The following is a 72,089-nucleotide window of genomic DNA, read 5'->3' on the forward strand; positions in this document are numbered from 1 at the left end:
TTCCCAGTAAGTATTTGACGTTGTTCTCCAGCTTATCATTTTTTTTATTTTGTTTGACTGATTCTTGGGTTCTCTGTGAATCATTCATTTCTATTTGTTCCATCCTGACTTTTAAGGAGTTATTTTCTTCTTTCACAGTTTTTAGTTCTTTTTGTAAATGCCCAATTTCGTTTTTAAATGAATTATTTTGCTCTATTGAATTTTTTTCCATTTCCCTAATTTTTTTTTGAGAATTATTTTCTTTTTCCAATTCAGAAATTCTATTTTCTTGAGACTTTTTTATCTTTTCCAATTCAGAAATCCTACTTTCCTGTGTTTTTTTAACCTTTTCTAATTCATAAATTTTGTTTCCCTGCATCTCCTGTGAATTCTTTATTTTTTCCAACTCCAATTTCAGGACATTGTTATTCTCTATCATAGCTTCCCTTTCCTTTCCCCATTTTTCTTCAATCTCCCTCAATTTTTTAAGAGTTTCTTCTAGGAGAGAGTTATGTGATGGGGGGCAGGGATCGTTCCCCTTTGGGTTGTTATCTGCTGACTCTCTGCTGTTAACTTCCTCGGGGTTGGATACCCGCTCTTTCTCTGTATAGAAAGAATCTATAGTTTTTCTAGCTTTTTTGCTCATATTTAAAAAAATCTTTTGGGGTCTGTCCCTGGGGTAGGAAATTATTTATTTACTTCTTTACCAGCTTCCTCCCAGACTGGATGGATGCAGAGGCTCCTGCGCCTGAGCTAAGATAGAGCTCTGGGAGAGAGTTCCCCACCCCCTCCCTGGAAGTGCCTCAGAGGTGATTAGCACTGTTGTGCCCGAGGGCGTTGAATAGTAAAGACAGCACAAAGCCCAGCCTATGTGTCCGGGTGGGGCGTGGATGTCTGCAACAGGTGACGTGAAAAGCCCCTGTGCTCAAACTGGAAGTGTCTGCCAGAAACCGCGGTCCCTAGTTCAAAGGTTCCGCTTCTCTGGGACTTCCTGGAGCTGAGTTCCACTCCCTCCAGCTAAGCTAGGCAGTGTGTGTTGCCTTGGGCCGTATCCACCCACTTGTCAATCTCTTAACATGTATGGGACTCCCTACCATCTAGGGGAGGGCGTGGAGGGAAAATGGGAGAAATTCAGAATGAAAGTGAGTGCAAGGGACAATGTTGTAAAAAATTACCCATGCATGTGTACTGTCAAATAAAGTTATAATTATAAAATTAATAATAATAAAAAAATGAAAGTAAGCAGCAACAAATAAAGATATTATAAAGATACACATTTCAGGCAGAAATGCTATTTATTTATCACTGGAAATTTGGAAAAAAATATTTGGAATTATTTTTATCAACGTTTGACAGACAAGAATGGTGGTGGTCAATCAGTGGTCAGAAACCATATGTAAAATGGTTGATCCCTTCCTGATTATAACTGATGTTCTTTGGCAGAAAATGAGATAAAGAAAGAAAAAGGAAAAAAAAAACATATCAGCACTTGTGTAGACAAAAATCACAGATGTAAAAGCATGTGTTACAGGAATCCCTGGTCAAATGAGAAATTTTGTAACTGAGTACAGATAATGTTCTCAATAACCAACACTTGTACTTAATAGGTGTTTCATAAATGGTTGTTATTTTATCGATTGATTAGTTGACCAATTTGGATAAATTTCACAAGCAAACTGATAAGATTAAAAGACAATGACCAGGAAATGTAAAAAAGTTAATATCTTGTCATAATCACATATCCAAGTTTATTCAGCTATTTTCCAATTGTGCATCCATTCAATGGCTTCTCTAATTTTCTTTTTCCCTGAGAAGAGAGACAATATACATGTTTTTGTACAGATAGGTCTTTTTCCTTTTAAAAAAAATCTTTTTTTGAGGGGGATTCATGTTTAGTATTATTAGTTCAAATGATATGCATGAATATTTATATGCATAAAAATGATATGCATAAGCCTTTTGGCATAGATTATATCCATTAATAATTTATCAATTGGGGCATGTCTCTTTTTTAACTTTACTCAGTTCTCTCAATATTTGAGAAATAAGGCCTGCTCAGAGAAATTTATCAAAATTATTTTTACAATTATTATTACTAACTAGATTTTCCCCCATTTATTTTATTCTCTCCCTTCTTACATCCTGCCCCTTCTCAAAAGAATTTTGCTACTGAGCATTTCTTTCTCTAATAAACCATATCTTTTATTGTCCTGTTCCCTTGCTATATGTCATTTTCTTCTTCCTTTTCTGCAGGGTAAGATAGATTTCTATACCCATATTAATTGTGTATGTTATTTCCTCTTTGAGGAATACTGATGAGAGTGAGTTTTACTAATACACCTTCTCCTCCCTCTCTTCTCCTTCACTGTGAAAGCTTTTATTTTCTTGTCTCTTTTTATGGCAGATAATTTATACCATAAAACTTCTTTCTTTCTTTTTTTTTCCTCAGAGTACATTGTTCTCTCACCCTTTAATTTCATCATTTAGATATTATTCCTTCATATTCAAATCATAGATGTATCCTCGATCTGTATATTTTCCTTCTAACTGCCATAATGAGAAAATTCTAATGAGTTTCAACTATTATTCTCCCATGTAACAAGTAAATAGATAAACATTAAAAAGTGCTTTATGATCACACTTTTTTGATTACCTCCTTATATTTCTCCTCAGTCCTGCATTTGAAAATCAAATTTTCTTTTCAGTTCTGAGTCATTTCTAAATACTAATAAAGAAAGCTTCCATGCTTGAAGCCTCCAGTATTTGCTACAACCAACACTCCCCATGCCAACTCTTGGTTTGATGGGTTCCCAAGGCCCTCTCACCTTATTGACAGATGTTTTCTGCTAAACTTCCAAATAATCTTTGGTGACCCTGAATTGAGAAGTATAGAAATTGCCAATGCTGGTGTTGATTAAGAGGTTGCTAGTGCTGGAACAGGGATTGTTCCAAGGTAGTACTGAGGCTTATACTGGAATTGTGCACTGGACACCAACCCTTTTACAACAGATCTGTTCTGCTGATCTTCCTAGTCCTCTTTAGTGTCCCTGAAAGCCTTTAATACTGGTTTTGATTCAAATGTCCCTAAACCAATTTCTGCTTTGCTGGCATGAGGCTGGTATGGTCTGCCTTTGAATTATATACTGGACTCCCACTCTGGTGCCACAGATATTTCCTGGTGACCTTCTAAGCTGTCTTCTGCTTGATGATATTCTTCATCTTTTTGAATGTTCTGATAATCTAAAATTTGGTTAGGGTCATTATTTAAAGGAATATTGTAGCAGTTCAAAAGAGTCCCTACCTTTATTCTGCCATTTTGGCTCTGTCTCCTCTGGAATTTTTCAATGAGAAAAAAAGAAAGTGAAAGAACAGATTTCTATAAATCAGAAAGTCAACAATTTTCCCAGGCTTTTGAAAGATATTTGTAAGAATATTTTTAGGGAAACTTTTTTTTTCAAGATCTTTTTATATTAGTTTATTATTATTATTATTATTATTATTATTATTATTATTATCATTATTATTATTATCATCATTATTAAAACAGAACATGCATTTTGAAGAAGTTTACTTTGTACAGTCTATTATGATGTGGAGTCAATATCAAATCAATACAGAATGTCACAGCTCTTATGGGTCTATTCTTATATCCTTATATCACTCACTATCCTTTTAAATTCTCACATCAAATTCTGTATTCAGGGACTAAAATGATTTTCTCAGAATCAGGTATTATCATATCATCCATTCTACTTATAAAAACAATCCTATGGCTTCCTATTGTCTCAGAACAAACACAAAATACTGACTTTAAAACATTCAAAAACACTTATAATGTAGTCCTCTCCAAACTTTCCAGCCTTATTATATCTTATTCACTTACCCATGGTCTTCATTTCACTGACACTGATCTTTTGTAGGTTCCATGATAATTCCTCTTTTGGCCTGTATTTTTTTTTTTCTGACTGTTCTTCCCTCTTCTACTTCAACTACCAACTTCTTTGACTTTTTCAAAATCACAAATATAAATCAAACTTTCACAGAAAGCTTTCCCCACCTTTTCTTAAATTAAGTACCTTCCCTTTGTTATATATTTCAACTTATTTTGTCTATAGCTTGCTTTGCGTATATTTGTTTTCATACTATCTTTGTAGATTGTAAGCTTCTTGAAATAAGACTTGTCTTTTGCCTATTTTTGTATTCCCAGTAAAAACACAGTGGGTAATAGGTAGCAGAAACTTAATAAATAGTTCTGTATTTAAATTATTCATCTTTGGTCAATATTCTATTATTTGCTATTTGTCTTTATCAGAATATAAGATCCTTGAAGAAAGGCTTATATTCCTTTGCATTTGTATCTACAGTGTTTTATTTTTTAACTGTTTTATATCACTCATTAATTCACATGAAATAAGATCAGTTATTCTTGTACTACTCCATGACAAAAGTGATTATGAGGAAAGAATTTTTAAAATCTGAAATATATGAACTATATCTTTGCAAATCATGAAATATTTATTAATCTACTTTTCAAAGTAAAATTGTTTTTGTGATTAAATGTTTTCATCAAGATATGCATACGGCAGATGTACACATACCTTTATTTAAAGGTTTTTAACAGCATAAATATATAATTTTTGTTTATTAAAAATAAAGGAAGGCTCTGTTTTCTTGTATAGGAAAATAAGTTTCTATTACATATTAAGATGATTGAGTAAAACAAGTTTGACATTTATGATTTATGAATGTAATACTTTTTTTTTTGGAGTATATGGGTTGTTGAAGGAGGGTAAGCACCTTTAGTGTGAAGGTTTGCCAAATTTTATCAATGTTCTTCATCAATCTTTGGTGTGTAGTTAGAACTTAAGTCATCCTTGTGAACCCAAGAAGTTGAAGCATTCAGTATAGCCACACCCTGGTAAACCATCTTAGCAGGCAGACTAAACAAGGTTGAAAGTAACTGAGGGCTCTTAAATAAGTTGGAAAGGTGTCTATTCCAAGCATGTGAAGTCTTCTGACAGAATGGGTGAATGAAAACAATTTATTTCAGTTTCCGTGAAGATGACTAAAGCAGATTTTATGGATCATTTATAGTTTGGCATTGAAGATGCCAAGGTCATCTACTGCATCCTGGCCTATCATCAGTCATACTTTTGCCTGGTTGCTAGAATTCAATGATTCTGTTTTTTTTTTTTTTTTGTTTTGTTTTGTTTTTTTTTTTTTAAATTTAATTAAAAAACAAAAAACAAACAAACAAAACAAAACAAAACAAACAAACAAAAAAAAAAAAACAAGAAAAAAGAAAAGAAAACAAAACCTTGCCATATACCCAGCAAAACATCAGGGAGGATTCCACATATATAACAATAAATTACCCGCTCAAGAAAGGATGTATCAGGTAAAATAATTTTTTTTTCATGAATGACCATTTTTTCTTTTTTTCTTGTAGTTTGTTCTTTGCAGTACACATTTTTACTTTATATTTTTTCACCCTTTAATTCCCCCACTTCCCCCAAGAAGGCTAGAGTTAAGTAAAGATATATTTATATGTACATATATATTTATATATAGATATATACATATGTACATACACAGAGAGAGAGAGACACACAGAGAGACACACACACATCTTTTCTATCCCTGTTGACTCTTTGCTTTAATTCTGCTTCTTAACTTGCCTATTATTTAACCTCTTCTCAACTGGATGCCTCTATTGTCTTTCCACCCTTTTCTTCAACTTTTAAATATGTAGTGTTGCCTATTTAATCTATTCATGATATGAATAGACTTTCAGAACTATGATCCCTCCTCTCTCCTCTAATGCCTATGCTTTTGTATTTATTATTTCTCTGAACCTCCTTTATATAACAATTACTATTTTTACCTTAACTCTCCCCCAATCTTTCTTTTGAGCAACACAATTGTTAATGTCAATTTTCAACATTTGGCATATATTTTCATGTAAAAACTACAAACAAATATGTCCACGTTAAGTTCCTTGAAATTGGCTTTTGATATTGGCTCATATATGTTAAATTTTCTATTGAGTTCAGGTTTGGTTAAAAGTCCTGAAAATCTGCAAGTTAATTCAACATCCATTTTTTTCATTCAATATTATGGCTAATTCTGTTGGATATGATATTTTTGGCTGAAGGTCTAGTTCTTTTGATTGCTATTATATAGGAGTCAAGTACCTATGGTATTTTAATTTGGCTGCTGCTTAGTCCTGCACAATTCTTATGTTAACTTCAGTGTATTTAGATTGATTTTATTCTTGTTTCTTGAAAATTTTACTCTCTGATTTGGAGATTTTGAAATCTGGTAGTAATGTCCTTGTGTTTTTCACAAAGGATTTCTCTGGGGTGGTGATTAGTGGATTTTTTTTTTTTTCTATTTCTACTTTCCCCTCCTGTTCTATCAGTCAAAAATAATATTCTTGGATTATTTCTTGCAGCATTGTTCCAGTCTTTTATTTATTTATTATTTGTTCACAGCTTTTATTTTTCTTGTATTTCCTCATTTTAATCTGTTTTACAGATCTGTTGTTTTTCTTATGAGATATTTCACATTCTGTTCCAATTTTACATTCTTTATATACTGTTTTGTTATTTCTTGATCTCTTACAACTTCACTGGCTTTCCTTTGCCCAATTCTAATTTTCAAAAAAGTTATTAGAATCTTTAAGACTCTATCTCCTCTTAGAGTTAGTTAACTTTTTCATACTCTTCTTATTTTACTTGGATGGATTTTTTGTTGTTGTTCTTCCTCAATGTTTCTCATTTGATTCCTAAATTCATTTTTGCATTTTTTCTATAAATTCCATCTGGGCAGTGAGTCATTTAATGTTACTTTTTGGGACTAGAAGCTTTTTTTTCTTTTAACTTTATTATCTTTTTCTGAAGATGAACCCTGGTCTTCCTATTTTCCATAGTAAATTTCTGTGGTTAGGTCCTTTCTTCTTTGTCAATTAATTTTTTTTTAACAATAAGTATTAGTGTAAACACCTATAATTATGTGGTGAGGGGATGATGCCTCTGGCTTCACTTCATCTCTATCCTCTCACCTAGAACACCAAAGCAAGAGCTCTAACCTCCTTCAAGTTTATACATGCATATCCCTGCCCCCTGCTTCTGTATTCACTGGGTATGGTAGGTCCTCCCATAGCCCATTGCCATGTCTGTGCAGCACAACTGGGCCAGCCATTATCAACAAATTGAGGTTCACTCACTGGGAAGATTCAGACTTCCAATTCCACATGTTTTCTGGGAGCTGAAAGTTTTTTGCAATTCCAACTGAAACTCAAACCAAATTTAGCTAAGCCCCAGGTTTCCCCACTTAATGTTTCTGTGGGGCTAGGCTGTAGGTATTTTATCTTCATATAGGTTAATATTTGTGCTGAGGTTTTTCTTCAGATCTTCCCTTGTACCAGGAGGACTTCTATTCTGCCCTAAGTCTGCTTCATTTTTGGACAGTCTATATTCCCCCCTTAGATGTGAATTTTTTCTGTTTGTGAGAGAAATCTGAAGTGCTTGAAATTTATTTATCTACTCTGCCATCTTCAAAAAATACTCTAAATTCAATTACTCTTGAAAAAAAAAATGGTTCTAATGATTTTATGCAAATCTAACTCTCATATTCAATTACCTTGAAAGTTAAGATGTCATCACATGATGTCATTGGTTCTTTTTGAAAACAAAGGGTAAGCAACAATATTTTTCCAGGAATGTTGCTGAGGAAAGAAATGAGAAAAAGTCAGGAGAGGGATGCAGGCTATTCTCGTGTCCTATATTTAAAAGGCAAACATGGATAGGGTTTTTACTTTTCTTGCCTCTCAAGGACATAAATACTAATGGAAACTTAATCTCTTTTTTGGTTTTATGAATTAAAAAAGTGAGGTTGAAGTGAGATTTGTCTTTCATTCACTTAAAGTCCATGCTTTCTTTTATACTGATAACATCAAGATTAAGGGGAAAGAATTTATTTAAAAGCTGTAACTGATATGTAAAACAGAACAGTCATCACTACAGGTTAAATTAGTGCTTTTAACCAATACTGTTTCAAACTTAATATGTACTAGAATGGCACATACAGGCATCCTTCTTTAATAGATAATATCTATTTTGGTAACTGTATCTGCTTCTAAAAATAAGAGTTAAGATTTTTAAGACTGTGTTATAGAGAAACGTGTAGAATGCTTACACACCTACTACTACCACACATGATCACAAATTTTCTGTGGATCTGAATTCTTCTTATAAAAATAATGGTGAGCAATACTAATATTCCGCAAAATATATAACATCCCTTGAATTTATAATGAATTTAAAATGTTCAGTAGGTCAGTTCCAGCTTACAAACTGCACAATTAACATTTCTGCTACAAATGAAATAAATTACCCTGGTCTTGTTTATTCCTCACTTAATAGCCAGCTTCTGATGTACTACTTTTAGGCTTTTCTGATTTCATTCCGTATCCCTTTCAGTTGTATTTTGACATTTATTGAACAAAAACATGCTAATAAAAACTAAGGACTATTAGAGACCACCAAATAGAGCTTTATTTAGTAGCTATCACTTATGTAGTCATTACATAGCTTTCATTGGACAACACTTTAACTACTCAACTTCACAGACCAGAATATTTTGCAAAAAAACAAAATAAGATTTCAACATTTCACATCAGCAATGTGCTCTCTAAAAACTACTTTTATATGAAAATTTACTTTCCCTCTGGCAAATACATTCAATTTAGCAAGAGATTTTCACTGGCAAGGGAATTTGTTTTTCCCTACCAAATTCACAATGCACCTGAACCACTTGTGATATTCTAATGCTTTCAACAGAATATTTCAGGCTACAAGCATTAACTATGAAGAGTTTTTATTGTTTTATATTCCTTTCACAGGTATGAGCTCCATTATAATTGTAGATTTGCATTATAGAGGCCCAGGTTACACCAGGATGGCAGGCACAGTACTTTCACTTCTAAGTAGGGTTTAAAGTTAAATAAATTGTCCATTTTGTGACCCTATAATTAGTGTCTTTTTCATTCCAAAATGAATGACTATTCACTTGTGCTTTACATATCAAAGTATAAGTGTTTTCAACAATCTTAAGAGACAAAAATCACAATTTATCCTTTGGTAATAAATTAGCCCTTGTCCTCTGTGTTTTTTACATATTACAAATATTAATGTATGGCTGGTGGTAAGTAGGTGATCTTTAAGGGATATTTTACCAAGGATAGTAAGCTGAAGCTGGTTTTCTAATGATTACACAAGAACAAGAGCATACAGACTATTCAGATTTTTCTTTAACTCAGATTCCCTTTTTGACATTGATCCAAAATGATTAAAATTTGTGCTTTCAGGTTCTCCTTAAGATAAGTGATGTGGGAAACAGCTTGATTATATACAGAATCAAGAAAATGGACAAATTCTGCACAATCTGGTTCCTGTACATTTTTATTTTAGAGATATCCAATCTTTGTGATATTATATTCATCTCTCAAATGACACATTAAAACCTTGAAGTGACTAATGGCAATTCCATCAATGACTAAAGTTTTATCAGTTTCCAAAAATAAACAGAAAACCCTTTAAGCTCATCAGTTTAAAAAAAACAAAAAAAAATGCCAACTGTTTGTTATCAGTTTTCTTGCATCTTCTTATCAGGAATCTATCTCAATGTTGAAAAAACTTTGAATAATTAAGGGAATGTAGGAAAGGTCATGGGGGACACAAGTATTGGAACATCTTTAAATAAACTTGATATCTCCTTCATTTAATAATTATAAACATTTTTTTTGATCAGAAAATTATTTTGGTAAATAGAAAATAATTATTCAGTCAATTTACTTTTCTTTTTTTTCTGAAAAGTAATTTCTGCTTTGCAAAAAATTCAGGAAGCTTCATTTTGCATGATGAATAATCTGGCATTTGGTCAATGCACTGTTTAAGAGATTTGTGGCAGAAAGAATGTTCATATGGTGTGGTACCATGCTCATGGAATAATCTCATATATAAAGAACACACCAAAGTTTCTGGATTCTCTGTCCTACTTTATACTTTGGACACTTTGTAGTAATATCTCTCTAGCTTCCTTGGAAATTTTGGAAAAGAACCTGAGATTCTGTATATCTTCCAAATGAGTGTGAAACACTCTTTTAAAACTAACTTTAGATACATTGGAAAGGGTAATTTGAAGTATTTCTTTATTCATCTTCAAAATATTGATCAGTGCTTGATGTGAAACTGAAGAATATACATTTTCATAGACATCAGATTCCTGGGACAGAAATTTGTTAAATTGGAACAAAGTATTATTTTGGTCTTCTTTCTTATTATTATTATTCCTCATCCAGAATTTAAGAACATAATAAAGAAATTTCTTCAATGTTGAAGGAGGAGGAGGAGGAAGAAGAAGAAGAAAAAGAAGAAGAAGAGGAAGAAGAAGAAGAAGAAGAAGAAGAAGAAGAAGAAGAAGAAGAAGAAGAAGAAGATGATGATAATGATGAAGAAGAAAGAAGAAGAAGAAGAAGAAGAAGAAGATGATGATAATGATGAAGAAGAAAGAAGAAGAAGAAGAAGAAGAAGATGATGATAATGATGAAGAAGAAAGAAGAAGAAGAAGAAGAAGAAGATGATAATGATGAAGAAGAAGAAAGAAGAAGAAGAAGAAGAAGAAAGAAGAAGAAGAAGAAAAAAAAGAAGAAGAAGAAGAAGAAGAAGAAGAAGAAGAAGAAGAAGAAGAAGAAGAAGAAGAAGAAGAAGAAGAAGAAGAAGAAGAAGAAGAAGAAGAAGAGGAGGAGGAAATAAGAGGAAGAAAAGGAGGAGAAAAAACAGGAATATGAGGAAGAGGAAGAGGGGAAAGAGGAAGAAAAGAAAAAGGAGAAGGGTGAAGAGGAGGGGAAAGAGGAGAAGGGGGTAGGAGTGAAGGAGAAGGAAAAGGTGGAAGATGGGGAAGAAGAGAAGAAAGAGGACCAGGAAGGAGAACAATAACAACAATGAAAACAAGGAGAAGGGGAAGAGGAAGGGAAAGAAGAAGGAAAAGGAGAAGGAGAAGAAGAAGGAGGCAAAGGAGAAAGAGAAACAAAGTCAATGCATACAACTATAAATAATTATAAAGTAGGAAGAAACTTTAGTACAATGTTAGTCTGAAGAAAGACACCTCTTCTATAACTCCTAGTTAAGTATAATTTCCAGGATGCCAGATACTCTAAAAATAAATAAAAAGAGAGAGACAGACATACAGACAGTCACAGATAAACATAAACAGAGAGGCAGAGACACAGACAAGTAAAAACATACAGAGAGACAGATGAACAGAAAGATCCGTAAGAACAAATTCAGAACACAAAAAATACTTAATCAGAAAATGAAGTATTTAATAATACTTAATAATATTTAATAATAATAGTAATTTTACTATTTTTGAAACATCAGAAAAATAACTCAGAGAAGGGAAAAGGTGAAAAATTTAAAAGAAAATATGAATTCCACAATTTAAATTGCTAGATCATTGATCTTCTAGAATAAAATTATTTTCCCCAGCATTAGGGAGGAAAAAACCAAAAACTTCTTGCATATACTTTATGAAATAATATAGCAAAAGACAATGAAATAGAAATTAATAAAATACATATATCACTTTCACGAAACAGACATATCATCTTATCCAACTTCTAAAATGTAGTGGTTAATTTTACTATTTTAATATCAAAAAACTTTTTTTAAATGAGTGTGTGATCTTAAAATATGAAAGAAAACATTTTAATGACTCGGGATTATTTTAAATTTACAAGAAACTAAAGAAAGATGTAGGAAAGTACATTGTTAAAGAAAAAAATCAATCTTCAAGGTAATATATCAGGAAAAACTGAGACTAATTTTTTAAAATGGACTTCCAAAAAAGAGAGATATATGTGGTATTCATTTTAAAAAGGCAAAGAGAAATAGACTTCCACAAATTTTGAAAAAACATAAACATTAAAAAGAGTAAATTATTGAAAAAAGAACTAAATCAAATTAATTCATTTCTAGGCTATTTTTAAAAGAAAATTATATTTTATGGCATAAGAAAGAAAAAAATTGATTAGTAAGGACAAAAATGCCAAATGTATAATATTTTTAAGAGTAAATTAAAGAATAAGAAGAAAGGGCAATAGAAGACTTTAGTTCATGGCCTAAAGTCTTTGTTACTTTGTAAATTAATAGCATATTTTATGATAGAGAATACACATTGGGAAATTGAATTAGGAAGGTCATAGAAATTAAGAAAAAAATGGTAAAACATGAAGTGACATCACCATGTCTAAAAGTGAAAAAAAGAAGGAACAATGATTTCTTTAGTTTAGAATACGAAATGGCAATTATAAGATTATTTTAATTCATGGTAAAAGAAGAATTATATTTTACATTAATTATAATATATATAACATTTCTTAATGTCAATGAACCAGATTTTACTCAAAATTTATAAGATTATTTTAATTCATGGTAAAAGAAGAATTATATTTTACATTAATTATAATATATATAACATTTCTTAATGTCAATGAACCAGATTTTACTCAAAATTTATATGTAATAATTACAAAGTTTTTTAAAAGAGTAATAAAAAAATTTATACTTAGAGATCTCTGTTAGTCATTAGGATATTCCAATATAATATAAGGTATTAATAGAATATCTAATATTATATATTATTATAATATAATTTAATACTATGCTAATCAATCCAAGAAAAGAATTATCTGTATATTACAAAAATAATAAAATTAAATTACATAGAAACCAAAAAGGAAAAGTACTGCTAACTTGAAATAATATAACAATGTGATGATTTTCTTTTTTTTTTCTTTTTTTTCCCTTTATTTAGAAATTTTTTCCCACAGTATATATGCATGAGTAATTTTTTTTATTATATTATCACTTGTATTCATTTTTCCAAATTATCCCCCCTCCCTCCATTTCCTCCCCCCGATGACAGGCAATCCCATACATTTTACATGTGTTACAATAAAACCTAGATACAATATATGTGTGTAAATACCATTTTCTTGTTGTACATTAAGTATTAGATTCCGAAGGTATAAGCAACCTGGGTAGATAGACAGTAGTGCTAACAATTTACATTCACTTCCCAGTGTTCCTTCTTGGGGTGTAGTTATTTCTGTCCATCATTGATCAATTGGAAGTGAGTTGGATCTTCTTTATGTTGAAGATATCCACTTCCATCAGAATACATCTTCATGCAACATTGAAGTGTACAGAGATCTTCTGGATCCATTCATTTCACAAAGCATCAATTGATGTAAGTCTCTCCAAGCCTCTCTGTATTCCTCCTGCTGGCCATTTCTTACAGAGCAATAGTATTCCATAACCTTCATATACCAAAATTTATCCAACCATTCTCCAATTGATGGGCATCCATTCAACTTCCAGTTTCTAGCTACTACAAAAAGAGCTGCCACAAACATTTTGGTACATACAGGTCTCTTTACGCTCTTTAGTATTTCTTTGGGATATAAATCCAATAACAGCAATGTTGGGTCAAAGGATATGCACAGTTTGATAATTTTGTAGGCATAGTTCCAAATTGCTCTCCAGAATGTCTGGATTCTTTCACAACTCCACCAACAATGTGTCAGTATCCCAGTTTTCCCACATCCCCTCCAACATTCATCATTATTTGTTCCTGTCATCTTAGCCAATCTGACAGGTGTATAGTGGTATCTCAGAGTTGTCTTAATTTGCATTTCTCTGATCAGTAGTGATTTGGAACACTTTTTCATATGAGTGGAAATAGTTTCAACTTAATCATCTGAGAATTGTCTGTTCATATCCTTTGAACATTTATCAATTGGAGAATGGTTTGATTTCTTATAAATTAGGGTCAGTTCTATATATATTTTGGAAATGAAACCTTTGTCAGAACCTTTAACTTTAAAAATATTTTCCCAATTTGTTACTTCCCTTCTAATCTTGTTTGCATTAGTATTATTTGTACAGAAATTTTTAGTTTGATGTAATCAAAATCTCCTATTTTGTGATCAATAATGAGCTCTAGTTCTCCTCTGGTCATAAATTCTTTCCTCCTCCACAGGTCTGAGAGGTAGACTATCCTCTGTTCCTCTAAACTATTTATTATCTCATTCTTTATGCCTAAATCATGGACCCATTTTGATCTTATCTTGGTATAAGGTGTTAAGTGTGGATCCATATCTAATTTCTGCCATATTAATTTCCAATTTTCCCAACAGTTTTTTTTTCCAAATATTGAATTTTTATCCCTAATGTGGTATCTTTGGGTTTGTTAAAGATTAGATTGCTATAGATGTACCCTTTTTTGTCCTTTGTATCTAATCTGTTCCACTAATCTACTGGTCTATTTGTTAGCCAATACCAAATGGTTTTGGTGACTGCTGCTATATAATATAGCTTTAGATCAGGTACACTTAGACCACCTTCCTCTGACTTTTTTTTCATTAGTTCCCTTGCAATTCTCGACCTTTTATTCTTCCATATGAATTTTGTTAGTATTTTTTCTAGGTCATTAAAATAGTTTCTTGGGTGTCTGATTGGTATAGCACTAAATAAATAGATTAGTTTGGGGAGTATTGTCATCTTTATTATATTTGCGGCCTATCCAAGAGCACTGAATGTCTTTCCAATTATTTAAATCTGACTTTATTTTTGTGGCAAGTGTTTTGTAATTTTTCTCATATAATTCCTGACTTTTCTTTGGTAGATGGATTCCCAAATACTTTATGCTGTCAATATTTGTTTGTAATGGAATTTCTCTTTGTATCTCTTGCTGTTGCATTTTGTTAGTGATATATAAAAATGCTGAGGATTTATGTGGATTTATCTTGTATCCTGCTACTTTGCTAAAATTCTGAATTATTTCTAATAGCTTTTTAGCAGAGTCTTTGGGGTTCTCTAAGTATACCATCATATCATCTGCAAAGAGTGATAGTTTGATTTCCTCATTTCCTACTCTAATTCCTTGAATCTCTTTCTTGGCTCTTATTGCCCAGGCTGGCATTTCTAGTACTATATTGAATAGTAATGGTGATAGTGGGCAACCTTGTTTCACTCCTGATCTTACTTGGAAAGGTTGCAGTTTATTTGTATTGCATATTATGCTTACTGATGGTCATAAATATATGCTCCTGATTATTCTAAGGAATAGTCCATTTATTCCTATACTCTCAAGAGTTTTTAGTAGGAATGGATGTTGGATTTTATCAAATGCTTTTTCTGCATTTATTGAGATGATCATATGGTTTTTATTAATTTGATTATTAATATGGTCAATTATGCTAATGGTTTTCCTAATATTAAACCAGCCCTGCATTCCTGGAATAAATCCTACTTGATCATAGTGTATTATCCTGTGGATGATTTTCTGAAGTCTTTTTGCTAATATCTTATTTAAGATTTTAGCATCAATATTCATTAAGGAATTTGGTCTATAATTTTCTTTCTCAGTTTTCGATTGACCTGGTTTAGGTAGAATTCACATGTAAATCCATCTGGTCCTGGGGATTTTTTCCTGGGGAATTGATTAATAGCTTGATCTATTTCTTCTACTGAAATAGGACTGTTTAAGCAATTTATCTCCTCCTCTGTTAATCTAGGAAGCCTATATTTTTGGAGGAAGTCATCCATTTCACTTAAGTTATCAAATTTATTGGCATAAAGTTGGGTAAAGTAACTCCTTATTATTATTTCTCTAATTTCCTCTTCATTGGTGGAAAGATCCCCCTTTTAATTTGTAAGACTAACAAATTGATTTTCCTCTTTCTTTTTTCTGATCAGATTTACCAAAGGTTTATCCATTTTATTGGCTTTTTCATAAAACCAACTCTTGGTTTTATTTATTAATTCAATAGATTTTTTTTACTTTCAATATTATTGATTTCTCCTTTTAATTTTTGTATTTCAAGTTTAATTTTTGGTTGGGGGTTTTTAATTTGGTCTTTTTCTAGCTTTTTAATTTGTAGGCCCAATTCGTTAATCTTCTCTTTCTCTATTTTCTTCAAATAAGCCTCTAAAGATATTAAATTTCCCCTTATTACCATTTTAGCTGCATCCCACATATTTTGGTATGATGTCTCATCATTGTCATTATCTTGGGTGAAATTATTTATTGTTTCTATAATTTGCTGTTTCACCCAGTCATTCTTTAAGATGAGATTATTCAGTTTCCAATTACTATTTGGTCTATTTACCCCTAACTTCTTACTGAATGTAGCTTTTATTGCATTGTGATCTGAGAAGAAGGCATTTATTATTTCTGCCTTCCTACATTTAATTTTGAGATCTTTATGTCGTAATATATGGTCAATTTTTGTATAGGATCCATGAACTTCTGAGAAGAAAGTATATTCCTTTCTATCCCCATTCAGTTTTCTCCAAAGGTCTACCATACCTAGTTTTTCTAATGTTCTATTTACTTTTTAAATTTCTTTCTTATTTGTTTTGCGGTTTGATTTGTCTAAATCTGAGAGTGCAAGGTTGAGATGTCCCACTACTATAGTTTTACTGTCTATTTCTTCTTGCAATTTTCTTAACTTTTCCTTCAGAAAGTTAGATGCTATACCACTTGGTTCATATATGTTTAGTATTTATATGGCTTCATTATTTATGCTACCTTTCAGGAGGATATAGTTTCCTTCCTTATCTCTTTTAATTAGATCAACTTCTGCTTTTGCTTGATCTGAGATAAGGATAGCTATCCCTGCTTTTTTGGCTTTACCTGAATCATAATTGATTCTGCTCCAACCTTTTACCTTTACTCTGTATGAATTCTTTCATCGTCTATTTTCCCTTCTGTTTCTATTATCTCTTTACAGTTCTCTTTGATGATTTCCTGTAAAATAGAATCTAGGCTCTTTTTTGGTCATAGTTTTCGGGAAGTCTAATGGTCCTCAGATTATCTCTCCTAGATCTATTTTCCAGGTCTATAGATTTTCCCAGTAAGTATTTGACATTATTCTCCAGCTTTTCATTTTTTTTTGTTTTGTTTTGTTTTGTTTGACTGATTCTTGGGTTCTGAATGAATCATTCATTTCTACTTGTTCCATCCTGAATTTTAAGGTGTTATTTTCTTCATTCACAGTTTTTAGTTCTTTTTGTATATGCCCAATTTCATTTTTAAATGAATTATTTTGCTCTATTGAATTTTTTTTCCATTTCCCTAATTTTTTTTTAGAGAATTATTTTCTTTTTCCAATTCAGAAATCCTATTTTCTTGAGACTTTTTTTTTATCTTTTCCAATTCAGAAATCCTACTTTCCTGTGATGATTTTCAAAAGTATTAGGCATTGGTTAAAAATACCTTGTGAAATAAAAATGAAGTAATACTAAATCTCAATGACTTAATGATTTATTTTTATTTTTATTTTTTTTTTTGTTAAGGCAATTGAGGTTAAGTTACTTAATCAGGGTCATACAGATAGGAAGTGGTAAGTATCTGAGATCAGATTTGAACATGGGTCCTTTTGACTTCAGGACTAGTGCTGTATCTACTGCACCACCTAGCTTCTCCAACCCAATAATTTGTAAAGTGAAAAATATACATACCTTGGAGAAGTATCCTTCAACAACAACAATAACAAATTAATTGACTTTAGTTTGCCTAAGATCTGTGTAATTAGAGATCTGATTTTTTTGATCCTCTTCTGTCATTCCATCAAAATCATAAACTGTCTACTTTACTTAGGAATAGCAAAAATTTCATATTTTCCCTTCTTTCAACAAAGAAAACCCTGTGTTTTTTTCAACTATTGGCTACTCTACTGATAAACAGATTTTCTGCTTACCTTAGCTATTCGATTCTGTAGAGGCCTATTACTGGGACCATACTAGATACCTTTCCAAAACCAATAGGGTAGCTAGAGCTAGTCTTTTATAATTTACTTTAAAGCAGAAAAGTTGTCTCCACACCATAATGAGGTATTACAGTACCACTTGATGCAGTTTCTAACAAATATGCCAAATAGCACTCATGTTGGCTTCAATCTATGGTTTTCTTTCTTTCTTTCTTTCTTTTTTTTTCAATTTTTATTTTGAAACATAACTTTAATGACTGGATGAAACATGTACTTTGTGGAATACAAAGCTACTAATTTCTTTTTCATTGTATTTCTTGTATAGAAATGCTAAATTATAGAGCACAATGTTGACATCTAATATAATAAAAAAACAACATTAAATTACAATGCAAGAATAGATGTTACAAGCAATGTAGTGCTATGGGAATATAAAACATTTATCCTCCCAGGGTACCTTCTTTAACTATGCTTACACCCTACTGTGCCTAAAATCTTCTATTCTCATCTATGTTATTTTAAATGTCTTTAAATCATCTCTTTTATTTTTACAGTCAGCATAATTCAACATAATGCCAAAGACATCTAAAGTCTAATGTATTTTGGCAGTTGTAAAGAAGTCTGTTTATTTTCTTATAAATTTTTTTTTTAAGATAAGTTTTGTATGGCATAAAAGTTGTGTAAAGACAACATAAAATATTTCATTTTGTAAACCTTAGAAATGATTTTAAAATATGCAAGTGAATGAATATTCCAAAGGCATGTGTTTTAGCCTTTTTAAATGATACATTTATAATTATTCATATTTTTGAAAGGTTCATAGATTTATAAGCTACTTTCCTTCTTGGATATTGTATTTTATTGTAGTTATTTGGTCTAAATGTTCAATATTAGAATTAGAAGTTGGCAATAAAAATTATGGCAATATTTTAAAGTTACTTTAAGAAACTTTTAAAAAATTAGGTCATGTAAGCTATATTGAAATATAGTGGAAGAAAAAACTTAAAAATTAAATGCTGCAATTTTGCAAGTTTAGAAATGTATTTGTAAACAAGCATATTAAAGTAGCATCAAGGAAAAATACAAATGTATAAGATGAATTGGAATAAAATAAAATGATGACTGCTTTCTAAGAGAATCAACTTGAGAGTAAAAAGAAAACAAATTGGCTGGGATAATTTTGAATTTCAAACTATATGATCTAAATAAATTATTTTATCTTCTGGAATGTTTGCTTCTTTGTCTTTAAATGGGAATATTTATATTTGCTTATGCCACCTGCCTTAAAGGATTATTTTTTTAATGAATTTGAAAATCTTGAAGAGCTGTTTAAGGAGAAATTTTCTTATATTCAGTCATTTTCAACTCAAAGTATTTGGCCTTTATTATCATCTTAATATGTATATTTTATCTGTCTGTACTACTATCTATTTATCTCCCTGTCTCTACGTCTATCTAGATGAATAGATATACAACTACAGAGAGAGAGATACTAAATACATGCCTAAATACATAGACACATACATCCCTTTATCTGTATGTGTGTATGTGGGTATGTGTGTAATATAGAAATAAGCATGGAGAGATAGATAAGTTTGAGTCTCTTCTTATATTTGTATTTTTATCTCCCTTATTTAGTAAATGCTTGATGGTTAAGTTGAACTCTTTCAATTTAATTTTTTTTAAAATGCCTAGTTGTCTAATTAGATAATATGTAAACAAGTTAATGGAATTTATAAAATGTTTTGTACAAAATAATATTATACTTTAGACTACAAAATTACAAATATGATATAAATCTGGAAAGTCCAAATTGTCTCTTAACAAAAAAATGATTTCAAAGCATATTTGGAGTTTGTTATGTTACAAGTATTATGTCCTACCCCTCTATTTGACTAATTACACAGATAATATATTTTTCCTTCTTAAGTATGTCAAATTATCTCTTCTTTTTATTCAGTCTTATGCATTAATTATCAATAATGATGACATTATCCATATCTTTCAAAAAGTGACTTTAATTTTTATATAACTTTAACATAAGAATTCATTGATTATATGTAGTCTGATATATCCATAAAGCACATACATTGTTGTTAGTTTTTGCATATAATACTATGATAACTTTAGTCATATTGTTTCAAACTGTATTTTTTTAAGCTTTCTTTCATGTATCTATTACTTTCTTTTTCATCTTTGCTTCTTGATTTTCCTGGATTACTTAAAGTCTCGGCTAAAATCCATTTTGCAAGAAGCCTTTTTCATTCTGTTTCTTATTCATGGAAGATCATATGATCACCTTCCATTTTATCTCTTAAAGTTCAATTCAAATAAATTGAACTTCTTTCATGAAATGTAGATGTATTCTTTTTCTCTAGATATATTGTTTTTGTTTCTGTCTCTCTGTCTCTGTGTCTCTCTCCCTCTCTCTCCCTCTCTCTTTCCTCTTTCTCCCTCTCTTTTTCTGAATGATGTATGTAAGTTACCTTCTCACAATATTTTCCAAAGATGTCCATATTCATGATATGCTTGATACGTATATTGGCAGAAGTTGTTAAGTTGTTCAACCTTCGGAATAATATTAAAAATGGGGGAGATAAGAGATATTAAGTTGCATAGCAAACTGAAGGTCTACTGAATGATGTTGACATGATTATTTTATGCCTGTGAAACATGGCATGCCCACATACTTACATGCATAAATACACATACACACATATACATTTATATATACACATATATATGAAAAGACAGAGAAAGACATAGGCATAGAGCTTAACTGAGTGAGGGAGAGAGAGTGAGAAATTGGGTCTCACACATTAGACCAACAACTTAACTTTTTCATTAAAGAACATTACTTTTTTATTTCTCAAAGTAAAGAAACTTTTAAAAAAATTACATTTAAAATTTATAAGTGATACAAAAGACATATTTGTTTTCCTGAAATATAAGATAGGACTTCCTTAGGTAGAGCCAAGATGGCAGAGTAAAGCCAGGAAGTTGCTCAAACTCACCCAGTTTGCTTCAAAAGTATATGAAACCAGGACTATGAATAGAGTCTCATAGAATGAAACCAATTTCCAACTCAAAATAGATTGCAATGGCTTCGAGACAGGTCAGTTTCACTTGGGTGAGAATGATGTGCAGCTAGTGAGAAGTTCTTAAATGTAACAGATCAGCAACTAAGATTATTGATAATAACTTCGTAGAGGAGCAGATTAGTGGGGCAGACCCAAGTACCAGCTCAAAAAGCAAATTCTGGGAAAACAGGCTCTTTCCTGGAAAAACAGCAGATAAAGTTGTAAGCAAAAAGCCAAGTACAAGGCCAACCTATGTTCAAAGCCAAGGTTCAGAGTTGCACAGGAAGATTGGGACAATGCCTCCTAAGAGCAGAGCTCAAATATAAAAGTAAGAAAGAAAGAAAGAAAGAAAGAAAGGAAGGAAGGAAGGAAGGAAGGAAGGAAGGAAGGAAGGAAGGAAGGAACGAAGGAAGGAAGGAAGGAAGGAAGGAAGGAAGGAAGGAAGGAAGGAAGGAAGGAAGGAAGGAAGGAAGGAAGGAAGGGAAAAAAATGAGTGAGAAACAGGAAAGAATCTTCACAGTAGAAAGATACTATGGTGAAAGGAAAAACCAAAACATCAACATAGATGAAGACAAAATGTTCTCAGAAGCAATCTCAAAGAGTGGAATGAATTGGTCTCAAGCTCAAATAGCCTTCTTGGAAGTGATTATAGAAGAATTTAAAAGGTAAATAAGAGAGGTAGAAGAAAAATGAGAAAAGAAATGTGAATTTTTTAAGAGAGACTCAAGAGCTTGGAAAAAGATGACGATTCCTTAAAAAATAAAATAAAATTGGCCATATGAATGAAAAGCAAAAAGTCCATGAAGAAAAGAATGCCTTGAACAATTGAATGAATCATATGGAAAAAGAAATACAAAAGTTAACTGAAGAAAATCACATTCAAAAAACAAGAATAGGACAAATGAAAGCTAATGACTCTATGAGACATCTAGAAACAATCAAACAGTGTAAAAAGAATGACAAAATGTAAGAAAATGTAAAATACATCATTAGAAAAACAGCCAACCTGGAAAATAGATCCAGGAGAAATAATTTTTAAATTCTTGGGCTAAGGGTAGCTAGGCGATACACTGAATAGAGTACCAGACCTGAAGTCAGGAGGACCTTAGTTCAAATCTGGTCTCAGACACTTAACACTTCCTAGCTGTGTGATCCTGTGCAAGTCCCTTAACCCCAATTGCCTTAGTAAAAACAAACAAATAAATAAAAAGTATTGGTCTACCTGAAGGCTATGATCAAAAAAGAGCCTGTACTGCATTCTTCAAGAGATTATTAGGGGAAACTACTATAATATACTAGAAACAGAGAAGGAAACATTCCTTGAAAATTACCTATGGAAAGAAATTCCCCAAAGAAAACTCCAGAAATATAATCTTAAGATAAAAATACTGCAAGTTGCATGAAAAAAGCAATTCAAACATCAGGAACAAAAGTTAGAATACCTTAGGATCTGGTAGTGTCTACAATAAATGATCAGAAGGTATGAAATACCATATTCTGGAAGGCAAGGGACCTGTGATTAAAATAAAGAATTAACTATTTAGAAAAGACTAAGCACAATTTTTCAAAGAAAGACATGGAACTCCAATTAAGTAAGACAGTCTCACTAATTACTATAGGAAAAAATAGGACTAAAGAGAAAATTTGATCTTTGAACACAGGGTTCAAGGAAAGAATAAGGGGAAGCTAGATGGTGCAATGAATAAAGTGCCATCCATGAAGACAGGAGAAGACAATTGCATGGGAAAAAAGTGAAGCATAAAAAGGTAAACCAGGGGAAATATATATTATTAAAGATTAAATTGTATACATTCCTAAGATAAATTTTATTTGTAACTCCTATGAAGTGTATCTGTTATTGGAGCAGTTAGAAGGAGCATGATATGGAAAGAAGGTGTAATTGTGAATAGGACTCATGATGATATCAAAGAAAAAAATCTTTAAAAGGTGGAAAATGGGTTGTAATGGGAGAAGAGGAAGAGAGAGATATAATGGAAGAAATTACAACTCAAGAAGAAGCAAAAAAGGGTTATTATTACAATCTAGGGAAAGAAAGAAAAGGGATGAGCTTTGTCTGAAAGTTAAACTCATTGTTTTTTCCACAAAAAGGGGAAAAACTTAGTCACTCAATTGGATATGGAAATTTGTCTTATGCTATAAAAATTAAGAGAAGAAAGAGGGAAAATATGAGGGGCTGCCATAGAAGAGAAGGCAGAAACACTAAGAGAAAGGCCTAAGAGGAGGGGGAAGGGATTATAGAAAGTAGTGCAGGTAGAAGTTTGCTGTATTAAAAACAAAACACTAATAAGGAAGGGGAGAGTATAAAGAGAAAACAAAAGTATATATAGGAATAAAATAGGATAAGGAAAATACAGAACTATTAATCATAATTCAATGTGAATGGGATGAACACTTCCATAGAAGTGAATAGCAGAGAGAATTAAAAAAAAAAAGAATCCTACAATATGTTTTTATAAGAAACACATTTAAAACACAGAGCTGCTTACAGAGATAAAACAGATAAAAGGCTGGAGGAGTATTTATTAAGCTTCAGCTAAGGCAAAAAAAGTAGGGATAACAATTGTGATCTAAAATAAAAGGAAAATAAATAAATATATATAATTAAAAGAGATAGGGAAGGTAACTCAATTTTATTAAAGGGTACCATAAAAATGAATAGTAATGATAATAAATGTATATGTCCCAAGTGATAGAGCATCTAAATTTTTACATGAAATATCAAGCCAATTACAAGAAGAAAACAGACAGAAAACCAATATTAGTGAAGGATCTCATCTTTCCTCCTTTTGAGTCTAACCTTAAAGTAAACAAGAAAGAAACTTGAGAGGTTAATAGAATCCTAGAAAACCTAGATATGAGAACTCTGAGGAAAAGTGAATAGGGACAGAAAGGAATATACATTTTTTCTCAGTAGTACATGTCATATGCAAAAAATTGGCCATGTATTAAGGAATAAAAACCTCAAAATAAAATTCAGAAAATTGGGAATAACAAAGCCTTGACTATTCAGACAACAATCCAATAAAAGATTATATTCAATAATGAACAATGGAAAATTAGATTAAAAACCAATTGGAAATTAAATAATGTAATTCTAAAGAATGAGTGGGTCAAACAACAAATCAAAGAAAAAAATCTATAATTTAATTCAAGATAATAAGAAGAATGACAATACAGTTGTGGGACATACCAAAAGCAGTTCTGAGAGGAAATTTCATATATCTAAATAAACAAATGAATAAAGTAGAGAAAGAGGAGATCAATGAATTAGGCATAAAGCCAAAAAAAGTCTTGAAAAAGAACAGATTAAAATCCCCCAATTACCATTATTAATCATATCAATAACAAATCCAACAGAAATCATATGATGATCTCATTAGATGCATAATTTTTTTGGACAAAATACAACATCCATTCCTATTAAAATTAATAGGGATAAATAGAGATAATATTAATAGGGATTAATAAGGATATGGATTTTGATAAAATAAGTATGATATATATAAGCAACAGCAAGTATTATTTTTAATGGAGAGAAGCTGGAAATATTCTCAGTAAGATCAGGGGTGAAACCAGGACATCTATTATCACCACTATTATTTGACAGTGTTGGCTTTAGCAATAAGAAAAGAAGAAGAAATTAAAGGAATTAGAATAGACAATGAGGAAATAAAACTGTCACTCCTTTCAGATGATATGGTGATATACTTAGAGAATACTAGAAAACCATCCAATAACCTACTGGAAACAATTCACAATTTTAGCAAAGAACCAGGATATAAAATAAACCCACACAAATCATCAGCATTTCTATATATTATTGTCAAAGCCCATCAAGAAGAGATGGAAAGAGAAATTCCATTTAAAATCAAGATCTTTGGGAATGAGAAAAATTTATCACCAAAGAACAATAACAGAATATTATGAAAAACAAAATGGACAATTTTGATTACATTAAATTAAAAAAGATTTTGCACAAACAAAAGCAGTGAAAAAAAGATTAAAGGGAAAGTAAAAAAAAATAATAAAACTGGGGAAAAAATCTTTGCAACTAGTGTTTCTGATAAAGTTCTCATTTCTAAAAAAAAAAAAAAAAAAAGAACCCTTTCACATTTATAAAAAAATACAAGACATTCCTCATTCGATAAATGGTCACAGGATATGAACAGACTTTTCAGATAATGAAATTAAAACTATTTATAGTTATATAAAAATGCTATAAATCACTATTTATTAGAGAAATGCAAATTAAAACAACTCTGAGATACCACCTCACACCACTTAAATTGGATAAGATGACATGAAAAAATAATGAACTGGGAAAATAATGTATTAGTGGTGGAATTATAAAATAATCAATCCATTTGGGAGAGCTATTTGTTATTATGCCCAAAGGGCTAACAATCTATGCGTACCTTTTGATCTAGCAGTGCCTTTACTAGGTCTGTATTGAAGGAAATTTAAAGGAGGGAAAAGGGCCCTCATGTGTAGCACATCATTTTATGACAACAAAGTACTGGAAAATGAGTAGATGCCCATCAGTTGGGGAATGGCTGAATAAGTTGTGATGTATGAAGAAAATGGAGTATTATTGTTCTAAAAGAAATGATGAACAAGATGGTTATAGGAAGACTTGGAAAGATGTACATGAATTGATGCTAAGTGAAACAAACAAAACAAGGAATACATTTTACACAGTAACTACAAGAATGTGAGGTGAGATTGGTTCTTCTTAGTGGCTCAATGATCCAAAGCAATCCCAAAAGTCTTTGGACAGAAAATGCCATTTACATCCTGAAAAAGAACTAAGGAAACTGAATATGAAAACAACACATGTTATTTTCACTTCTTTTTTCTGTTTTTTTTTTTTTATCTCTCCCTCATTTTCCCCTTTTGTTCTGCTTTTTCTCTCCCAACATGATTCATAAATTAATATGTATTAAAAATAAATAAATTTGTTTATAAAAATATATTAAAGAACTAAGGATACCAGCTAATATCATTCATTCTGATATTTACTATCAGACATTCACTATCACATAACTTTGAGTGGAACCCTCCTCTGAGCTTTAAAACAACAATCACTTCTGTCTATACACCTAATAATCACTTCAGAATCAATATAGGATCTTAGATATTACATTTGGAATGGCCATTTTTCAGGCCATTAAATTTAATCATTTAATTTTACAAATGAGAAAATAGACACAAAGTGGTTGAAGGAGTTTCCCATGTCACAACAATAATACATAGCCAAGTTGAAGTTGAATACAGATCCTTTGATTTCATATGCAGCACCTTTCCCCTATAACATAACATAATTCTAAGTTTAGTATCATTCTCCATGAACCTGTTCCTCTGCCAATATTATCCTTATTCACCTATTTTACATGTTATCAAGCTTGAACTCTTAATTTTGTTTCTATTTCTCTCTCAATTATCATTTATTATTTATAGGTCTCATAAATTTCATTGCCACAAGTTCATTTATATCTTTATTGCTACTTCTGTAATGAAATATTAATACCACTCATAATTTGTGATAGTTTCAAATGTGCATTCTTACTTTGGCCAAAAACAAACTGTCATAAATATAAATGTTATACTTCTCCTTTGTTCCACCCAAAATATTCCTTGAATATTATTCACCAAATAAAAATGAATTTTGTTTTCTTCACTATTTATATTTTCATTCTGATCTACCTTCTTGGACATTTCATATTAATCAATGTCAGCTAAATATATATATATATATATATATATATATATATATATATATATATATATATATATATATATATATATATATATATATATACATATATATATATGTATATATATGTATATATATATATATATATATATATATATATATATATATATATATATATATATGAAACTGTCAAATCAAAATCACTTGGGACAGAGAGGTTTTTCTCTCTGTAACTTAACATGCATTTTATTTCTACTATACTTCATCCTATATAATTTCCTTTGAGTGGAATGGTCTACTTTCTTCTCTCATGTCATCCTTTAAAGTTTAATTCCAATGGTTCTCCAGTCATGAATCTGTATATAGGCTCTCCACTTTCCTTCATTTTTTACCCCCTCTAAATGATAGTTTATTATTTTTCCTTTCCCAAACTGTATATCTAAATTTATCTGGCATCTCAGCCATTATATTGGTTCTTAAAGTCAAAAGAGCCAAAGATCTACAGTCAAATTTTATCTCTACTACTTTTCTTCTAGATTTTGAACATTACTTATTTTGGATTCAGTAATTCATTTGTAAAATAATGTAGCTGAGGTTGATATCCTCCATAGTTTCTAGCCTTATAGCTCTAATGATCCATTATTATTGTATAGTGAACTGGTTTATTTATGTACTTTGTCACTCTAATAAATTATAAGTTTCATGTCTGACAAATACACAAATTATATCTCTTCTTACCACTAGCTACAATGGCTACAATATAAATTTTATTAATGTGTTAAATATAATTAATTAAAGTTTTCAATATTTAATTCATTTATTACTGAATATCCTATGGGAACTTTGCAAACATTTTCTACTTTTTAAAATTCCTGAATCACATTATTAATCTCATTCTTAACCAATTTTTTAAAAATTACCAAATTTCTTTTGAAATTAGCTGTTTTCCTTTAACACCTTTAAATATTATCTATTTAGAATTGAAATTGACATGAGTTTAGTCCACTTACATCACTATACATGTGAAAAAGATGACAGCCAAAAGAGAGTAAGTGAATTTGTCTAGATGCCAACCTAGTAACCAAGTACAACAGAGTTGGTAAGGAGTAGAAATGGGATTTGAAAACAGATCTTCTGTCTTCATCCCAGTACTCTTTCCATCATTCTATGTATGGTTCTAATTCTATAAAATGGGGTGAGAATGCCCACCAAAATTATAGAAATTTCTCTGTAGAATCTTTATTGTATAAAGTCATTCCTTTATTTTCAAATACAACATACTTTTCACTATATTATGCAGCCACCCATATTAATTTGAATAATAGTCTTTTTCCCTTACTAAAATGCAAAGTGGTTTGAGTTGAAAGTCATAATCATATTTTTTTTTGTTCAATTCACAATTGAGTGAATAAAGTAACAGATTTATTAGTATTAGCAAATGGTCTCTGCAGTTTTCCTATCATTGATGAAGACTGACTGGTTTCTCTCAATTAGTTTTATACTTCTTTAGATATGGCTGATTTCTGTAACTTTCTACTAACACAGACATTCCATTTGCTCTTCACTTATGTTACATTATACTTCAAGTGAATATACACAATAGCTGTGGGAAAGAAAGGGAATTAACACTAGAATCTCCTTTCATCAAAACAGAACGCAATCTTTCTATGACTTAGAAGGTATATTGAATAAGCAATAGACTGAATGTTAATGCTGGACTTGGTGTCTGAAAGACCTGAGTGCAAAATACATTTCAAACAATTACTAGATTCATGATCCCAAGAAAATCATTTAAGTTCTTTCAACCTTTGTTTCCTAATCTGTAAAAGAAGGTTAAGAATGACACTTACCTTATAGGGTTGTTATAAAGATCAAACTAGATAATAAGTAAAAAGTGCTTTACAAACTTCAAAGTTTTATATGAATATTGTCGTTTTTTATTATTATCTAAGCTCAGGTAGAGATATTAAGTGTTAGAAACAAGATTTGAAGTTAGGTCTGCTTGACTTAATCTTTATATTCTTTATATGCTCTTATATGTTAAACATATAATTATTAACTTTTAGTTACAATAACTTTGCTTTTCTCATATTTTTAAAATCTTAAAAATTCAGGCAGGTGTCCTCATTTTGCATTTTAGAATACATTATATTGTTTCTATTTTCTCTCATAATAAAATACCAATTTCAGGTTTCCTTACATATGCAGAAATTAAAGAGTAAGAGTTTGGCATGATGGTGAAAAGAAAGTAGAATCTCTCAGGAAATAAAAGATTTGCAAAAAGACTAGTCAGGATTTTCTTTATCGAAATCTTTGGATATCTTTTTCCATGAAGAGATTCAATCCCAAGTCAAAACACCTCAAAATCATATGCTTTTCAAGTCACATCTTTTCTGTGTCTATTTGTAGAATGCCTCCTGTCTCCTCATGTAGCACATTATGTGATATGCTTCGCATGACATCAATTTACCCTTAAACATTTCTTTGTAAATCAATGAGTAAAAGAATAAAGCAGAGGAAAACTGGGCCAGCGTTTTATGTTAATGGAAATAGAGAAAGAAGAATTAATCTTTTCAGTAGAAGTTGTTTATTAGTGGATTTTTAAAAGGGAGACAACTTATGTGAAATATTATGATATTGAAGAAATGTAATATAGTATTTGAATGCCTATTCTGCATACAATGTGCTCTGCAAACTTTAAAGGCACTGCATAAATATTAATGTTATCTATAATGCCAACATATAACGATGCATATGTGATTCTGTAAGAAGTATTCCCTCTATTTTATATACTGGTTCTTCCAAAATGTTTTTTCCCCCTACACCTCCATAAATAATCCTATCAACTTGTGGGGTTTTTCTTGTGAAAATAAGAACAGCATTGATCGTCATTATACTTACATTTATAAAAGCACTTCAAATGAATAATTTTATTTGATTTTTCTAACCACCTTGTGAGTTAGATGCTTTTATTATTTCCATTTCACAGATTAAGAAATTAAGACTTAGAGAGATTAAGTGATTTGTCCACAATCAGTAATTTTCTGAAGCAGACTCCAAGTCATTTATTCTTGAATCTAAGTCTAGCATTATATTCATTAGTTTATCTGTGTATCTCTTTAAATACATCAAGTCTCCCAGTTAGTAAAAACTAGCATGCTCAGGCATGATAGGCAATAAAAGAAGTAATGAACAAGTATTTTTACCTCTAGTTTTTTTGAAAACGGGAGTAAGAATGTAATACTATTGGCTTCTCTGAAATATCTCAAAGAAGAATAATGTGGGACTTCAATGAGGCATGTTAGCTGAATTGGAAAACAAATATTTTATATCTTAGCATCAGAGGCTTACTTTGGTTAACACAAAAATCACAACAATTCTCACTTGGGAAAAAGAAGAGGGATAGAATCGTTTCAAGTTATTGGAATGTATAATTTATATGGATATCAGATAGTATCAGATAGTACAGTGAATGGAATACCAGATCTAAAGTCAGAAAGACCTGAGTTTAGATACCGACATCAGATCAGAGGCCTCACACACAGCTATGTAAACCTGGGCAAGTTACTTTGACCTGTTTGCCTCAATTTCTTCTTTTATTATTTTTATAATAGTTTTTATTTACCAGATATGTGCATGGATAATTTTACAACATTAACAATTGCCAAACCTTTTGTTATATTTTTCCCTCCTCCATCCCCCCCAGATGGCAGGTTGACTAATATATGTTAAATATGTTAAAGGATAAATTAAATACAATATATGTATACATGTCCAAACAGTTGTTTTGCTGTACAAAAAGAATCAGACTTTGAAATAGTGTACAATTAGCCTGTGAAGGGAATCAAAAATGGAAGCGGACAAAAATAGAGGGATTGGGAATTCTGTGCAGTGGTTCATACTCATCTCCCAGAGTTTTTTTTTTTTTTTTTTGTTTTGTTTTGTTTTGTTTTGTTTTGTTTTGTTTTGTTTTGTTTTGTTTTGTTTTGTTTTTTTGCTGGATGTAGCTGGTTCAGTTCATTACTACTCTATTGGAACTGATTTGGTTCATCTCATTGTTGCAAATGACCACATCCATCAAAATTGATCATCATATAGTATTGTTGTTGAAGTATATAATGATCTCTTGGTCCTGATCATTTCACTCAGCATCAGTTTATGTAAGTCTCTCCAAGCCTTTCTGAAATCATCCTGTTGGCCCTTTCTTACAGAACAATAATATTCCATAATATTCATATACCACAAATTATTCAGCCATTCTCCAATTGATGGGCATCCACTTAGTTTCCATTTTCTGGCCACTACAAAGAGGGCTGCCACAAACATTCTTGCACATATAGGTCCCTTTCCCTTCTTTAAGATCTCATTGGGATATAAGACCAGCAGTAAACTGCTGGATCAAAGGGTATGTGTAACATGCACTCCTGGTAGTTACTATTACCAGTCTCTCCAAGGCCCAACAGAGTCTCTTGACGACTAACCTTTTCAGTGTCAACTCTACCTGGCTCGATTCCTCTTGAGGCCTTCAAAAGTCTCTGTCCATGATTTCTTGAATCTATAGTTTAATAACTGGTAGCACAATCAAGAACAGCCACGTGTAATCTTAAAAGCCTTTATTATACCTACTCACATAATGCACTGACTTACTGCCCTGACTTATTTGCTCCCTAGTGAACACCTGGTCTGAAGAACCACATGTTCACTACCAAACTCCCTACCTCTCAGCTATCCATCAGCTTGGCTTGGCTTGGCTATCCCAGGCCAACTCCTCTGATGCTGGATCTCCACCTAGGAAGGAATGTACCCGGGGCCCCAAACCCTGGCCCAGCTTGGGCCTTTCCAAATACCATCTAGGCCTTTCCGCATCACAGTTGAAGGAAAGTTCTTGTCAAAAAGATGAACAAAAGTCAAACAAAAGTCAGTTTGTCACTTAGCTGCACTTTCTGTGTATGCCTGAAGTGCATTGCTAAAGTAAAATGAAAAGAATTTAAAAATGTAAAACCAAAATAATTTAAAAATATAAAATCAAAATAACTTAGTAATGTAAAATCAAAATACTTTAAAGATGTAAAATCAAAAGTGTTTATATAAAATCAAAATTTAAAAATTGCAAGCAATCACATATATGTATTACCACATCTTGTGCATATCCCAAAATTCTCTTCTCTTGTTTAGAGAAGATCTTGAGGATATAGTCTGTCCAGTAATGACTTTGCTAGTAGGATTATAAGAAATGCCAATGGAATGGGCAAAATCAAATTCAATGCAAAAACATCAAAAAGCAAAATATTTATAAGCCATAATGTCCATTGGTCTTAAAATATTAACTTTCAAACCATTAGGGTTTTGTCCTATAAGGATTATAGGAGAGTAAAAAGAAAGATAAGCTATATAGCTTTTTACCATGCTCCTAGCTTCTTCTTTAGTTATCACAATTTGCAAATATAAGATTCTAGCAGCCTGATTATAAAAATATGATTTGAAGGTCCACTCTGAAAATGGACATATAGGATATATTTATCTGAGCACTTTCTCACTCACTCTCGAAGTTCTCAAAAGAGCTGATACCTTTTCAGTGGTCTGCCACTCATACAGTTAATGAAAAAAGAACACCTGATAATTTCTGATGCCCCATGTTCAGGTGCCATTTGCAATCTTAAAAGCCTTTATTATACCTACTCACATAATGCCCTGACTTACTGCCCTGACTTGTTAGCTCCCTAGTGAACACCTGGTCTGAAGACCCATGTGTTCACTACCAAACTCCTTACCTCTCGGCTATCCATCAGCTTGGCTTGGCTTGGCTACCCCAGGTTAGGGAGCCAGGTTAAAGAGCATGACTGCTGTCTGCAGTGGGCTTATAAAGTGCCTGTGAGGTTACACACACAGCCAACAAGTGAGAGCTATGTCAATATGGCCAGGATCCCACCGACAGGGCAGTCCTATATCCACAGAGGTTACTTCTGGACCACTCAAATCTCCGGTTGTGCTGTGGCACCGCCCATTTAAAGGACCCTTACAATTCCCTTCTCTTTTTTGCGGGTCCCACATCCTTACAGGTATTCACAGTTTGATAACTTTTTGAGCATAGTTCTAAATTGCTCTCTAGAATGGCTCCACAATTCTGCCAACAACGTATCAGTGTCCCTGTTTTCCCACACCCCCTCCAACATTCAGCTATATCTTTTGCTGTCATTCTAGCCAATCTGACAGGTGTGCAGTGGTATTTCAGAGTTGTCTTAATTTTCATTTCTCTGATTAATAATGACTTGAAGAATCTTTTCATATGGCTAGAAATAGTTTCAATTTCTTCATCTGAGAATTGTCTGTTCATATCCTTTGACCATTTATCAATTGGAGAATGGCTTGATTTCTTATAAATTAGAGTCAATTTTCTATATGTTTTGGAAATGAGGGCTTTATTGAAACCTTTGACTGTAAAAATGTTTTCCCAGTTTTTTGTTTCCCTTCTAATCTTATCTGCATTAGTTTTGTTTGTACAAAAACTTTTCAATTTGATATAATCAAAGTTTTCTACTTTTTGATCAATAATGATCTCTGGTTCTACTTTGGACATAAATTCATTCCTCTTCCACAGGTCTGAGAAATAAACTAACCTATGTTCCTCTAATTTATTTATAATCTCATTCTTTATGCCTAGTTCATGAATCCATTTTGACCTGATTTTGATGTAGTGTGTTAAGTGTGGGTCAATACCAATTTCTGCCATATTAATTTTCAATTTTCCCAGCATTTTTTTGTCAAACATTGAGTTCTTATTCTAAAAGCTTGGGTCCTTGGGTTTGTCAAACACTAGATTATTAAAGTTATTGATTATTTTTTCCTTTGGACCTAACCTCTTCCACTGATCAACTAGTCTACTTCTTAGCCAATACACCACTTGGTTTTGGCAACTACTGCTTTATAATTTAATTTTAGATCTGGTACAGCTAAGCCACCTTCATTTGATTTTTTTTTTCATTAATTCCCTTGACATTCTGGACCTTTTGTTTTTCCGTATGAACTCTATTGTTATTTTTCCTAGGTCATTAAAATAGTTTTATGGGAATCTGAATGGTATAGCACTAAATAAATAGATTAGTTTAGGTAGTATTGTCATCTTTATTATATTTGCTCTCCCTAGCCAAGAGCATTTAATATTTTTTCCAATTGGTTAGATCAGACGTAATTTGGGTGGAAAAAGTTTTGTAGTTTTGCTCATATAGTTTCATATTTTCCCTTGACAGATAGATTCCTAAATATTTTATACTATTGGTAGTTATTTTAAATGGAATTTCTCTTTGTAAATTTAACTGTTGGATTTTGTTAGTGACATATAAGAATGCTGATGATTTATGTGGGTTTATTTGTATCCTGAAACTTTGCTAAAGGTGTGGATTATTTCTAATAGCTTTTTAGTAGAATCTTTGGAGTTTTCTAAGTGTACCATCATATCATCAGTAAAGAGTGATAGTTTGGTTTCCTCATTACCTACTCTAATTCCTTTAATCTCTTTCTGCCAAAATTAGCATTTATAATACAAGATTGAATAGTAATGGTGATAGTGGGCAACCTTGTTTCACTCTTGAACTTATTGGGAAGAGTTGTAGTTTATCCCCATTACATATGATGCTTACTGATGATTTTAAATAGATACTACTGATTATTTTAAGGAAAAGTATATTCCTATACTCCCAAAGTTTTTTTTTTTTTTAAATAGGAATGGATATTGAATTTTATCAAATGCTTTTTCTGCATCTATTTAGATGGTCATATGTTTTTTGTTAATTTGATTATTAATATGGGCATTATACTGATAGTTTTCCTTATATTAAACCAGCCCTGCATTCCTGGTATAAATCCTACTTGATCATGATGTATTATCCTGAGGATGATTTTCTTGTATAGGTTCATGGAACCTATACAAAAATTGATCACTTATTAGGATATAAATATCTCAAAATTAAATGCAGGAAAGGCAAAATAGTAAATGCTTTCTCTTCAGATCACGATGCAATAAAAACTCATTCATCAATTTATTGAACTAATAAATTTCTTCTTCTGAAAAATAACTGGAGAAAGAAATGACAAACTATTCTACTATCTTTGCCAAGAAAATTGCATATGTGATCATGAAGAGTTGGACATGATGGAAATGACTGAACAATAACAATAACTACAAAATGAATTGATGAGGTATGATAACTGTGTTTTCTTCAACCATCCTGAGTGTAGGACTAAATGATAGAGGTCTTATTACAAAATGGCTGCTATCTTTCTTTATTTGTTAAATATTACAATGGAATTTTCAAGAATCTCTGCTCTGTTCCCCAAGTAGGGAGGGAATCCAGAGGTTTCTTGACTATTCTCTTTTATGCCTCTGTGATTGTTCCAGACAGACAACAGAGGGAATATTACTTCTTACTCTGTTTTAAAAAAGCAAGATTTTTCTCCTGTTGTTTTCAAGTTGACCACAATAATGGTGTTCCATTGCTGATATATAGTATCATTGAGAAAAAGTCAGTGCTAGTATATTGGATTTTGAGGCAGAGAATAGAATACAGTATCTAAAATTACTAGACAAATTCCTAATCACTTTCATTCTCCTCACCTTACTTAACTTGGTACCCAGCTCACTGGGCCTATTTGATATAGCTATTCAGATCTTTTATTCATCTTACTAAAGTATTTATCTCAATCATTTAGTTTCAATATGTGTCTTCTTATTTTAGTTATATGGAAAATATAAATATAAACACATTTATGTTCCTCTGATCAATGATTAAATATTTCATATTAAAATGAATATTAATTAAATTGTTTATAGAAGTTATAATAACTGAATTATTTTAAAATAACTCCTGTTCACTTGCATTCTTACTTAATCACCCTCACTGATGAAATAGAAATAAGATATAGAATGAAAGCTCTTCTATATTTCATTCTATTACCATATATTGAATGATTGTTTAGTAAATTGGATTTAAGAGAATAGAAGTAGTCTTCCTGGTAATAATTTTCTGGGTCTTATGTTTTGCTTGTTTATCTTTATACAAGAGAGAAGTTGCTGTGTAAAGATCATGGAACTGTGAATGATGAACTTGATGTCACAAGATCTAAGTTGAAATACCAAATCTGCCATTTACTATCTGTGTGAAACTGGATAGGTCATATCCTCTCTCTAGCCCATAGATTTCTTATCTGTAAATAAGTATAACAGGCAAGATTTTTTCCTAAGCTACTTTTCAGCTCTAGACTTTCAAAAATCGTGAGTCATCCACACTTAGCACCCCATATGAAGATAAGATCAAATGGGTTCATGAGTTATACATAAAGAGTAATAATATAAACAAACTAGAACAAAGGGCACTTTAACTCTCATATCTGTGAATAAATAAGACATTTATGACCAAAGAAGAAATAGATTACATTATGAAATACAAAATGGATTATACAGATTATATTAAGTTACAATGTTTTGATCCAAATCAATACAGACACAATTAGAAGGGAAGTAGTCAACTATGAAAAATTATATATGAGGGTTCTGATAAAGTCCTAATGTCTAAGATATTTAGAGAATTAATTCACATTTATAAGAATGTAAACAATTTTCAAATTAATTAATGATGGTCTACTTATATAAATAGGCATTTTAGATGAAGAAATTAAAATTATTTTAATAATATATTTCAAATCACTATTACAAGAAGTACAAATTGAGACAACTCTGAAATATCACTATATACCTCTAACATTGGCTAAAATATCAGCAAAAAATAATGAATAACATTGGAGGGATATGGAAAAACTGGAATGTTAGTACATTGTTGATGGACTTGTCAACTGATCCAATCATTCCGGAGAGCAATGTGGAACTATGCCCAAAATACTATCAAAATTGTAAACCCTTTGATCCAGCAATGTCTCTACTGATCCTGTATTCCAAAGAGATCATAAAAAAGGGAGAAAGGACTCATGTGCAAAAATTTTTATAGCAGCACTTTGTATAGTGGCAAGGAATTGGAAACTAAGTGGATGCCCACTGGTTGGAGTATGCATGAATAAGTTATGGTATATGAATGTGATGAAATATTATTTTTCCATAAGAAATCATCAGCAAGATGATTTTTAAAAGACCTGGAGAGTCTTATCTGAACTGATGATAAATGATGTAACTAGAACCAAGATAACATTGTACACAGCAACAAGCTTATATGATGATCATTTCTGGTGGACATTATTCTTTTCAAGAGCAAGGTGATTCAGTCCAGTTCCAGTGGTCTTATGATGGAGAGAGCCAGAGAGAGAACTGTCAAAATTGAGTGTGGATCACAACATAGTATTTTCACTTTTTGTTGTTATTTGATTTAATTTTGTTTTCTTTCTCATTTTTTCCCTTTTACTCTGATTTTTTTTAATGGAGCATGAAAGTTGTGGAAATATGTATAGAAGAATTATATGCTTAACATATTTAACACAATATTTAACATATATTGTATTATTTGCTATGTACAGGAGAGGGTAAGGGAAGGGAGAGAAAAAAAAAAATTGGAACACAAGATTTTGCAAGAGTGAATGTTGGAAACTATCTAAGCGTATGTTTTAAAAATAAAACTATTTTTAAAAAATGATGGATTACCTCTCAATCCCATAAGATTTTAAAGTACAATATTTTGAAAAGAAGAATGCAGTAATAATAAGGAGATAAAAACAGGATGAAGTCCACACATTTTATTCCTCACCACATTATCGATTTAGTGTAATTTCTGGTACTATAGCACAATACAATTTTAATGACATTGTGTGATATCATTATAAGAACAAATGCTATTCAATCATTGTAATTTTGACTGATTTTACCATATAATCTTCAGCATAACCATTTTGCAGAATATTAAACATTTAGGATGAATCTCCTTATAAAAAGATTTCTTACAATTATATAGTTGTACTTATGTGAATACTATATACACATAAACATATATAATTTATATATGATTTACATACTATAAGTACATATATATATATGTCAAATCATGCAAGCATAAATATGAGGCAACAATTAAAATGAATTTTAATATCCTATTAAAGTATTTTATTTCAGCAGCTCAAAAATGATTTTAAATTTATCCCGAAAAAATTATGAGTACTTTGCACATAATAATGAGCATATAAACCATTAACAATCTTACAGGTTTATTTATACAAGAACATTAAACTGAAAGTAAGGAGTAAGAAAACTACGTTCATCTACCATAGTAGATGACATAATAAACATTTATGGTATAGGGAAGATAAAAGAAGTAGAAAGTAAAAATAAACAAACAAAAACAATATGGGAGAAAAAATCCACAAAAAAGTCTGTGATAAAATGGAATGGTTTCAAATTCAGAAAAAAAAAAACATGTAAATAAACTAAAGATCATAATTCAAGAAGGCAAATTTAACTCTAGATCAAATATTATGTTGAATGAAATTCATGACAACTAGAAAATCACTCTGAAATTACATCTTGCATTCAAAGGGACCATGATATATATAGAGAGAGTAGGCAAAAGAGCGGAGCTTATTTGCATATAAAATATATATTAATGTATGAAAATCCTGGAGCCAGAGTGAAGGTAATTGAAGGTGTAGAAAGAAGTAATATTATCATTATAATACATTATGAAAGGGACCTCTGCCCCACATGACAAACAAAATAGAGCACAAGGTATGTTCTCTGATCCCCACAACCTCTCAGAGCTCTTCAGATCAGAATTATATTCATGAATTAAAGAACCAGAAACTGTCTACATAGGTTAAGATTTGCAAAAAAAAGTGGCAACCAAGTGAATTTACATCAGAGATAGAGAATTATTCATCTCTAACTTATTAACTCAACATCTGCTTCTCACTAGTCTTCCTCTCACAGGACACATAACTCTTTCATATTTTTTTATGGGGTCCATGCAATAGTTCCCCATTTATCCACCCACCCACAGTATTGTTTTCTCTCTCATTCTATCATTTATTATCAATAAGCAACAGAATTTAACTTTTTGCCCATTCATCTCCTACAGCATTCAACAGAGATAGAAATATAGGAAAGTATAAGCTTGGTTTTGGATGGCTGGTATGTTTTCTGATGAAATATAGAAAAGCTTAGCCAAAGAAGTAAGAAACAGAGAGAATAGAGTCAAGGCACTAGGGTTTCCATGAAGTTCTACCAGGCTTGAAGAAAAGATTACTGAAATCAAAATCCTCAAAAGACACTTGGAAGAAACTAAGACAAGTAAAAATAGAATTACACACCTTAAACAACTTTGAGACTAGCCCTTGAGGAAACTTCCATGAAAGGGAAGGAATAAAAAAGTAAGCTCTCTAAGAAGATAAGAGGAATAAAAAGGCTGAATTAGCCAATCATCTCTAAAAGAACACACTGTGAAAATAAATAAATAAACAGAAGGTAATGCAAACCAAATGATGATAATAAGCACAAGCACATGAGCAAACAGGAGTGATGTGAATAACAGGGGAAAGTTTGGTCTTCATATCTTCCAAATCATTTTTGAACACCTCTAAATGGAAAATGAATAAATGTCTTGAGAAATATAAAAGTTATGGATTTCCAAGAGCATGGAACTACAGAAGGAAGTTCCCAGGTGTTTCAAAAGAGAAATACAACTTGTAAAATAATTTTCCATCAGCACAGAAGAAATAATTGGTACAATAAAAATTTCTAAAATTCATCAAAAACAAACAAATATTGAATTTTGTAAACCATAAAAACTTGTATATTTGTAGTTTTATATTTTGTGTAGAAAATATTTGCATACAAAATAAATGCCTAGAGAGCAACGGATAGTTAGATATATGTCATGTATTGATGTAATGAAAGAGTAGTGTGCTGTAATAAAATATATGAATGTGATGATTGCAGAAAAGCAGAAAAATACACATTCTTGGAAGCATAATGAAATAATGTCCAGAAAACAATAGACATTGCAACAACAATACAAAAGAAAAATAGTAAATACAATATTTTTTTAAACATTGGTGTTGCAAAATTAAAAAGAACCATGCATCCAAAGAAACTATATGAGGGGTCACTTAACCCCTTTCTCATTTGCAAAATTGATATTATCTTGCAAATATTTTCACATATTGACTCGGTTTGCTAATTTTTCTCTTAGTGTTTTCCTTTCCTTGTCTTAAAAATTACTAAATTTTAAAAGTTATATTTCTTTGGGAGTAAGAGTAAGACATATCAGGAGAAATTTTGATGATGTCAAAAAGTATATAAAGTATAAATTACATACTATAAACCAAATGGATTGAAAGAAAATGAAGGAACTAGAGAAGCAAAGGACAAACTTGGAATTAATGTATGGTAAAGTATTAAAAGGTGATTCAGTTTACATTTAAACATCTAACACTGGCACTTTTCTAAAATATAATTTCATTCTATAAAATATAATTAAACTGAATAATGTAATGGAATATCCTAATTCTGATTTTTACTAACTTTATGGTGGGTGAAATTCAAGTGAACCTGTTTGGTAAATGGACACTTTTTCATATCTGATAGTACATGCAAAGAGAAAAATTAATAATATTCTTACATGTGTTGTACAGTTTGATAAATTACACTTTGAAGTTATCAGAGAAAGACTATTAGATTCTATTGAGAAAGTCAACTCAAAAGGAATGAGAAGATTCTGAGAGCAAAATGCTGAAGTCACAAATAAAAAGGATTACAATAAGGAAGCAAAATAATTTTCCTAAAGAGAAAGATATGAGTTTTAGAAAAATTATCAATCAAGTTCATTTTTTTAGAACTCATAAAGAAGATGAATACAAAATTAGGTAACAGCAAAATCCTATAAGAACTCATTGCTAAAGCTCAGAATGAATTACAGATAGTGAAAAACATTGGGGTAGTATTTTTTGAAAAATCTAAACTGGATTAAAAAGTAAGACAAAGATTGCTGCGGAGGTGGCTCTAAGTCACTTGTTAAATTATAACTGTAACAATTTATATCAGAGAAATTGTCACTAGCTACAAATTAATACTAGTTTATTCTTTTCTTCATTGCTAGTCAAGAAATTGTGAGTAATGCAAACTAAACTTAAAAGTGTGAGTAAATAATTTGCTCCTTTCTTTTATTCCCCTCAAAGTTAATTTGTTAAATATTTATTATTCTATTGTTTTGTAAATACTGCTTGAGATTGGCAGCAAGAGACTTAGGGAATGAAGTCATCCTTAACTTGGAATTCTGGTAACTAAATTATAACAGTAACAACACCAAGTTTATAAAGTATATCAAGGTTTCCATTTTATATATGAAACCTTGATATACATACATATACATATGTATATATACATATATATATATTTTAAACAGTCTCTTTTGAAAAAAAATATATATTTTTTTTCAAAAGAGACATTTTAAAATAGGATATCAAGAAAGGAAAGGAACCACCCAGGAAGTGTCACCTGCTACATATTTTGAAAACAATTCTTTCTAGAAATGTATTACCTCTAGTACACAAGTTCATAAGGAAAATGATAAATATTATATGTGGTTTGCTGCATAGACTTAATGGCAATTTAAATATTTTCATTTAAAATAAGCATAATATTTTGTGAGTGGTCACTTTTTGTATATGTACTTTATGTACTTTATTTTTTCCTGACCTGTGTACCTGATAATGGATGTCTTTACAAATCAGCAACAATTCCATAAAAATAAGCATAGAAATAAATTGAGAGGAATGAGAATTTAAGTGCTTTGACCAGGGTTATAAAGGCAATATATCAGAGGCAGAACTGACAACCAGGTGGTATAAATTTTTTATCCTTATTATCAGACTTCCTTACTGATAAGAGAACCTATACTTTAGTTTCAGACTTCGGATAAACAAAAACTGCATGGTTCTTAATTTTATTAACATAACTTTCTCATTGTTAACATTATTGTATTATAGCACAGATGCTCAAGCTAAAGAGAATTTTAATTGCTCATAGATATTTCTGACTAATAAAAATACCTGTGAAAGGAAATTTAGACATTTTCTGCCTTTCTCATGAAACACACACACACAAATACATACACACATACATGCGTGTGTGTGTGAGCACCAGCACACATGCAAACATATGCACATATATACAGAGATTCACATGAGCTAATAAGTAAGTTTATCAGGGTCATTGCATTTGTGAATAGTGAATATGTCCACTGATGACACATAGTACAGTGTTAACTGTATTAGACATGTACCATATTAACCTATATACAGAAAATGAGTGTTAGATTAGTTGATATGAGAATTACAGTCAGCATTTTAGGCAGTTCAGAAACATTGACTCTTTCATTAACAATAGAATGTTCCTCATCAAGCTCAGTGCTTCACAGAACTTATTGGAAGGTAGAGCTCTCATTGACATAAAAAGTAATCCCATTCCTATTTTAGGCCTATGAGGAGGAGATCAGAAATGTGGTAAATATACAGGGAGAAACTTAATTAAAACCTCAATTTGCATTTTCCTCATGATCTATTTTTATTATTATCTGTGCATGATATTGTAGTTGAGCCAGTGGTTTTTGTTGCATTTCAGTGATTAACCTCTTTTCTGGATTGAATCTGGGGACAATTCATGCTAAATAAAAGTTGGTGAGAATGATGCTGCTTCTTCGAATATATTAATCACATCCTTTCACCAGCTTATTTCAAAGGGCAGAATATTCTGTTTATAAAATCTACTCATGAAAGATGGTAAAGGTGATCTATCAAATAAATGAACAAGCAATTTAATGTGATTTAAAGGTTTTAATTGATGAAATCAGTTAACATCACAAGAGTTACAATTTAGAGATATTTAAGTTTTAAGTTCCTGTGCATATTTATTTATTTACATTTATTTTAAAGCTTTTTTATTTTCAAATCATATGCACAGATAATTTTTCAACATTGACCCTTGCATAGCCTTGTGTTTCAGATTTCCCTGTCTTCTCACCACCCCCTCTACTAGATGGCAAACCATCCAACATTTGTTATACATATTAAAATATATTTTACATCCAATATGTGTAAATATATTTATACACTTCTCTTGCTGCATACATACATAAAACATCAGGTCATAAAGGAAAGAAAATGAGCAAAAAAAAAAATACAAACAAAACAACATCAAATGGAATGTGAATGTTATGTTGTGATTCACATTCAGTTCCCACAGTCCTCTCTCTGGATGTAGATGATTCTCTTCATCACAAGATCATTGGAACTAGCATCAATCATCTCATTGTTGGTAATTGTCCTATAATGTTGCTTGTGCAATGATCTCCTGGTTCTGCTCATTTCACTTCTCCTCAATCTTTCTAGGCCTGTCTAAAATCATCCTCCTGAATATTTCTTATAGATTAATAATATTTCATAACATTCATATACCATATCTTATTCAACCATTCTTCAACTGAAGGGCATCCACTCAGTTTCCAGTTTCTTGTCACTGTGAAAAAAGGCTGCCACAAATACTTTTGCCCATGTGGGTCACTTTCATTTCTGTAAGATCTCTGGGATATAAGCCCAGTAAAAATACTGGTGGATCAAAGGGTATGAACAGTTTGATAACTTTTTGAGCATAATTCCAAATTTCTCTACAGAATGGTTGGATCTGTTCCCAGTTCCAACAACAATGTATTAGTGTCCCAGTTTTTCCATATCCCCTTCAACATTCATCAATATTTTTTTCTGCCATCTTAGCCAATCTAAGAGGTGTGTAGTAGTGTTTCATAGTTGTTTTGATTTGCATTTTTCTGATCAATAGTGATATATACCACTTTTTTATATGATTAGAAATGGTTTTAATTTCTTCATCTAAAAATTGTCTGTTCATATCTGTTCATATCCTTTGATCATTTATCAATGGGAGAATGGCTTAAATTCTTATAAATTTGAGTCAATTTTCTATATATTTTAGAAATGAAGTCTTTATAACAACTTTTGAAAGTAAAACTGTTTTCCCAGTCTGATGTTCTATTCTCTAAATTATAATCATTCTCTCTGAGCAGGATTCTTGGGGAGCTTCTGGAGGCAGCTTTAGTTTCAGTTCAGTTCAATAATCCCAAATGCTAGTAAGAGAAGGAGAAGGATGATAGAAGATAAGGTAGTAGATGGAGCAGGTAAAAAAAAATACAGAACTAAGGACAGATGGGAAAGAGAGAACATATAGGAAAGAAAATAGGATGGAGAGGAAAATGGAGCTCTTAACTATAACTGTGAATGAAAATCAGGTGAACTCACCATAAAATTAGAAGTAAATAGCACAGTAGATGAAAAAACAAAATCCTAAAATATTTTGTTTACAAGAAATACATTTGACAAAGAAACAGACTCAGAGTAAAGCTAGAATAGAATTTATTTTCCTTCAGCTAAAGTAAAAAAGAAAAATCAAAGGTAGCTATTATGACCTCAGATACAGCAAATGTAAATATACATCTTAAGAAAATAGATGAGGAAAGAAAGTATATCTTCATAAAGGGTATCTTAAATAATGAAGAAGTAAGGATACTAAATGTGTATACACCAAATGATAGCGTACGTAAATTCCTAAAGAAGATTTTCAGTTACAGGAAGAAATAGACAAAAAAATTATACTACTATGGGACCTCAACCTTCCCCTCTCAGAATCAGACAACTTTAATCCAAAATAAAGAAGAAAGAAAATAAGAAAGTTAATAGAATCCTAGAAAGATAAGAAATTATAAATATAGGGTCAGAAAGGAATATTCCTTTTTCTTGGCAGTACACATGATACATGTCCAAGAATCTACCATATATTAGGGCATTAAAAACCTCATAATCAAATGCAGAAAGACAGAAATAGGAAGTGCTTCCTTTAGTTTCTACTATTAACTAGAAATTAAGTAATTTAATTCTAAAGTATGACTGGGTCAAATAATGAATCAATTAAACAATCTAATTCCATTCAAGAGAATGACATTAATAAGACAACATACCAAAGCTATGTGATGCAGCCAAAGCAGTTCTTTGAGAAAATATATCTCTAAGTAGCTACATTAATAGAATAGTGAAAGAGTAAATCAATTAATTTGACATGCAACTAAAAAGGCAAAAAAAGAACAAATTAACCCCTCCCAATTAAATACCAAGTAAGAAATTCTGAAACTCAAAGGAAATTTTAATACAATGGGAATTAAGAAAATTATTTAACAAATAAATAAAACTAAGAATTAGTTTTAGTGGAAAAAACAGCAACAACAACAACAACAAAATAGATAAACCTTTGCTTAATTTCATCAGAGAAAGTAAAGAAAAAAAATCATCACCAAAAATGAAAAGGGTGAATGGTCCACCAATGAGAAAGAAATAAAAGCAATAATTAGGAGCTATTTTGCTCGACTGTCTGACAGCAACTCTGACAATCTGAAATGGAGAAATGTTTGCAAAAATGTAATTTGCTCAGTTTAAAGGAATAGGAAATGACTCATTTAAATAGTCCCATTTTAGGAAAAGATATTTAACAAGTCATTAATGAACTCTTTACAAAAAATAAAAAAATGTCCAGGACCAGTTGGATTCACAAGTGAATTCGATCAAACATTTAAAGATCAATTAATTCCAATACCATGTAAACTATTTATAAAAATAAGTAAAAAATGAGGCCTGCCAAATCTCTTCTATGAAACAATATGGTACTGATACCCAAATCAGAAAGAGCCAAAACAGAGAAAGAAAATTATAGACTAATCTTCCTAATGAATATTGATATGAAATTTTAAATAAGATATTAATGAAGAGATTACAGCAACTTACCATCAGAATAATACACTATGACCAAGTGGGATTTATACCAGGAATATAGTGCTGGTTCATTATCAGGAAAATGCTTACTATAATTGACTATACCAATTATAAATCCAACAGAAAATTTGAAAATTTCCCTAGATGCAGAAAAAAGCTTTTAATAAATTACAACTTCCATTCTCAGTAAAAACATTATAGAGCATAGGGATAAAAAGAGATTTCCTTAAAATAATAAGCAGTATATATAAAACCTATAAATAATCATTATTTGCAATGGAGAAAATCTGGACACATTCCTAATTGAAAATTTAAATTAAATATAGACAATATAAAATTTTGGGGAGTCTACCTGCCCAAGCAGGTAGAACCTCAGGAACTATATTAATAGAATTACAAAACACTTTCCATAGAAATAAAATCAGATTTAATCAATAGCAAAAATAATAACTGGTCATGGGTAGGCCAAAATAATATAAATAATGAATCTATGTATTCTGTGCCATACCAATCAAGCTCTCTTGAAATTATTTTACAGAAGAATTATTTTACAGGAAGAATAATAACAAAATTCATCTGGAAGAACAAAAGGTGAAAAATTTCAAGGGAATTAATTTTCTAAAATACAAATGAAGGTGGCCTAACAGTACGAGATCTAAAATTATATTACAAAATAACAATCATCAAAACCATTTACTACTAGCTAAGAAATAGCATTATTAACCAGTGGAATAAGTTAGGTTTGCAAGACTCAATAGTCAATAACTACATTAATGTTTGATAAACACACAAATTCCCAGCTTCTGGAATGAAAACTCACTAGTTGAAAAGAAAGTTGCTGGGGCAATTGGAAATAGGTATGGTAGAAACTGGGCATTGACCCACATCTAACACTCTATACCAGATAAGATTGAATTGGGTTCATGATTTAAACATGGAGTGATACAATAAGAAAATTAGGGCAAAAGATCGTCCACTTATTGTATCTTTGGAGAGGGAAGGAATTTAATAGCAGAGAAGAACTGGGGTACATTGTGGAAAGGAAAATGAATAATTTTGATTATATCAAGATAGAAAGGTTTTGCACAAACAAAATCAATGCATACAAAATTAGAAGAGAATTGATAAAATGGAAAACATGTTTTAAAGTCAAAGGTTCTGATAAAGACCTCATTTCTAAAATACAGAGATCTGACTCAAATTTATATAAATTCAAGTTATTCTCCAGCTGATAAATTGGCAAAATATATGAATAGACACTTTTCAGATGAAGAAATTGAAGCTATTTCTAATCATATGAAAACATGTTCTACACCACTATATATTTTATATATTTATTTATTTATTTTTATTTTATTAATTTTATAATTATACATTTTTATAGCATATATGCATGAGTAATTTTTAAAATAACATTATCCCTTGTATTCATTTTTCCAGATTTTCCTCTCCTTCCCTATACTCCCTCCACTAGATGACAGGCAATCTCATACATTTTACATGTGTTACAGTATAACCTAGATATAATATATGTGTGTAAATCCAATTTTCTTGTTGCACGTTAAATATTGGATTCCGAAGGTATAAGTAACCTGGGTAGATAGACAGTAGTGCTAATGTTTTACATTCAATTCCCAGTGTCCTTCTCTGGGTGTAGTTGTTTCTGTCCATCATTGATCAGCTGGAAGTGAGTTGGATCTTCTTTATGTTGAAGATATCCACTTCCATCAGAATATATCTTCATACAGTATTGTTGTTGAAGTGTATAGTGATCTTCTGGTTCTGCTCATTTCACTCAGCATCGGTTCATGCAAGTCTCTCCAAGCCTTTCTGAATTCATCCTGCAGGTCATTTCTTACAGAGCAATAATATTCCATAGCCTTCATATACCATAATTTACCCAACCATTCTCCAATTGTTGGACATCCATTCATCTTCCAGTTTCTAGCCACTATGAAAAGAGCTGCTACAAACATTTTGGCACACACAGGTCCCTTTCCCCTCTTTAGTATTTCTTTGGGATATAAGGCCAGTAGTAGCAGTGCTGGATCAATGGGTATGCACAGTTTGATAACTTTTTGGGTATAGTTCCAGATTGCGCTCCAAAATGGCCGGATTCTTTCACAACTCCACCAACAATGTATTAGTGTCCCAGTTTTCCCACATCCACTCCAACATTCATCATTATTTGTTCCTGTCATCTTAGCCAATCTGACAGGTATAGACATACCACTATTGATCAGAGAAGTAAAACTCAATATAACTCTAAGGTACCACTACACACTTCTCAAATAGGTGAATAAGATGAAAGGAAAATATCATGATGAATGTTGGACTTGGTGTGGGAATACATTATTGGTGGGCTGGTGAATAATTCAAACATTTTGGAGAACAATTTAGAATTATGCCCAAAGTTATACTATCAATCTGTGCATATCCTTTGATTCAATAGTATTTCTATTGAGCCAGCATCTTAAAGAGATCTTAAAGGAAAGAGATCCACATGTGCAAAAATGTTTGTGGCAGCCCTTTTTGTAGAAACAAGACATATCAGTTGGAGAATGGCCGAATAAGTTACGGTACATGAATGTCATGGAATATTATTATTGTATAAGGAACCACCAGCAGAATGATTTCAAAGAGAGCTGAAGAGACTTAAATGACCTGATGCTATGTGAAGTGAGTAATACGAGGAGGTCATTGTTCATGACAATAGCAGTTACACAATCATCAATTTTGATGAACATGGCTCTTTTCATCAATGAAATGATTTAGGCCAGTTACAATGGTCTTTTGATGAAGAGAGCTATCTGCACCTCTAGAGAATTGTAAGGACTGAGTGTGGATCACAACATATTATTTTTAATCTTTTCTTATTATTTTCTTGCTTTTTGTTTCCTTTCTAACTTTTTTTCCCTTTTGACCTGATTTTTCTTGTGCAGCAGAATTGTGAAAATATATATAGAAAAAGTTTTTATGTTTAGCATACATTGGATTACTTGTTATCTATGGAAAGGGATGGGGGGAAGTGAGGAGAAAATTGGAACATGAGGTTTTGCAAGTGTGCGTATCAAAATTATATTTTAATATGTTTTGAAAATAAAAAGCTTTAATAATAATTTTTAAAAAGGAAAAATGAAATCAAAGACTTTATCTAATTAGCTGGGTGAAGGAAGAGAAAAAAATTTTTTTGAACCTTTGCATGAGCTTTCTAGAGAGAATTATATATATATATTTTAAGAAACAGAAAATGAAAAGAAATTTTCATTTCTTAAAAAAAAAAGATCAGAGGCAAAAGAAGAAAGCCCATTATCACTAATATTATTTAACATTGTACTAGAAATGTTGGCTTTAGCAATAAGAAACTAAAGGAATTATTATTGCAATGAGATAATGAAACTATTTGCAGATGATATGATGTTATACTTTAGAGAAACCTGCAAAATAATCCATAAACCAACTTTTTTTCACACCTTTAACAAAGTTGGAGAATCTAAAATAAACCCATACAAATCATCTGCATTTTTATATGTTACTGACAAAGCCCAACAGCAACAGATAGAAAGACAAATTCCTTTTACAATTGCAGTAGACAAAATACTTGGGAGTCCACTTGCCAAGACAAACTCAAGAACTGTATAAATCCAATTACAAAACACTTCTTATGCAAATAAAGTCAAATATCAATTTTTCATAGTTTGGCCAAGCTAATGCAATAAAAATGATATTTTTCCCTAATTACTCTACTTGTTTGGTAACATACCAATCAAACTGCCAAAATATAATTTTATAGAACTAGAAAAATAATATCAAAATTAATCTGGAAAAGCAAAAGGTCAGGAATATCAAGGTAATTAATGAAAAAAAATGAAATGAATCTCAGCAGTATCAAATTATATTATAAAAGAGATGAAACAGAAACCAATTGATACTGCTTTTTTATTTTATTTAGAATTTTTTTCACAGTATATATGCATGAGTATTTTTTATAATATTATCCCCTGTATTCATTTTTCCAAATTATTCCCCCCCTCCCTCTATTCCCTCTCCCCGATGACAGACAATCCCATACATTTCACATGTGTTACAATAAAACCTAGATACAATATATGTGTGTAAATACCATTTTCTTGTTGCACATTATTAGATTCCGAAGGTATAAGTAACCTGGGTAGATAGACAGTAGTGCTAACAATTTACATTCACTTCCCAGTGTTCTTTCTCTGGGTGTAGTTATTTCTGTCCATCATTGATCACTTGGAAGTGAGTTGGATCTTCTTTATGTTGAAGATATCCACTTCCATCAGAATATATCTTCATACAGCATTGAAGTGTACAGCGATCTTCTGGTTCTATTCCTTTCACTCAGCATCAGTTGATGTCAGTCTCTCCAAGCCTCTCTGTATTCCTCCTGCTGGTCATTTCTTACAGAGCCATAGTATTCCATAACCTTCATATACCATAATTTGCCCAACCATTCTCCAATTGATGGGCATCCATTCAACTTCCAGTTTATAGCTACAGCAAAAAGAGCTGCCACAAACATTTTGGCACATACAGGTCCCTTTCCCTTTTTTAGTATTTCCTGGGGATATAAGCCCAGTAGCAGTACGGCTGGATCAAAGGGTATGCACAGTTTGATAACTTTTGGGGCATAGTTCCAAATTGCTCTCCAGAATGGCTGCATTCTTTCACAACTCCACCAACAATGTATCAGAGTCCCAGCTTTCCCACATCCCCTCCAACATTCATCATTATTTGTTCCTGTCATCTTAGCCAATGTGACAGGTGTGTAGTGCTATCACAGAGTTGTCTTAATTTACATTTCTCTGATCAGTAGGGATTTGGAACACTCTTTCATATGAGTGGATATAGTTTCAATTTCATCATCTGAGAATTGTCTGTTCATATCCTTTGACCATTTATCAATTGGAGAATGGTTTGATTTCTTATAAAGGGTCAGTTCTCTATATATTTTGGAAATGAGACCTTTGTCAGAATCTTTATCTTTAAAAATATTTTCCCAATTTGTTGCTTCCCTTCTGATCTTGTTTGCATTAGTATTGTTTGTACAGAAACTTTTCAGTTTGATCTAATCAAAATCTTCTATTTTGTGATTGATAATGATCTCTAGTTCTCCTCTGGTCATAAATTCCTTCTTCCTCCACAGGTCTGAGAGGTAGACTATCCTCTGTTCCTCTAATCTATTTATTATCTCATTCTTTATGCCTAAATCATGGACCCATTTTGATCTTAACTTGGTATATGGTGTTAAGTGTGGATCCATATCTAATTTCTGCCATACTAATTTCCAGTTTTCCCAACAGTTTCTTCCGAATAATGAATTTTTATCCCTAATGTTGGTATCTTTGGGTTTGTCAAAGATTAGATTGCTATAGATGTACCCTTTTTTGTCCTTTGTATCTAATCTGTTCCAATGATCTACCGGTCTATTTCTGAGCCAATACCAAATGGTTTTGGTGATTGCTGCTATATAATATAGCTTTAGATCAGGTACACTTAGACCACCTTCCTCTGACTTTTTTTTCATTAGTTCCCTTGCAATTCTCAACCTTTTATTCTTCCATATGAATTTTGTTAGTATTTTTTCTAGGTCAGTAAAATAGTTTCTTGGGAGACTGATTGGTATAGCACTAAATAAATAGATTAGTTTGGGGAGTATTGTCATCTTTATTATATTTGCTTGGCCTATCTGAGAGCACTGAATGTCTTTCCAATTATTTAAATCTGACTTTAATTTTGTGGCAAGTGTTTTGTAATTTTTCTCATATAATTCCTTACTATTCTTTGGTAGATGGATTCCCAAATACATTATACTCTCAACATTTGTTTGGAATGGAATTTCTCTTTGTATCTCTTGCTGTTGCATTTTGTTGGTGATATATAAAAATGCTGAGGATTTATGTGGATTTATTTAATATCCTGCCACTTTGCTAAAATTCTGAATTATTTCTAATATCTTTTTAGCAGAGTCTTTGGGATTCTCTAAGTATACCATCATGTCATCTGCAAAGAGTGATATTTTGATTTCCTCATTTCCTACTCTAATTCCTTGAATCTCTTTCTTGGCTCTTATTGCCGAGGCTAGCGTTTCTACTACTATATTGAAAAGTAATGGTGATAGTGGGCAACCTTGTTTCACTCCTGATCTTACTGGGAAAGGTTGCAGTTTATTTGTATTGCATATTATGCTTACTGATGGTCCAAAATATATGCTCCTGATTATTCTAAGGAATAGTCCATTTATTCCTATACTCTCAAGAGTTTTTAGTAGGAATGGATGTTGGATTTTGTCAAATGCTTTTTCTGCATCTATTGAGATGATCATATGGTTTTTATTAATTTGATTATTAATATGGTCAATTATACTAATAGTTTTCCTAATATTAAACCAGCCCTACATTCCTGGTATAAATCCCACTTGGTCATAGTGTATTATCCTGGAGATGATTTTCTGAAGTCTTTTTGCTAATATCTTATTTAAGATTTTAGCATCAATATTCATTAAGGAAATTGGTCTATAGTTTTCTTTCTCAGTTTTCGATCGACCTGGTTTGGGTATCAGTACAATGTCTGTGTCATAAAAGGCGTTTGGTAGGACTCCTTCATCCCCTATTTTTTCAAATAGTTTATATAGCATTGGGGCTAATTGTTCTTTAAATTTTTGGTAGAATTCACATATAAATCCTTCTGGTCCTGGGGATGTTTTCCTGGGGAGTTGATTAATAGCTTGTTCTATTTCTTTTTCTGAAATGGGACTATTTAAGCAGTTTATCTCCTCCTCTGTTAATCTAGGAAGCCTATATTTTTGGAGGAAGTCATCCATTTCACTTAAGTTATCAAATTTATTGGCATAAAGTTGTACAAAGTAACTCCTTATTATTTCTCTAATGTCCTCTTCATTGGTGGAAAGATCCCCCCTCTCATTTGTAAGACTAACAATTTGATTTTCCTCTTTCTTTTTTCTGATCAGATTTACCAAAGATTTATCTATTTTATTAGGTTTTTCATAAAACCAACTCTTGGTTTTATTTATTAATTCAATAGTTTTGTTTTTTTTTTACTTTCAATGTTATTGATTTCTCCTTTTAATTTTTGTATTTCCAGTTTAATTTTTGGTTGGGGGTTTTTAATTTGGTCTTTTTCTAGCTTTTTAAGTTGTAGGCCCAATTTGTTAATCTTCTCTTTCTCTATTTTCTTCAAATAAGCCTCTAAAGATATTAAATTTCCCCTTATTACCATTTTAGCTGCATCCCACAGATTTTGGTATGATGTCTTATCATTGTCATTATCTTGGGTGAAATTATTAATTGTTTCTATAATTTGCTGTTTCACCCAGTCGTTCTTTAAGATGAGATTATTCAGTTTCCAATTACTCTTTGGTCCATTTACCCATAACTTCTTACTGAATGTAGCTTTTATTGCATTGTGATCTGAGAAGAAGGCATTTATTATTTCTGCCTTCCTACATTTAATTTTGAGATCTTTATGTCCTAATATATGGTCAATTTTTGTATAGGATCCATGAACTGCTGAGAAGAAAGCATATTCCTTTCTATTGCCATTCAGTTTTCTCCAAAGGTCTATCATACCTAGTTTTTCTAATGTTCTATTTACTTTTTTAATTTCTTTCTTATTTGTTTTATGGTTTGATTTGTCTAAATCTGAGAGTGCAAGGTTGAGATCTCCCACTATTATACTTTTACTGTCTATTTCTTCTCGCAATTCTCTTAACTTTTCCTTTAGAAAGTTAGATGCTATACCACTTGGTGCATATATGTTTAGTATTGATAGGGCTTCATTATTTATGCTACCTTTCAGCAGGATATAGTTTCCTTCCTTATCTCTTTTAACTAGATCAACTTCTGCTTTTGCTTGATCTGAGATAAGGATAGCTATCCCTGCTTTTTTTGGCTTTACCTGAAGCATAATAGATTCTGCTCCAACCTTTTACCTTTACTCTGTATATATCTCTCTGCTTTAAGTGTGTTTCCTGTAAACAACATATTGTTTGATACTGCTTTTAAAAAATAGAGGTGGATTAGTGGAATAGATTAGATACACACAACACAATAATCAAAGTCTATAGCAATGTAATATTTGATAAACCCCCAAACTGGAACTTTGGGAATAAAATTCACTATTTGACAAAAATTTCTGGGAAAACTAGAAAATAATACATGAGAAACTTTGCATAGAGCTGCCTTTCATACTCTATGCTAAAAAAAAGTCAAAATAGATACAAAATAGATTGTTATAAAGGATGATATCATAAACACATTAGTAGAACCATTAATAATTTCCCTATCAGATCTTTGAGAAAAGGAGGAATTTAGGACCAAAAAAGAACTAGAGAGCATTATGAATAACATAATGGATGACTTTGATGCCATTAAATTTAAAAAGTTTTTGCATAAATAAAACCAATAGAATCAAGATTAAAAGGGAAGTATGAAGCTAGGAAAGACTCTTTACGAAAAGTATTTCTAATAAATATTGTATTTTTAAAATATATAAAGAACTGTGTCAAATTTAAAAGAATACAAATTATCCCTCAGGTAATAAATGGTCAGAGGATATGAACTAAAATTAAGATAAAGACAAATGTTGGAGGGGATCTGGTAAAACTGGGACATTAATGCATTGTTGCTGGTGTTATGAAATAATGCAAACATTCTGAAGAGCCATCTGGAACTATGCCCAAAAGGCTATAAAACTGTACATACCCTTTGACACACCAGTGCTTTTATCCCAAGGAAATCATAAAGCACAGGGAAGGACCCACATGTGCATTTTTTTTTTTTTTTTGTAGCTGCTCTTTTTGTGGTAGCAAAAACACCTACAAATGAGTAGATGATGCCTACCAATTGGGGAAATGCTAAACAAGTTGCAGTATATGAAAATATGAAAATAATTGCGTATTGTCATTCTTTAAAATTGATGAAGAAACTGATTTTAGAAAAAAATTACTTGAAATGCTGCTGAGTGAAACAAGCAGAACCAGGAATACATGTACACAACAACAACAAAAATGTGAGATGATCAACTTTGAAATAATTGGTTCTTCTCAGTGGTTCTGTGATTCAAAAAAACCCCAATCTGTCCCTTTGGACAGAAAATGTAATCTACCTCCAGAAAAAGAACTATTGAGACTGAGTATAAAACAACATGCCATGTTTCCTTCTTTTTTTTCTGTTTTTAATCTCTCCTATAGTTTTTTTCCCTTTTGCTCTGATTTTCTCTCTTAACTTGATCCAAAAACCAATGAGTGTTTAAAAGAAATAATTTAAAATAAATAAGAAAGATAAATTGGGAAGAACTTAATAAAATTAACCTGTTTATATAAAAATCTTATTATGCAAGGAAACAAATTAGAATTCATAAACATCACCGAAAATGTTGCAATTGAATAGCTAAATAAAATTAAGAATCTTAAATTTTGTACCCTATCAATAAAGAAGAGTATTTATTAAAAAAGGATAGATAAAGATGGATATAAAGAAGAAATACTTCTGTGAGTTGAATTTATATTATCTATTTAGGTTGCTTGTAAGTGTAATTTTCTTTTGTATTAGTGTCTTTTACCTGAAGTTATTTTCAACTACTGATAAGTTTATTCTCTAAGGAATGTCAAGTTTTCCTGAGTTTTTGTATTCTCCTTCATATTTCCTCATCCTTTACAGTGGTTTTGTCTAGGGAAAACACACTTCCCATCAACCCATGTAATGGATAATAACACATTGACCAGAATAATTGGGCAGTAGAAGGTAAATAAAGAGGTAAGCAAATATACCCATATACTGAGCTGAGAGAAATGATAAACAAAAGACAAAATTTCAGTTATCTAATTTTTCTGGTATGCTCTTTCTCTGCACAGAGAAGAAAGACTATTTTTAGCTTTTTGGAATGACATTTTATCATTCAGAATGGTGAGGATGTTGTGAGATCTTCATATACTGAAGATAATTCTTACTTATAAGGAAGAAATAGTTGTTAATATATAAAGTACAGCCATTGGAAAATAATATGACAACTTGATTGTCAAATAATAATAAAGAAAAAAATTCTCTGAATCAAGCTGATCCTATATATACTATTGATTTTGGAAAAGTAGCTTCAAATGTTTCATTGAAAGGCTAATAAATTATGTGGTTTGGCTTTAAATTCTAAATAGTAAGTCACATCAGGAATTACTTTAAAAAAATCCTCAAATAAAATTGTAACCCAAGTAATAATAAAGAAGACAAAAAGGGAATTATCTTTAAAGAGAAAGGTGTAGAGGTTGGGAAAGTAGATAGGACTTTCACTGGGTTTGGACTTAGGAAGTCATGAACACAAATCTGGCCACATATATTTGATAATTACTCATAGTATGACCCTGTGTAAGTCACGTAATCCAGATTACCTCAAAAATGTATAGAGTTTAAGGTAACTAATTGACCAAATTGTAATTTATGCTTATCTTGTTTTTAAGATAATCTATTTTTTAGGTTAACTGTTCAAAATATTTCTTCTTCCCCATAAAATTTATTATTCTTTTTTATGATTAAGCATAACAAAAAGAAAAGAAAAAGAATAATTAAGGCAAAATGACCAATACATAAAACTTAGCAGATGATATATGTAATATTCTACATACATAGATTTCATGTCTGTAAATAATGGAAGGAAATACATTTTCTTATCTCTTCTTCATGAAAAAAGAATAATTATAATTATGTAATATGTGATTTTCTTTTTTTTTTTCTTTTTTCTTTTTGTTTTTTAAAGTCCAAATCCTTTATTGTCTCCTTCAAAGTCTTAATCTCAGAACAAGGGGGCAGAGCCAAGATGGCGGAGAAGAAACACAGGACTCTGTGAACGTCCTCACTCCCTCACAACCAATTAGATAAATTAAGCCTCAGAATAAGCCCATGACTGATAGATACCACAAGGACTGGAAGCACGACTTACCAGTTGAAGAGAATCTGGAGTTTCAACAGAAAAGGTCAGTTCCCAGGGGAGGAAGAAGAGAGGCCAGCACAGACGGCTGGGTGCTAGCATACTCTGCCGATCATGCTGGGAAGGGCTCTGGGATCAGAGAAGCCACTGAGATAAAGGAATCTGGCACAGGCTGTTAGCTCTTCTCTGCTAATTATTTAGCAGTTCAGAAGAGAAAGCTAAAATACCTTAAAAACTCAGATATATTAGATTTTTCAGTACCCTGGGGGTGACTCAGCAGATCTCGGCACCAGGGGGCATGGCCTCAGCTACCTCCTGAGAATAGTTAAGAGATTGACAAGTGGGTGGATATGGCCCAAGGCAACACACACTGCCTAGTTTAGCTGGAGGGAGTGGAACTCAGCTCCAGGAAGTCCCAGAGAAGCAGCACCTTTGAACTAGGGACTGCGGTTTCTGGCAGACACTTCCAGTTTGAGCACAGGGGCTTTTCACGTCACCTGCTGCAGACATCCACGCCCGACCGGGACGCATAGGCTAGGCTTTGTGCTGCCTTTACTGTTCAGTCTCAACCTCAGGGAAGCCGCTAAAACACAGCGCCCTCAGGGCACAGCAGTGCTGGTCACCTCTGAGGCATTTCCAGGGAGGGGGTGGGGAACTCTCTCCCAGAGCTCTATCTTAGCTCAGGCCCAAGAGCCACTGCATCCATCCGGTCTGGGAGGAAGCTGGTAAAGAAGTAAATAAATAATTTCCTACCCCAGGGACAGACCCCAAAAGATTTTTAAAATATGAACAAAAAAGCCAGAAAAACTATAGATTCCTTCTACACAGAGAAAGAGCGGTTATCCAACCCCGAGGAAGTTAACAGCAGAGAGACAGCAGATAACAACCTAAAGGGGAATGATTCCTGCCCCCCATCACATAACTCTCTCCTAGAAGACACTATTAAAAAATTAAGGAGTTTGAAGAAAAATGGGGAAAGGAAAGGGAAGCTATGATAGAGAATAACAAAGTCCTGAAATTGGAGTTGGAAAAAATAAAGAATTCACAGGAGATGCAGGGAAACAAAATTTATGAATTAGAAAAAGTTAAAAAAAACACAGGAAAGTAGGATTTCTGAATTGGAAAAGCTAAAAAAGTCTCAAGAAAATAGAATTTCTGAATTGGAAAAAGAAAATAATTCTCAAAAAAAAAAATAAGGGAAATGGAAAAAAAATTCAATAGAGCAAAATAATTCATTTAAAAACGAAATTGGACATTTACAAAAAGAACTAAAAACTGTGAAAGAAGAAAATAACTCCTTAAAAGTCAGGATGGAACAAATAGAAATGAATGATTCACAGAGAACCCAAGAATCAGTCAAACAAAACAAAAAAAAAAAAAAAAAAAAATGAGAAGTTAGAGAACAACGTCAAATACTTACTGGGAAAATCTATAGACCTGGAAAATAGATCTAGGAGAGATAATCTGTGGATCATTGGACTTCCAGAAAACTATGACCAAAAAAAGAGCCTAGATTCTATTTTACAGGAAATTATCAAAGAGAACTGTCCAGAGATAATAGAAACAGAAGGGAAAGTAGATGTGGAAATAATTCATCGAACTCCTTCTGAAATAGACCCTAAAAAAAGAACACCACGGAATATAGTGGCTAAGCTGCAGAATTACCACACAAAGGAGAAAATCCTGCAAGCAGCTAGAAAAAAACAATTTAAATACCAAGGTGCCACAATAAGGGTCACCCAAGATCTGGCTGCCTCCACATTAAAAGATAGAAGGGCCTGGAACCTGATATTCCGTAAGGCAAAAGATCAAGGATTGCAACCAAGAATAAACTACCCCGCTAAGTTTAGCATCTTTTTCCATGGAAGAAGACGGTCATTCAATGAAACAGAGGAATTCTATATGTTTCTAAGAAAAAACCAGACTTAAACAAAGTCTTAATCTCCTTCCAATGGGGCCTCAGCTAGTTTTCTGGGGGCCTTCTGGAATCTTAGTTTCAGTGGAGAAGCTGAGGAGAGCCTGCCACCAAGGTGGTGTGAGATTGGGATGAATCTGTCTGAGTCCAAGGGCTTGTGCTCCAGCCTCAGCCTTCTATTCCTTGACTCTGAATCTCTGAATCTCCCTGGCTGAGGCTTCTAGCTTATATGTTTCAAGTTCTGGCCCATAACATCTCCTTATAGGATCAGATCAATCATACTGTACCATGCTAAATTAGATAACTATGGTCTCTATCAATTCCACTGACTTAGTACCTTGTAAGAAGAATCCTTTGTTTTAAGTTCAGAGTTCTGGCCCATAACATCTATTCCCATTTAAAAAACAAACAAACAAACAAACAAAAAAAAACTTGGAAATGATGACAATAAAGGTTCTCTAGGTCTGACTGAATATAATGAATACACACACACACACACACTACACATATATATGTGTGTGTGTGTGTGTGTGTGTGTGTGTATACAACGGCATTGTATGAAGGAAGACAGTAACTGTTGGGGAAAAGGAATTGAGTTTCAAAGTCAGTATAGTAAATCTGGATCTTTTTGGGGAGCATTTATTTTATATTGAAATAAACTTTTTCAAAGGAAAAAACATCTTCTCTCCAAACTACCCTTACCCACCAGTGGGGTAAAGCAAAATAAATAGCTTAGCCAGGCCCCCCAAAATTCTCACAATGGTTATGTCTGCCATCTATATATATGTATGTGTATATGTAGGTATGAACACACACACACACACACACACACACACACACACACACACACACACATATATATCTTATCTATACTTAGTCCCTCTGATAGAAAGCAGATGCCATATTCTATCACCTGTACTCTGGAATCATGATTATTCATTGTCTTGCTGGGAGTTCTTTCTGTATTCAAAGTTGTTTGTAGTGGGGTTTTAATGTTTGCTGCAAAATATTTTTTTATTAATTTTATAATTATAATTTTTTGACAGTACATATATATGTGTAATTTTTTTTACAACATTATCCCTTGTACTCACTTCTTTCTTGTATTTCCCCCTCCCTCCCTCTATCTCCTCCTCTAGATGACAGGCAATCCCATACATATTAAATGTGTTACAGTATATCCTAGATAAGCGCAAAACAGAATTTCTTGTCGCACAGTAAGAATTGGATTCAGAAGGTAAAAGTAACTTTGGTAGAAAGACAGTAGTTTACACTCAATTCCCAGTGTTCCTTCTCTGGATGTAGCTCATTCTTTCCATCATTGAGCAACTGGAACAGAATTACATCTTCTCTATGTTAAAGAGATCCACTTCAATCAGAATACATCTTCATACAGTATCATTGTTGATGTGCATAACGATCTGGTTCATTCACCATCAGTTCATGTAAGTCTCTCCAAGCTTCTCTGTATTCATCTTGCTGGTCACTTCTTACAGAGCAATAATATTCCATAACATTCATATACCATAATTTACCCAACCATTCTCTAATTGATGGGTATCCATTCATTTTCCAGTTTCTAGCCATTTCAAAAAGGGCTGGCACAAACATTTCTGCACATACAGGTCCCTTTCCCTTCTTTAGTATTTCTTTGGGAAATAAGCCCAGTAGTAGCACAGCTGGATCAAAGGGTATGCACAGTTTGATAATTTTGGGGGCATAGTTCCAATTGCACTCCAGCATGGTTGGAGTTTTTTCACAACTCCATCAAAAATGCATCAGTGCCCCAGTTTTCCCACAGCACCTCCAAATTCATAATTATTTTTTCCTTTCATCTTAGCCAATCTGAGATGTGTGTAGTGGTATCTCAGAGCTGTCTTAATTTACATTTCTAATTTGGAACACTCTTTCATATGAGTGGAAATAGTTTCAATTTCATCATCTGAAAATTTTCTGTTCATATCATTTGACCATTTATCAATTGGAGAATGGTTTGATTTCTTATAAATTAGAGTCAATACTCTATATATTTTGAAAACTGAGGCCTTTATCAGAACCTTTAACTGTAAAAATATTTTCCCAATTTGTTACTTCCCTTCTAATCTTGTTTGCATTGGTTTTGTTTCTACAAAAGCTTTTTAATTTGATTTTTCAAAATTTTCTGTTTTGTGATCAATAATGATCTCTAGCTCTCCTTTGGTCACATATTCTTTCCTTCTCCACTAGTTTGAGAAGCAAACTATTCTATGTTCCTCTAAACTCATGTGCTCATTCTTTATGCCTAAATCATGGACCCATTTTGAACTTATCTTGTTATGTGGTGTTAAGTGTAGATCCATATCTAATTTCTGCCATACTAATTTCCAATTTTTCCAACAGTTTTTGTCAAATAATGAATTATTATCCCAAATGTTGGTATCTTTGGGTTTGTCAAACACTAGATTGACATTTTTATTCACTATCTTGGCCTGTGAACCTAACCTGTTCCACCAATCAACTAGTCTACTTCTTAGACAATACCAAATTGTTTTGGTGACTGCTACTTTATAATAATGCTTTAGATCAGGTACAGCTAGACAATTTTCATCAGCCTTTTTTTTTCATTAATTCCCTTGAAATTCTGAATTGAAATTCTGAATAGGGTCCAGTTTATCCCCATTACATATGATGCTTCCTGACAGTATTAAATAAATACTCCTGACTATTTTAAGAAATAGTCCATTTATTCCTACACTCTCAAGTGTTTTTAGTAGGAATGAATGTTGTATTTTATCAAATGTTTTTTCTGTATCTATTGAGATGATCATATGGTTCTTGTTAATTGGATTATTGATATGGTTAATTATACTAATAGTTTTTCTAATATTAAACCAGCCCTGCATTTCTGGTACAAATCCTACTTGATCATGGTGTATTATCCTGGGGATGATATTCTGTAGTCTTTTTGCTAATAAATTATTTAACATTTTAGCATTAATATTCATTAAAGAGATTGATCAATAGTTTTCTTTCTCAGTTTTCAACCTACCTGGTTTAGGTATCAGTACCATGTTTGTGTCATAAAATAAGTTTGGTAGGACTCCTTCATTCCCTATTTTTTAAATAATTTATATAACACTGGGGCTAATTGTTCTTTAAATGTTTGGTAGAATACACATGTAAATCCATCTGGTCCTGTGGATTTTTTCTTAGGGAATTGATCAATAGCTTGTTCTATTTCTTTTTCTGAAATGGGACTATTTAAACAGTTTACCTCCTCCTCTGTTAATCTGGGAAGCCTCTATTTTTGCAGGTCGTCATCCATTTCACTTAAGGTATCAAAATTATTGGCATAAAATTGGTCAAAGTAACTCCTTATTATTCCTCTCATTTCCTCCTCATTGGAGGAAAGATCCCCCTTTTCATTTTTAAGACTAACAATGTGATTTTCCTCCTTCCTTTTTCTGATCACATTTAGCAAAGTTTTATCTATTTTATTGGCTTTTTCATAAAACCCACTCTTAGTTTTATTTATTAGTTCCTTAGTTCCATAGTTGTTGTTGTGTTTTTTTTTTTTAACTTTCAATACTATTAATTTTTCCTTTTAATTTTAAAATTTCAAGTTTAGTATTTGGTTGGGGGGTTTTAATTTGGTGTTTGTCTAGCTTTTTAAGTTGCAAGCCCAATTCACCGATCTCCTCTTTCTTTATTTTCTTCAAGTAATTCTCCAAAGATATAAAATTTCCCCTTATTACCGCTTTAGCTGCATCCCACAAATTATGGTATGATGTCTCATCATTGTCATTATCTTGGGTGAATTTATTAATTGTTTCTATAATTTGGTGTTTCACTCAATCATTCTTTAAGATGAGATTATTTATTTTCCAAATATTTTTTGGTCTATTTACCCCTAACTTCTTGTTGAATGTAGTTTTTATCTCATAGTGATCTGAGAAGAAAGCATTTACTATTTCTGCCTTCCTGTATTTAATTTTGAGATCTTTATGTCCCAATATATGATCAGTTTTTGTATAGGTTCCATGAACTGCTGAGAAGAAAGTATACTCTTTTCTATGATCATTCAGTTTTCCCCAAAGACCTATCATATCTAATTTTTCTAATATTCTATTTACTTTTAAATTTTCTTTCATATTTGTTTTGTTGTGTGATTTATCTAATTCAGAGAGTGCAAGATTGAGATCTCTCACTATTATAGTTTTGCTATCTATTTCTTCTTGCATCTTTCTTAACTTCTCCTTTAGGAAGTTAGATGCTATACCACTTGGTGCATATATGTTTAGTATTGATATGGCTTCATTGTCTATGCTAACCTTTAGCAAGATATACTTTCCTTATCTCTTTTAATTAGATCAATTTTTGCTTTTTTTTGATCTGAGATAAGAATGGCTACCTATGCTTTTTTTGACTTCACTTGAAGCATAGTAGATTCTGTTCCAGGCTTTTTTTACTCTGTAAGTGTCTCCCTGCTTTAAATGTGTTTCCTGTAAGCAACATATTGTAGGGTTTTGACTTTTGATCCAGTCTGCTATCCACCTCTGCTTAATGGGAGAGTTCATCCCATTCACATTTACAATTAAAATTACTAATTCTGAATTTCCTGCCATCGTATTATCCCCATATTATGCTTTTTTACTCTTTTCCCCTCTGAACCCATTCCCCAGTATTAAACTTATGGGCCCCACTTTTGTTGCAGAGTCCTCCCTTTTTAGTATCTCTCTACCCTCCTTTTAAATCCCTTCCCTGGGGAGGGACTAGAGGGAGGGAGGGATAATTTGGAAAAATGAATACAAGGGATAATATTTTTAAAAAATATATAATAAAAAATTATTTAAAAAAAATAAATAAAATAAAAATAAATCCCTTCCCTGGGGGCAGAGCCAAGATGGCGGGGAAGATACAAGCAAATTTCCCTTCTTCCCTCAATATCAATTAAATCAGCCTCAAAAATGACGCTGGACTGATAAAAACCAAAAGAATTAGAAGCACGACTTACCAGCCAAAGATAATCTAGAATTTTGCAGAAAACACTGATTCCAAGGGGAAGAAAAAAAGATCAGCACAGACAGAGTTGGAGTAAGAGCTAGCACACTGTGCCAAATGGGCTGGGAAAAACTCTGGGATCAGAGAAGCCACTTAGATAGAGGAATCTGGCATAGGCTGATAGCCCTTCTCTGCTTATAAAACAGCAGATCAGAAGAGAAATCAAGCCACTTCAAAATATAAAGCTAAATCCTAGAACCACCCCAAATCAGAAGTGACCTAACACCAATCTCAATAAGGCTATGCAGCTGCCTTCTGCAGTCCAGGGCTTCTCCTTGGGGCAGTTAAGAACCTGAACAGCTGGGGACCCAGCTGGTGCATCCTCTAATCCACATACTGCAGAGCTCAGCCCGAGGCATTGGAATTCTAACACTAGAGAAACTCCAACAGCAGCAGAACTCCCAGAGCAGCAGAACCTCCACAGAAGGGACCATGGTTTCCAGGCAGACATTTCTGGTTTGAACACAGGGGCTTTTCATGTCAGCTGCTAATACCCACTGTCCCAAGGGAGGTTTTGGCTGGGGTTTTTGACGCTTTTGCTGTTCAGCCTTAAACCTCAGGGCAGTAGCTAGGCCACACAGCAGGGGTCCTTCACCGGGCACTCCTTGCAAAGCAGCCGTGCTAACCACCTCTAAGGAATTTCTGGGGAGGGGGGAGAACTCTCTCTCAGAGCTTTTTCTTAGCTCAGTCACAATTTTGCTGCATTCCATATTGTCTAAGAAGAAGCTAGTAAATTTCCTTCCCAAGGGCAGATGCTCACAGAGTTCTAACAATGAGTAAGAAGCTGAAGAGAATGATTGACACCTCCTATATATAGAAAAATTGGTATCCAACCTTGAGGAGGCTAACAGCAGATAGTCTCCAGATAACACCCTAAAGGGGAATGATACCTGCCCCTAACTCTCTCCTGGAAGATACTATTAAAAAGTTAAGAGAGTTTGAAGAAAAATGGGGAAAGGAAAGAGAAGATATGATAGAGAATAACAACATCCTCAAATTTAAATTGGAAAATATAAAGAATTTACAGGAAATGCAAGGAAACAAAATCTGTGAACTGGAAAAGATTTTTAAAAATCACAGGAAAGTAGAATTTCTGAATTGAAAAAGATAAAAAAATTCCCAAAAAAATATGATTTGTGAGTTGGAAAAAAGAAAATAACTCACTTAAAAAAAATAAAGAAAGAAAGAAAGAAAAAAAATAGTGAATTGGAAAAAATTTCAACAGAGCAAAATAATTCATTTAAAAACTCATTTGGACATATACAAAAAGAACTAAAAAATGTGAATGAAGAAAATAATGCATTAAAATAAGTACTGAACAAATAGAAATGAATGATTCATTGAGAAACCAAGAATCAGTCAAACAAACAAACAAACAAACAAAAAAAAAGAAAAGATGAAGAATAACATCAAATATTTACTGGAAAAATCTATAGACCTGGAAAATAGATCTAGGAGAGATAATCTAAGGTCATTGCACTTCCCAAAAATTATGATGAAAAAAAAAAAAAAACTAGATTCTATTTTACAGGAAATCATCAAAGAGAACTGTCCAGAGATAATAGAAAAAGAAGGGAAAATAGGCATTGAATGAATTCATCAAACACCTTCTGAAAAAGACCCTAAAAAAGAACTCCATGGAGCATAGTGGCTAAGTTGCAGAACTACCAAACTGAGGAAAAAAATATTGCAAGCAGCTAGGAAAAAACAGTTCAAATATCAAGGTGCCACAAGAAGGCTCATGCAAGATCTGGATGTCCACATTAAAAGATTGCAGGGCCTGGAACCTGATATTCCGAAAGGCAAAAGAACTAGGATTGCAACCAAGTATAAACTACCCAGTTAAGTTTAGCATTTTCTTCCATGGAAGAAGATGGTCATTTAATGAAACAGAGAAATTCCATTTATTTCTAAGAAAAAAACCAGACTTAAACAAAAAATTTGATCTACATCCACAAGACTGAAGAGAAGCAGAAAAAAGGTAAAAAGAACTCTTGAGAACTGTATCTCTGTTGTGGATATACAGAAAGTACACATGGATAATTTTATTTTACTTATATAAAATAAAAAGGGAAGTAGTAAAGGGAAGGGGATAGTATCAGAAATAGGGAAAGAAGAGATAAAAAGAGAGAAACTACAGGAAGAGTCATAGAAAACCTATCACATCTGAGGGAATTTAGAGAGGGGAAGAAACATTGTGTGAATCTTACTCCCATCAGAGTAGGTTCAAAGACTAAATAATTGACATATTTGTTTTTCCGAGAATTTTCTCTCTCCTCATTATAAGGGGAGAGAGGAAAACAGAAAAGGAAAAGGGGAATAAGGGAAGGGTACAAGAAAGGGGAAGGGACTTAAAAGGAGGGGAAGGGGTACTAAAAAGGGAGGGCTGCACATCACAAGTGGGGTCCATAAATTAAATAATGTAGAAGGGGTTCAGGAAGACAAGGGGAAAAAAGCATAATCAGGGGATTATATGATGGCAGGAAATACAGAATTAGTAATTTTAACTGTAAATGTGAATGGGATGAACTCTCCCATTAAATGGAGGCAGATAGCAGACTGGATCAAAAGTCAGACCCTACAATATGTTGTTTACAGGAAACACACTTAAAGCAGGGAGATATATACAGAGTAAAGGTAAAAGTTTGGAGCAGAATCTATTATGCTTCAGGTGAAGCCAAAAAAGTAGGGGGTAGCCATTGTTAACTCATATCAAGCAAAAGCAGAAATTGATCTAATTAAAAGAGATAAGGAAGGAAACTATATCCTGCTAAAAGCTAGCATAGGAAAAAGCCAATAAAAGAGGAAAATCAAATTGTTAGTCTTATAAATGAAAAGGGGGAATCTTTCCACCAATGAATTTTAATATTAGGAAAAGTATAAGTATAATTGGCCATATTAATCATCAAATTAATAAAAACCATATGCTCTTCTCAATAGATGCAGAAAAATGCATTTGATAAAATCTAATGTCCATTTCTACTAAAAACACTTGAGAGTATAGGAATAAATGGACTATTCCTTAAAATAGTCAGGAGCTCATATTTAAGACCATCAGTAAGCATAATATATAATGGAGATAAACTGGAACCTTTCCCAGTAAAATCAGGAGTGAAACAAGTTTGCCTACTACCACCATTTCTATTCAATATTGTATTAGAAATGCTAGCCTTGGCAATAAGAGTCAAGAAAGAGATTCAAGAAATTAGAGTAGTAAATGAGGAATAATAGTAAGTAATGAGGAAATTAAGCTGTCACTCTTTGCAGATGATATGAAGCATACTTAGAGAACCCTAGTAATTCTAATAAAAAGTTATTGGAAATAATTAAAAACTTTAGCAAAGTTGCTGTATACAAAATAAATCCACATAAATCCTCAGCAAAATCAAAAAATACAAAGAGAACTTCCATTCAAAACAACTGCTGAGAGTATAAAATATTTGGGAATCCATCTATCAAAGAATAGTCAGGAATTATATGAGCAAAAGTACAAAACACTTTCCACAAAAATAAAGTCAGATTTAAATAATTGGAAAGATATTCAGTACTTGTGGATAGGCCGAGTGAATATAATATAGGTGGCAATACTCCCCAAACTAAACTATTTATTTAGTGCTATACCAATTGGACTCCCATGAAACTATTTCAATGACCTAGAAAAAATAACAACAAAATTCATATGGAAGAATAAATTGTCGAGAATTTCAAGGGAATTAATGAAAAAAAAAGTCAGATGAAGGTGGTCTACCTGTACCTGATCTAAAACTATATTATAAAGCAGCAGTCACCAAAACCATTTAGTATTAGCTAAGAAACAGACTAGTTGATCAATGGAACAGATTAGGTACACAGGACAAAATAAGGTACAAACATAGCAATCTAGTGTTTGACAAACCCAAAGATACCAACATTTGGGATAAGAGTTCATTATTTGAAAAAAATTGTTGGGAAAACTGAAAATTAGTATGGCAGAAATTAAATATAGACCCACACTTATCACCATATACGAAGATTAGATCAAAACGGGTCCATGATTTAGGCACAAATAATGAGATCATAAATAAATGAGAGGAACTTACCTCTCAGACCTGTGGAGGAGGAAGGAATTTATGACCAAAGAAGAACTAGAGATCATTATTGATCACAAAATAGAAGATTTTGATTACATCAAACTAAAAATTTTCTGTACAAACAATACTAATGCAAACAAGATTAGAAGGGAAGTAACAAATTCAGAAAATATTTTTACAGTTAAAGGTTCTGATAAAGTCCTCATTTCCAAAATCTATAGAGAACTGACCCTAATTTATAAGAAATCGAACCATTCTCCAATTTATAAATGGTCAAAGGACATGAACAGACAATTTTCAGATGATAAAATTGAAACTGTGTCCACTCATATGAAAGAGTGTTCCAAATCACTACTGATCAGAGAAATGTAAATTAAGACAACTCTGAGATACCACTACACACATCTCAGATTGGCTAAGATGAAAGGAACAAATAATGATGAATGTTGGAGGGGATGTGGGAAAAGTGGGATACTAATGCATTGTTGGTGGAGTTGTGAAAGAATTCAGCCATTCTGGAGAGTAATTTGGAACTATGCACAAAAAGTTATCAAACTGTGCATACCCTTTGATCCAGCAGTGCTACTACTGGCCTTATATCTTAAAGAAATACTACAGAGGGGAAAGGGACCTGTATGTGCCAAAATGTTTGTGGCAGCTCTTTTTGTAGTGGCTAGAAACTGGAAAATGAACGGATGTCCATCAATTGGAGAATTCGGTAAATAATGGTATATGAATGTTATGGAATATTATTACTCTGTAAGAAATGACCAGCAGAATGAATATAGATAGGTTTGGAGAGGCTTACATGAACTGATGCTGAGTGAAATGAGCAGAACCAGAAGATCACTATACACTTCAATAACAATACTGTATGAAGATATATTCTGATTGAAGTGGATATCTTCAACATAAAGAAGATCCAATTCACTTCCAGATGATCAATGATGTACAGAAACAGCTACACTCAGAGAACGAACACTGGGAACTGAATGTAAACTGTTTGCACTACTGTCTTTCTACCCATCTTATTTATACCTTTAGAATCCAATTCTTAAGGTACAACAAGAAAATTTAATTTACACACATATATTGTATCTAGGTTATACTGTAACACATTTAATATGTATGGGATTGTCTGTCATCTAAGGGAGGGAGTAGAGGGAGTGAGGGGAAAATCTGGAAAAATGAATACAAGGGTGAACAAGAAATTAAGATTTCATATTAGAATTGGAAGCTCACTCAAATCTAACAGGCCTGAGCTTCTAAATTATGGGAATTTGACCATTCCATGAACTCTATATGTCCTTGACAATAGATACCAGGGACTAGCCATTCCTGGGAATGTCTATGCTTAGAGCAGTTGGCTTCCTCCCTGAGCATATACAATTGATAAGGAAATACGTCAAGGTATCGACAATATAGAATGGGTCAAAACACCATATGGTCACGTATTTTTATATATGTCAAGATAATATATGGAGTAAGTCAAAACACTAGAAGGTCACGTATTTCTATACATGTATACGCGCCAGACTTCTTGGCTGAAAGCCCTCTTTGTTTAAGAGAGGTATATAAGTTTGAGAATCTTACATCACCACTGAGTCTCATCTATGGGAAGGATGCTTCGCCTGGAAAAATCTTTACACAATTCAAGTTGATTGAGGCTGAAACGGGACTCTCAGCCATTTGAGTTTTTGAGGTTCCCTTGAATTGGTCATGTATTTTCTTCCTCTTTCTGCTATAATTGTCATGTTGTCAATTGTTCTTATTTCTATTTGTTTGTTTGTGTAAATCTAAATTGTCTGTACCTTGTCTTGTTTGATTAAAACTTTTTACTTTTACTTTTTAATTGAGCTTGAGAGCGTCATTTATAGGAGCGAATCAGAACTTTTCTTTAATATCATAATACAAAGGGATAATGTAAAAAAAAATCTACCCATGCATATGTACTGTCAAAAATTATAATTATAAAATTAATATAAAAATGAAAATAAAATTATTCTCCAAAAAAAAAAAAAAACCTTCCCCTTTATTGTACCCTTCCCTTATTACTCTTTTCCTTTTCTCTTTTCCTCTCCCCATTTTTAATGTGGTGAGAGAGAATTCTCTGATAAACAAATATGTCAATTATTTTCTCTTTGAACCAACTCTGATGATATTCCTTCCTCTCTCTAAATTCCCTCACATGTAACTTTTCTTTGCCTCTTCCTGGGACATAGTTTCCCTCTTTTTATTTCCCCTTTTTCCATTTTCTGACACTATCCCTTTTCCATTTCTACTTCCCTTTTTTATGTTGTCTGTATAATTAAATTATACATATGGACTTTCTGTATATCCACAAGAGAATTACAGTTCTCAAGAGTTCCTCTTACCTTTTTCTGCTTCTCTTGAGTACTGAGGCTGGAGATCAAATTTTTTGTTTAGAACTGTTTTTTTTTTTTTTTTTTTTTTTTTTTTTTTTTTTTTCCTAGAAACAAATGAAATTCATCTGTTTCATTAAATGTCCATCTTCTTCCATGTAAGAAAATGCTAAACTTAGCTGGGTAGTATATTCTTGTCTGCATTCCACGTTCTTTTGCCTTTCAGAATATCAGATTTCAGGCCCTTCAATCCTTTAATGTGGATGCAGCCAGATCTTGAGTGACCCTTATTATGACACCTCAATATTTGATTTTTTTTTCCTTGCTGTTTGTGACATTTTTTTCCCTTTAGTCTAATAGTTCTGCAGTTTAACCACAATATTCCCTGGATTTTTTTTTTTTTTTTTTAGCTTCTTTTTCAGAAGGTGTTAGATGAATTCTTTCAATGCCTATTTTACCTTCTGGTTCTATTGCCTCTGGGCAGTTCTCTTTAATGATTTCCTGTAAAATAGAATATAGGCTCTTTTTTTTAATCATAGTTTTTGGGAAGTCCAATGATCCTCAGATTATCTCTCCTAGATCTATGTTCCAGGTCTGTCAATTTTCCCAGTTCATATTTGATATTATTCTCCAGCTTTTCATTTTTTTGGTTTTGCTTAAGTGATTCTTGGTGTCTCAATGAACAATTCATTTCTATTTGTTCAGTTGTGATTTTTAATGAATTATTTTCTTCATTCTCTTTTTTTACTTCTTTTTGTATATGTTCAATTGAGTTTTTAAATAACTTATTTTGTTCTATGGATTTTTTTTTCCCATTTCACTATATATATTTTTTTCTTTTTTAGTGAGTTATTTTCTTTTTCCAATTCACAAATCCTACTTTCTTGGGAATTCTTTATCTTTTCCAATTCACAGATCCTACTTTCCTGTGATTTTTTAACCTTTTCCAATTCACAACTTTTGTTTCCCTGCTCTTCCTTTGAATTCTTTATCTTTTCCAATTCAAATTTCAGGACATTGTTACTCTCTAGCATAGCTTCTCTTTCTTTTGCCCATTTTTTTCTAACCATCTTTTCAGGTCTTTAATAGTCTCTTCTAAATGAGAGTTATGTGATGGGGGCCAGGTATCATTCCCCTTCAGGGTATTATCTGAAGACTGTCCCCTGTTAGTCTCCTTGGGGTTGGAAAAAAGCTCTTTTTCTGTATAGAAGCTGTCAATTGTTCTTTTCATTTTTTTACTCATTTTTGAAAAACCTATGGGATCTGCCTTCAATGTAAGGAGGTTACTGGCTTCCTCTGCAGAATATGGATAGTTATGGATGGCAGCTGTCTTGTGAATGGGCTGAAAAGGGACAAGGGTGCTCTGGCAAAGAGTCCCCCCCATTAGAAGTGATTCAGAGCTGCTTAGCATGGCTGGGCTATGGGAGTGCCTAGTGAAGAAACCCCACTGTGTTGCCTAGTAACTGCCCTGAGACTAGAGGCTGAATAGTGAAAGTGTCACAACCTCAGGCCAAAGCCACCTGTGGGGCTATGGATAGTAGCAGCTGACCAGCAAATAGCCCTAGTAAACTGACTGGAAATGTCTCTGCCCCAAGAAACACAGTTGCTGCTAGGGAAGTTTTGCTGCTATGGAAATTCCACTGGCTCAGTTCAAGCCCCACACTGTGCAAATTAGAGGCTGCCCCAGGCTGTGTCCCACTGCCTTGAAGATTCTTAACTTCCCCAAGGAAAAGCCCCGGACAGCAGAAGGCAGCTGCACAGCCATGCCTTGATCTATGCTGAGTCAGTTCCAGTTTGGGGTAGCTATAGGAAGTTTTTGGCATTTTTTTTTTAAGTGTCTTAATATCTTTGGTGATCTACTGTTATGCAAGCAGAGTAGAACAATCAGCCTATGGCAGAGTCCTCTGTCTCTGTAGCATTTCTTACCCCAGATGTCTCCCCACCCCGATCTGCATAATATGATAGCTTTTAGTTTATCACTGTCTGTGCCAGTCTTTTTCTCCAACCCCTCAAGACAGACCTTTTCTGACGAAATTCCAGATTCTCTTTAGCTGGTAAGTTGTTGTGTTTCTAATCTTTGTGGTTTTTACCAGTCAAGAGCTATTTTTGAGGATGAATTAAATAGTTCGTATTGAGGGTAAGAGATAGGTTAGAAATTCATATGTGTCTTCTCCACCATCTTGGCTTCGCCCCTGCTCCAAAATCCCTTAATTATGTAAATTTCAAATTTGTATAGCCAATTTGTTCATAGTTTTGAAGATTGCTTTTCTTATTTTGCTTGTGCCACTCTA

The sequence above is a fragment of the Sminthopsis crassicaudata genome, chromosome 1 (assembly GCF_048593235.1).
Source record: "Sminthopsis crassicaudata isolate SCR6 chromosome 1, ASM4859323v1, whole genome shotgun sequence".
NCBI classification, from domain to species: Eukaryota; Metazoa; Chordata; class Mammalia; order Dasyuromorphia; family Dasyuridae; genus Sminthopsis; species Sminthopsis crassicaudata.